We start from the raw sequence: 71,597 nt of genomic DNA, 5'->3' as shown, positions 1-71,597 counted from the left end.
TCCAGGAACTGACTGTCCATTTTGTTGACATTCCCTGGGTGGTCCTGCCCTGTTGGCAGGTGTTGTGACAAGGAGGCTTGGGTAAATAGTGGGGGCGGGATTACGGTAGTTTAAGGAGGGTGGGGGAGGGGGGGAGGATGAACCAGAGGGTTCAGGTGAGACTGGAGGGTGGGGTGAGCATAATGGCGGTGCTAGAGTTTAGCTTAAGGTTGGGAAAAGTGGGGAGAAACAGGAGGGGAAGTTGAAGAAGAATGGATTAAGTCAGGGGTTGGCAAACTATGGCCTGAATCTGGCCAGCCATGTTTTGTTGTTTTAAAAAAAGTGTTTTTTTTTATTGAGATGAAACTCAGGTAACGTAAAATTAACCATATCAAAGTGTGCAATCTCATGGCAGTCAATGTACTTGCATTGTTGTGCAGCCATCACCACTATCCATTTCCAAACTTTTTCATCCTCCCAAACTGAAACCCTGCCCCCAGTAAAGACTAACTCGCCGTTCTCCCCTCCCCCAGCCCCTGGCAATCACTATTCCTCTCTCTGTCTCTATGAATGTGATGGCTCTAGGGACCTCATATAAGTGGAATCATACAGTAATTGTCATTTTGTATGTGGCTCCTTTCACTCAGCATAAAGCCCTCCAGGTTCAGCCATGTTGTAGCAGGAGCCAGAGTCTCCTTCCTTTTTAAGGCTGAATAATATTCTGCTCTTGGGTGGCCTCGGCCGGCAGTGGCTTGAAGCAGGATCTCAGTTCCCCGACGAGAGACTGAAGCCAGGCCACAGCAGTGAGAGCCCTGAATCCTAGCTACCAGGTTACGAGGGCCAGTGGCTAGTGACAAGGCCCTGGTTTGTCTGCTTTGTAGAAATGAATTTCAATAATGGGATGGAAAGTAGTGAGAAAAGTGAAGTGTTTACTAGCAGGAAAAAAAGAGTACACGTGAATAGACACGCATGGGTGGGCTCAGAGAGAGAGTTGAGCCTTCGTGGTAGTTCAAATCGTTTATACAGGGCATTTCTTCTGGGTTTCCTCTGGTCAATCATCTCGCTTTGCCTGGCTCTGAGTCCGTATTTGGTATAACTCAGGGTCCTCCCCTGTGTGCACGCGCATCTCTTATCCAAGATGGATTCCAGCATAGAGGCCTGTGGGAAGGTTGACACCATCTAATATGGGGTGGCACCCCCCTCTCCTTTTTTGGCCCCCCGAGGAGACTTTCTGCACATGTGTAGTCGGGAAGTTCTCCCTGACATCAAGAATGAGAAATATGTGGTCTCTTTATCTTTTATCCAGTCAGGACTCAGCTCCTCTCTCCCCCTGCCATTATCTTTATCTTAGAGTATCTGTCCACAGGGGACAGACTTCAGCTGCTCAGCCTGGGGCCCATCTATCTCCTGCCTCAATTCCACTGCATGTAAGTATAGATCACATTTTGTTTATCCATTCATCTGCCAGTGGACACTTGGATGGCTTCCACCTTTTGGCTATTCTGAATAAAGCTGCTATGGACGTAGGTGTACAAGTATCTGTTCCATATTTGCTTTCAGTTCTTTTGGGTATACACCCAGAAATGTATTGTTGGAGCATATGGTAATTCTATGTTTAATTTTCTGAGGAACTCTCATCCAGTGTTCCATAGCTGCTACACGTCTTTTTAAAAATATATATTTATTTATTAGTGTTTATTTTGGTGAAATTCACATAATATCAAATTAACCAATTAAAGTGTACAATTCAGTGACATTTAATACATTCACAAAATTATGCAACCATCATCTCTGTCTAGTTCTGGGCTATTTTCAGCACCCCAGTGGAAACCCTGTACCCATTAGCTGTCACTCCCCAGTTCCCCCTCCCTGCAGCTTCTGGCAATCTGCTTTCTGTCTCCTCCTCTGAACATTTCATATGAATGGAATCATATGCGGTCTTTTGTGTCTGCTTTCTTTCACTCATCATGATTTTGAGGTTCATCCACATTATAGCATGCATCAGTGTTTCGTTCCTTTTTTAAAGCCAAATAATATTCCACTATATGGAATGCATTTTGTTCATCCACTCATCTGTTGATGGACATTTGGGTTGTTTCCAACCCCTGGCTATTGTGAACAGTGCTGCCTTGAACATGTGTGGACAAGGATTTGTTTGACTATAGCTGCTTGTTTTTCCAGGTAAAATTTTTTGGGCACTGAGCCCCGCCATTCATTTATATGTGGCTGCTTTCATGCTACAGCAGCAGAGTTGAAGAGTGGTGTCAGAAACTGTATGGCCTAAGATGTTTACTATTTGGCTCTTTACAGAAAAAGTTTGTTGACTCCTGGTTGGATGAGTTTGGGAGCTGGGTCAGCTGGCAGAAACTTCTAGGTTTTTTTTTAATCAATATTTTTTTATTGAGATATAGTTGATTTATAATATGTTAATTTCTTCTGTACAGCAAAGTGATTCAGTTATACATATATATACATTCTTTTTAGAATTCTTTTCCATTGTGGTTTATCATAAGATATTGAATATAGTTCTCTGTGCTATACAGTAGGACCATGTAGAAACTTCTACTTTTGCCCCAAGAAACATTCTTTTCTCCTATAGAACTATAACTTTGGTTGGGAAAATGGCTGCTCAGAGCAAAGAGTACATTTCCCAGCATCCTTTGCAACTAGGCACACGCAGTAATGAGGTTCTGGTCTGACGACCCCTAGTGGAAGTGATGGTCACAGCCTCTCAGTCTTACCTAAAGGGCCAAGATTTGCCCCACTCAGACCCTTCCCTTTTACCACCAGCTGGAGCAGCCATCTTGGACCCTGAGGTGGAAGAAGCAAGATGGAAAGATGGTCCCATATGGCCACGTCAGCCCTGGTAATACAATTTCACTGTGGCTCTCATTTTCAATCTCTGATTACCAGGAGTGTCTTTCCATATTTTTATCAGCCATCAAGTTTTCCATTCAGGAAATGCCTATTCATGCTTTAGCCCATTTTTCTATAGGATGTGATCTGCCCCTTGTTGATTCAGAGTTCTTTACAGATACTATTCTTTTCTTGGTCACGTGTGTTGCAAATATCTTCTCCCAGTATTTGCCTTGTCGTTTCACTCTCTTCACAGTGTCTTTCAATGAACTGAAATTCTTCATTTTAATGGTGTTGAGTTGATCATCTTTTCCTGTATTTCCCTTTTATGCTTTTTGTGTCTTGATTAAATTTTTTTCCTTGTGTCAAGGTCATGAAGCTGTTCTCTTACACTGACTTCTAAAATCTGTATCATTTTGCTTTTCACATTTAGATCTTTAATATGCCAAGAGTTGGGTTTTGTGTATAGTTTCATGTTGGGTAGGCCAGGATCCTCAAATGCTTTACTTTTATTTTTTGACACAGAAACCCCATTTCTTTCTTTCTTTCTTTTTTTTTTTTTTAATGAAAATCATCAGTGGAGGCCTTGTAAACCTGTAGCAGGATTATCCTTCCAATTTATTTCTGATGGGGGGTTGTGCTCTATTGTCATTCAATTCCAATGCATGTGTTCCAGCAGAAAAAGCAGGCCAAAATGCCGCAGGCTCAGAAACCAAACTCCTGTAAGCTTCAGGGTTAGGGCAGGAATTTGAAATCAAGGGAATGTGGCCATAATTAGGAAACCCCCAAGATGGCCCCCAATCATCTCTGCCTGGTTTTCAAGCCCTTGTGTAATCTTCTCCCCTTGACGTGGGCTGGACTTTGTGATTCCCTTCTAACCAATAGATTATGACAAAAGTAATGGGATGTCACTTCCAGGATTAGGTTACAAAGGACTGGGATTTCTCTCTCTCTCTCTCTCCAATGAAGCCAGCTGCCATGTTGTGAGCTATCCTGTGCAGAGGCCCACATGGCATCGTGTACTAAGCACCAGATCTTCATCAATAGCATCACACACACTTCCCTGCTCCCTGTTCCCACCTCCCTGCCTCCCCCACTCCCCGAGGCAATCACTGCCCTTGGTTTTGTGTTTCTTTTTTTTCAATCCTTCATTTAAAAAAATTGTGTTAAAATACACATAACCTAAAATTTACCATCTTAACCTTTTTTCTTTCTTTTCTTTTTTTTTTCCTTTTTTGCGGTACGCGGGCCTCTCACTGCCGTGGCCTCTCCCGTTGCGGAGCACAGGCTCCGGAGGTGCAGGCTCAGCGGCCATGGCTCACGGGCCCTGCCGCTCCGCGGCATGTGGGATCCTCCCAGACCAGGGCACGAACCCGTGTCCCCTGCATCGGCAGGCGGACCCTCAACCACTGCACCACCAGGGAAGACCTATCTTAACCATTTTTAAGTGTACAGTTCAGTGGTCTTAAATACATTCACAGTGTTGTGCCACCATCACCACCATCATCTCCATAACTCTTTTCACTTGTAAAACCGAAATTCTGTACTTGTTAAACACTATCTCCCCATTCTCCCCTTCCCCCAACTCCTGGAAACCACCATTATACTTTCTGTCTCTATGATTTTGATTACTCTTGAGTACCTCGTATGAGTGGAATCATATAGTATTTGTCTTTTTGTGTCTGGCTTATTTCACTCAGCATAATGTCCTCAAGGTTCATCCAGCTGTAGCATATTGCAGACTTTCTTTCCTTTTTAAGGTTGAATAATATTCCATTGACCACATTTTGCTTATCCATTCTTCTGATGATGGACACTTGGGTTTCTTCCATGTTTTAGCTATTGTGAATAACACTGCTATGAACATGGGTGTACAAATATCTTTTTGAGACCCTGCTTTCTATTCTTTTGGGCATATACCCAGAAGTGGAATTGCTGGATCATTCGGTAATTCTATTTTTAATTTTTTTAATTGAAGTATAGTTGATTTACAATGTTTCAGGTGTACAGAAAAGTGATTCTGTTATATATATATATGTATTCTTAGATATATATTCTTTTTCAAATTCTTTTCAGTTATAGTTTATTACAAGATATTGAATATAGTTCCCTGTGTTATACAGTAGGTCCTTGTTGTTTATCTATTTTATATATAGTAGTGTGTATTTCTTAATTCCAAATTCCCAGTTTATCCCCCCCCCCTTTCCCCTTTGGTAACTGTACGTTTGTCTTCTATGTCTGTGAGTCTATTTCTGTTTTGTAAATAAGTTCATTTGTGTCATATTATAGATTCCACATATAAGTGATATCATATGGTATTTGTCTTTCTACTTCTGACTTACTTCACTTAGTATGATAATCTCTAGGTCCATACATGTTGCTGCAAATGACATTATTTCATTCTTTTTATGGCTGAGTAATAGTCCATTGTATATATGTACCGCATCTTCTTTATCCATTCATCTGTCGATGGACATTTAAGTTGCCTCCATGTCTTAGCTATTGTAAATAATGCTGCTATGAACATTGGGGTGCATTTATCTTTTTGAATTAGGGTTTTTGTCTTTTCCAGATATATGCCCAGAAGTGGGATTGCAGGATCATATGGTAACTATATTTTTAGTTTTTAAAGGAACCTCCATACTCTTCTCCATAGTGGTTGCACCAATTTACATTCCATATTTTTAATCTTTTGAGGAACCACCATACTGTTTTCCACAGCAGCTATATCCTTTTACATTCCCACCTACAGTGCACAGAGGTTCCAATTTCACCACATCTTTGCTAATGCTTGTTTTCTCTTTTATTTTGTTTTTTGATAGTAGCCTGATGTGTATGAGGTAGAATCCTCAATTTTTTAACCGTTAGTTTTATGCTTATTATTTTTTATTAACCACACAATTATCCTTAAACAAAATCTCTGTGGATGTATCTTGTATGTCTTTTGAGCTTTATAAACGTAGTGTAATGCTCTTTGAAGCCTTCTGGGACTTTTTTTCACTCAACATCACACTTCATTCATGTCATCTGTCAGAATGAAGAAGCTCACTTCCTAGAGCAGTAAGCCTGTCCCTCGTCCATAGGTGTGGAGTCAACTGTGGGACTCAGTGCCTCAGAGCAAGATGGTTTATTCCTCACAGGGCAGCAAGCAGCATGAGCCTCAGTCCCCAAGCCCCATGGGTGACACGATGGACCCCATATGCTGAGGGATACAGGGTCAAGGGATGAGCACCTTTTGTAGAAAGCAGCAAACAAGCCAGCTTCCCTCCATCAGGGATCAAACAGTTACTCAGAAGTTATGCTGTCGGGGGACTTCCCTGGCAGTCCAGTGGTTAAGACTCCACGCTTCCACTTCAGGGGGCATGGGTTCAATCCCTGGTCAGGGAACTAAAATCCCGTATGCTGCACAGCACACAAAAAAAGAAAGTCATGCTGAGTAGCCTATGTGCTTAGCTACAGAAACTGCTTAGTCTTGGGAGAAGTACAGGTCTGCAGTCTGGCACAGTCAGTAAGAATGTGCAGGGATGCTCAGAACCTGCAGGCTGCCTCTTCTGACATCATGCAGACACCTGTGGCTTATCCATTTCACACCTGTATCATATTCTCCCTTTGTGAAGATACCACGACGTTGAGGCTGCTTCCAATCTTACCCCTGTGCAAGGGTCTCTTGAGGGCAGAGTTGCTGAGCTATGGGTTATCCCTGTGTTTGCTGTAGTTTTTTTTTTTTTGGACGCACCGCGTGGCACGTGGGATCTTAGTTCCCCAACCAGGGATCGAATCCGTGCACCCTGAAGTGGAAGCGTGGAGTCTTAACCACTGGACCGCCAGGAAAGTCCCTTTCTTTTAGTCCTTGTGTCTCTTACTTGCAGCCAAACGCACTCATCAAATTCACTCCCAGTGATGGATCCCATGGCCCCTTCCCTGGCCACTCAAATGTGGAAACAACTCCAGATCTTAGGAGGAAACCTAAGGTAGAAACCTTAGGAGGAAACTCCTGACTTTACCGAGGAAACCCTGTGCTGAATAAGATTCTGTTTCTGCTTCCTGGTGGAGCAGAAATTCAAATTCAAATTCAGGTGTAGAAAAGTGAAGCTTCATTCTTTGCACATCCAAGTTTATGAAATGAGATTCTCACCTGCTACAGCAAAAAACAAAACAAAAAACCTCCAAACATGGGGGTGTGGGTGGAATTTGAGTGTGTCCCTGGCATTTGTGTCCTAACTTGCTTGAGCTAAGAGCAACAGCTGCCCAGTATCCTGGGTTCAGATCCTGGCTCTGACCCTGGGGCCTGTTTTCTTTCTCTGTAAAATGGGACCATGGTAGTTGTAATGAGTTGCGTTCATGGGCAGGAAGTGTATTCAGCAGTGGCTGCTCACAGTAGATGCTACGTGATTTTTTTTGCCAACAGGGGAGGGAAGGAGGCCACCATACATCTGAGGCTGTGTGCTTTTTTTTTTTTAATGTCTGCTGTTAATAAAATATTTTTACAGAGACCAAAAATTCAGAATAGTGCAAAACATCTCAACACCATGCATTCATGACCACTTCTCGTTGATTTTAAACATTTGTTCCAAGTCACATATTTACAGAGAAATGGGGGCATCTGTGCAGATGCCAGATCAACGGGATGGAATTAAAACAGACAAACAGCATCTTGAATTCACATTTGCAATCACATGCTAAGAGAAGTTGTGTGGAGGAAGAACCTCCCTGGACTGCGTGGCCGGGTTGGGGGGGTGGTCTTAGGGGGCCGGGGCCAGGGTTGGGGTCTCAATCCCCCTGGCTGTGTGGCTGGGAATGCATAGGGACCCTCTGCCTGGGACCTGTGCCTGGAGAGAGCCACTGTGGCTGGGCGGGGGGCAGGGGGAAGATGGAGGGGGTCTTACCTAACACCATCAACTTGATTTGTCTCTTTAAAAAAAATAAAAGGCAAAGAGAAGAGCAACACGTGTCAGTGAAAACGACTTTGGTCCTTGACAATTCTTAGGAAAGGATGTTCAGGGGACAGCAGGGGTCATGATGTGGACCAGCCCCCCAGTGACCTCCCCCATTCTCTGCCTGCGCAGCAGAGTTGGGGCAACTCCAGGCTGTCTCCGCTCTGCCTCGTGCCTCAGTGTTCCCACCTGTAAGATGGACAGCGCTGGGGGGGACAGAAAGGTCTCTGAGGTCCCAGCTGAGAGAGGTCCCAAGGATTTCTAGTTGGCTAATTTTTTTTTTTTTTTTTCCATCTGTGATGGAGGCACGGTGAGGTTTCAGGCTGTGGTGCCTGAGAATCAGGACTGAGGGATGCGGCTGGGTGCCTCCTCATTTAGGTAAATCCTTCGAGGACAGACTGGTGAGAGCGAGAGAGCAGGGGGCCCTCTTCCTCTAGAAACCTGTTTTTGCTTTTTCTCCCTCCTCTGTCTCTGCATCTCCCCATCTCTGAATCTCTCTCTCTCCATTTCAAAGTTCTGGCTGTCCCTATCCGGCGTGATCTTGCCCTCTTGATTTTTTCCCTTGTCTGTCTGTCCGTCTCCCCTTCTCTCCTTCCCTCCCTGCTCTTCTTTGTGTCCTTACTCTGTCTCTGTCCCTTCTGAGGGGGGATTGGCTCTGTCCAAGATGTCCCTCAATGTTACATACCCCCAATCCCAATACAAGCCTACTTTATTATTTCCCTGATCTATGGAAATCTGGGGCGAGCTCCTGGCATGGAGCGAGGTCCAAATGCAACCCCAAGACCCCACCTGGGCCCAGAACACCAGGAACCTCAGGTGAAGTGGTGAAAGCCCAAAGGTATCATCTAATGCTGAGTGGCCTTGGGGAAAGCCCTCTTCCTTTTTCCAATACAGGAACATCCTGATTTCAAGCACTTCCAGTCCCCTCTTGTTGTCTGTTCACCCTGTGCCCTGTGGCTCAGCCAGTCTGACTGGAGGATCTCCTGAGTGCCCAGATCTGTGTGGGAGGGGGAGGCTGGTATGGACAGCATACATGTGGATGCATGGGCACACACAGAACCCCTGCCCGAGACATAATTCAACTAGGCATCCCCTCCCTGCCATCCCCCTGTGCCCAGAGAGCCTTTCACAGACACCCCTAGCCCCACGGCATCAGAGACAGAGGCTGGGGAAGGGACAGACAGAGGAGGAAGGAAAGAGGCTGGGGAAGTCCTGAGGGGGATGAGAGGGTTTTCTACAGAAGGGAAAATTTGTGATGAGTTTTGAGGAATGAGTAGGAGTTCTCTGGGAGAAAGAAGAGGGAGGAAATTTCCAAAACAGTTCTAGCCTGGGAGTCAGAAAGTGTCATTCGACAAATACTCCCTGAGGCTTCCTCCACGTGCCTGGGCCAGTGCTGGGGAATCCTACACACACACACACACACACACACACACACACACACATACACACACACACGTGTGCGCGCACGCTTTGACCAGAGAGCCTCCTGATGAATCTTTTGGGAAATACCTTGGCTCTCTCCGGCAGCTCAGCTCCCCCTTTTCCTGCCAGTCATCCAAAAAGTCTCAGAACCCACCCCAGATCACAGATTACCTCCCCTTTGGGTGTTGCTGGTGTTTTCAACTCCAAGTGAACCGCCCAGCCCACCTCCACCTCTTGGATGGTCTGAAGTTCAAATCTGCCTCTCAGTCCTTGTGATGGAGACTCCACGTTTCTCCCCAAGCCACCTCTCAGCCTGTCCCTTGCCCCTGGCTGGGGTCCACCTCCCCCACCATCCTGAATGAGAACTTTCATCCTAATCTCTGGTTCTGAACCTTCAGTCACTTCAACCTGCCTGAATTTAGAAGAATACACAAATACTTCCGGGTAAATGAGAAAACAGTGTCGCTTCTTCCAGACTCTTGTTCACGGGTAGGGAAACCATTATCATAAACAAACAACACTCAATTTGCACACGGCCTCCTTAGAGATGCTCAACCCCTCGGCAGTGCACAACTGGGACATCTGTACCCAGGGACCCTGGGGCTCATCTAAGGCAGAGTTTTAAATATATACTCCAATGTCTTTCCAAGAATTAAGTTCAGTGTCCTGAAAGCATTTTGTCCTCTCTCCCCCACCATCAGTCCATTCTTCATGACGTAGACAGAGGGAGATTTCAAAACCTGAAATCAGACCCTCCTCAGCTTTAAAATCTCCTGGGGCCTCCCAAGCCTCTGAGGGTAAAATCAAAACTCCCCAGGGCATCGTACAAGACCTGGTTTGATACCTCTGCAGGTATCCCCAACCTCATCACCATCCCCCAGTACCCCACTCGCTGGCTCAGCTCTAGCCACGCCGACCCGGCTATGCTCCAAGTCAGCCTACCTCCTAGCCTTTGCACCTGCTGTTCCTGCTGCCTGGAGCTCTTTACTCTCCAATGGGTGGTTCCTTCCCACTTTTCACCTGCAGAGAAAGCCCTCCCTCACCTTCCCCATCTGATGTAGCCTCCACCACTCTGAGAGCCCAGCTAATCCTCATCTCATCCCTCTGTTTTAATTTCTCCCTAGCACAGCACAATCCTGTATTTCTCAATCTGGCAGAAAAAAATCCCATGGCATACACACGCTGGTCCAATGTGGAAAAGCAGATTCTGGGCAAAGACAAGCCGTGCCAACCTTTCCCAAAGTGTTTCCCAAAATGCCTGCATGCGCTAAAATGGGGAAATTTGACTCTGGCCAAACTGCCCCAACATCCGTGCAGGAGGAAGAGTTTCAGGCAGCTAGAGGCCCCCCACCCTGGGGTATCCTGTGACCTGTGTGTTTGAATGAATGAATGGGATTATGGGGAGGAAGCTCCCAACACACACACACACACACACACACACACACACACACACTCCCTAGAGTTTCTGGTCTCTTTCTGTTCTTTCCTGACTGGAGCATTCTGGGGGAGGAAGAAGGAGTTGGGTTAGGGGACTGGGTCCAGGGAATCCCAAATCTTCACTCTTTTTTGGCGGGAGGTCAAGAGTTCTCAGGGTATCTCCCCCTGGGGTCCCAATGGAAAGGGCTGAGGGCAGGGGTTTTGCTTGGCAACCAGAGGTGGGAGGGGGCACTGGGGGTCTTGGCCCAGGACCCCCATCCCTTTAAGGGTTGGGGGAGGTCCCCTAAGGGGGGTTAGCAGCAATGGGGAGCTGTATCGGGTCATCCGATCTCAGCCCACCCTTCAATGGGGCACACAGGCCAAAGGGAATGGGGAGAGGGTGTGGCACTAGGACCCTCGGCGTTGTCTCAGGCAGCTCTCCGGGCTTCAGTTTCGTCGTCAAATGGGTGGGTTGAACTCTACAATATGAGGATTGGGTATGTGGGGGAAAAAAGGGAGGCAAACCCTCATAGGGAAGTGGGGACGGCGTGGGAGAGCCAAAGCCGACCCCTTGGTCCCCAGGGTTTGGGCGCCCAAGGGCGCATGTGCTTTTGAAATTCCATCCTCCCCCCTTCCCTGTTTATTTTTTGCACAAACACCAAAAGGGACTCTGGTACACCCGGCGGCCCTTCAACCACCACCCTAGTCCCTCCAGGCCCCAGACCACCCTAGGGGGCGCTCCAAGAAGCCCTGCCCCTTGCCCAGAGCCCGCCCCTCGAAGGAGCAGAGAGTTCCATACTTGGCAAATTGATCTTGGGCCCCAGGGGGTGGGGACCCATCTTTTGGCTTCGCCAGGGGGCAGGAGACAGAGCCTCCCGGTACCACAGCCCTGGGACCTGGCCTCCTTACTAGGGGATGGGTTTTCCTCCCATTCCAGCTCGAAAGTCCCCCTAGACGCTGGGGAAGCGGCCTCAATTAGGGGGATGTGGCTTCTTCCTTCCTCGCGCTCCACTGCGTGGCCTCCTGAGGGGGCGGGGCGTTGCCATTCACCTTTCCCCAGAGGGGGAACTAAATACAGGCCGCAGGTGCAGCCCAACCTCAGCATAGAGCGCGGAGGCTCACTCTCTGGGAGGTCCCAGCGCGCGGGCACCGCCCCGCCCCGCGCGCTCTGCGCAGGCGCAGTGGTGCCCGCCTGCGTGCCCCGCGCTACGGAGCAGGCGCGGCCCCGCCCTCCTCGGCGGAGCGCGTGTCCGACTTCAGCTTGACGAACTCCTTGGCCACCTCATCGTTGCTACGTTGCGACAGGATGCGCAGCACCGTGAGGCCCGTGTCGTCCATGTGGATGCGGCGGCCAAGCGGCAGCCAGCAGGCGGCGCTCCCGCGCTGGACCAGCTCGCGCAGCTGCAGCACGGCCAGCCCCACTGTGCGGTCCTCGCGCGCGAAGCAGTAGTCCTTGACGCACACCTGCAGCTCATAGCACTCCGGGCCCGCTTCGGCGCTCAGGGTGCTGCGAGAAGGCTAGGCGTGAGGACACGTCCCGCCCACTGACCAGCCACGCCCCTACCGGTGACCCCCGCTTCTCCCCACCCCCGTCACGCCCACACCCGCACATTCTGAGCTGGGCCACTCCCACACTGAATGGCCTCCTATTTTCATAACCTTCCACTTAGGCCGGGCCCTACCCCTGACCCAGATGTCCGGCCCCATAGCCCCGCGCTGGGACACGCCCACATCAGCTGACAACGTCCATCCCCAGCATTGTCCCTGCCAAGTCTCTCCTTCCCTTCTTCCTTTTCCTCACCCAAGGACGCCCCCATCAAACTACTCCCAGCCCCCAGCCAAGCCACATCCCCACCCCCAAGAGACCCTTCTCCCAGAGTCCTCTGGCTAGGCCATGCTCCCACCCCGTGATACCAGCACCCACTCTCAGCCAGCTGAGCTGCTGCCTCCACCACCCTACCCCAGATACGACACCAAGAAGCCCCTTTACCAGGCTCCCATCTGAACCCAAGTTCTCCCCTTGACGGGGCCCCTCCCCCCTGCTGCCTAGCCTACTCTTCTTACGCCCAAGATGCCTCTCCATGTAACCCTGCCAAGATGTCTCACCATGAGAGATTACCCACTCCAGCACTCCTCCCCCTCCCCCAGGCTACGAAAGGTTACGAAGTCCCCAGTGCTGCTGGGTCCTGACCTGATGCTGGCTAGTCAAGAACTCATTTCTTTCAGGCTACATGCACGCCGATCCCTTGCATCTCCTTCCCAGGCTACATTCCTAGCCCTCAACTAGTTTGGGCCACCCCAGGAGACATCTGCCCCCTCCTAGGCGGTGCTCTTGCTCCCAGGTATTACTTCAGGTGACCTACCTCTCCAAAGTCCTCTGACCAAGAGCTCTCCCCTCACAGGACTGGCCAGGCTCCTGTCCCTCAGGGGCCCCCACTTCCCCCCAGCTCTGATGTCCCCTCACCCCACTGTACTCTGTCCCCCAAGAACAACCCCCAATGTTACCCTGCCCCAGTGAGGTTCACACCTGATCCAAAGATCCGCCGATCCTCACCCCCACCCCAGATAACCCCTCTGTACACCTTGATCAGACCTGTTTATGTTCCTCATAAATCATCTGCTCCTCTAGACACTGATGCCCCTGACCTAGGAAGCCCCACCTAGATGTGACCACAGTCCTACCCATATGACACATATCCCCATGACCTGGACCAAGCCACACTCCACTCTTGTCCCCCAGAGCAGACTCCTCCAGATGACCTGCCCCAATAGCCCTGACAAAGTTCATTGCTGACTCGAGGAGCTCCATGCCTATGCCCCTCAGCCCCTCACCCACAAGCCTCTTGCCCCATCATGACCAACCACGCCTCTTAAACAGACCAGAATCTCCAGCCCTGGAAATGCCCCTGCCCAACATGCTCCTTCTGGCCAGACTCCTCCCCTTCATGAGCCCTCATCATGCGGTTATATCACACTCACTGTCCTCTGGGACCTGTCTGCCCCCCAAGGTGGTCACCTCCATCCTGGTGTCCCCTCACTGATGTCACTCCTGCACTAAGGTGCCTCCCTTCCCAGCATACCCACCTAGAATGTGATCCCTCCTGTTTCTGTCCCTAGGTACCACTGGCCCACCAGACATCCCTCCTGCCTAGTGGGCCCTGAGGTTCATATAGCAGATGTCCCCTTGCCATTCTCCCCTAAGCATCCCAGACTTACAACTGGAAGCTCTCATTGTACTTTGGGGCCCAGCTGTTGTTCTTGGATTTGGTTGCAAACTTGCGTTTCTTGTCACTGAGCTGGGGCCCGATGATGTTGACCTCGATGAATGGCCGGAAAATGCCAGAAGTCTGCCACTTGAGGTCATTGGCAGCCACCACTGTTGGGGGAATTAGAAGGTAAGATTGATTAGGGTCCCCCAGTACACAGTTGTGGTTTTCAAAGCCTGTCTGAAAGACTACATTTCCCAGAATGCTTCTGGGGGCCAAGTGTGGCCCTATGACTAACTTCCAGCCAATGAGATGTAAGAGGAAGTGATGTGTACAGCTTTCAGGTTGTGGCTTAAGAAGCAGGGAGAATGCCCTGAACTTTCTCCTTCTCCTAGCTGCAAGGTGGGATGCTGATGGGGGCTGAGTTCTTTGGGACCCTACAGAAGAAGAAAGCATATTAGGGATAAAAGTACAACAAAAATGTCAGGGGCCTGGATCCCCAACACTGTGAAGCCTCTATATCAATTCTGGGCTGACTGTCCTTGGAGTTACCTCAGAGAAAGCTTTATTCCATCTATCTTGTTTAAGCCACTGTTATTTTAGGCCTTGGCTAAGACAGCCCAATCTGTGCTCTAATTAGAAAATAAAAGCCAACAAAAGGAAAGCAGAGCTGAGAGATAAAGTGGAATGAGTTCTGTAACACTCTTTGTACCTCTTCATCCAGCTATGCCTGAAGGTGGTGACTTCTGGAATTTTCAGTTTTATAAAAAGATTTTTTTTAACGAAAAAAGTTTCTTCCTTACGCCAGTTTGAGTTTGGTTTTCTGTCTTAGAACCTAGTGCATCCTGGCTGAGGCACTCTCCCTCCCACCTCAGGTTACTCACCTTTCACTGTGACCTTGTGTTCCCCAGTTCCTGGATGAGTGAAGAGCTCTACATGGACGGAGACTTCACCCACAGGGTCTTCCACACCCGAGCCTGGGCGGGGCAGGGGAGGATGCTTGGCATAAGCTTCATTCTTACCCACCCACCAGAAAAGACCTGGACTGCCTCCCACCCACCATGTGCTGGCGGTACCAGGTCATCAGCCGTGACAGGTTGGCACTGAGGGTGGGCTGGGAAGATGGGTGTTCTTAGGGAGGCCAAGAATCTTGGGTTCTAGCCTTTTACTGCCTCACTGTGTGATCTCAGGCAGATCTCTTAACTTCTCTGAGCCTAATGTCCTTTTTCTCATTCCCTGTCATTAAACTCAGCCTTCATCTTTCACACCATCTTGGCAGCATCTGATACCCTGGCTTTCTGTGCCTCAGTTTCCCCTCTTGGCTGTAACAAGGCCACACTATCCAGGTTCTCATCCTACAGATTAGTCACTCCTTCTCACCCTCTTTTGCCATTTCCTTCTCCTCTGTTGATCTTCAAGCTGTTGGGGCACCCGGTGCCTTAGTCCTCAACCCCTTTTTTGTTTTCATTTCCTCCCTAAGTACTGGTACAGTGGAAAATCATGTCAGCTCTACCTTCAAAATACATCCAGAATTTGGCCCACCTCCTTGGCCTCCATCCTGGTCCAGCCCCCATCAACCTTCTGGCTCCATCTCACACTTCAGGTATGGCTAAATGAACCATGGCTGCCCAGTCAGAGCATTCCCTGGCCATGGCTGCAGTGACTGGCTCAGGAATGGTCATGTGACCCAAGATAGGCCAATAGGAGTTGTCCCTGGGCCAACTAGGCCAACCTGGAATATTGCAGTGGCCTCCTCCCTGTCTCCCTGCACCCTCCTCTCAGCTTCTTCAATACACCAGCCAGAGAAATCCTAACTCAGATCATCTCCCTTCTCTGCTCAAAATCCTCCCATGGCTCCCATCTCACTCTGAAATAATCAAAGTCTTTTTGTGCCTGCAGTGTCACCCCTGATATGTGTCACTATTACCTCTCCTGCCTCACCTCCCTCCACTCTTACCCTTGCCACGTTGGCTCCAGCCTCACAGGCTTCCTCACTACTCCTCAAACACACTGTGATAACATGACCCAGAATCCTCAGCTCTCCTGAAGTGACAGCTTGTAGAGAAATCTTTCATTTTCCCTGCCATTCCTTTTCCAATAGACCATCTCAAGTTTCCATTGAGAAATGTCCCTACCTCACCTCAGACCTTGTGGCTCCATCTCACACTTCAGGTAAGGCTAAACGAACCACGGCTGCCCAATCAGAGCATTCTCCAGCCATGCTGCAGTGATTGGCTCAGGGATGGTCATGTGACCCAAGCTGGGCCAATAGAAATTGGCCCTGAGACTTTTGCTGTAACTCTTAGGAAAGAGTCTCTCTCTGGTTAGGCTGGCAAGGCTGACTCTACCCAATGAGGGGAGAGTCCACCTCACAAAGGTCTCAACAGAGACCAATGACCAATGGCATTGTTGGAGACACTAGATCCAGCTATTACTGATGCCAAATCAATTCCTAATCTTTCAGTTACAGGCTCACAAATTCTCTAGTCTTCCTGAGTCAGGGTAAGGTACGCTTCAGTTTCTGGCCACCACAAGCATCCTGATTGATTCGTTCTGATAGGGATCATTGAAGGAGCAGTTTAAAAGCTTCTGTCCCCATTCCTCCCTCTGTGACTCTTGGGAAGGGCATCCTGTGGGGCCTGGGAACCTGTGACCGTCAGCACCCCCACCAGTCCCCTCCCCTGCCCCTCAGGAAGCTCCCCACACCTGGAGCACCCCATGCATGGGGGGAGGAACAGGGGGAAAGGCAGGGGTGGGTGTGGGGAAGGAGAACGGGTCAGTCCAAGGTTGACCGGGTTACCTGTCTCTGGGCGGAAAGTGACCAAGGCTCAGGGGGCAGAGGGGCCTGAAGACCCTGCACCCCCTCATCTTCGCTGCCCACCCCAGGCTGCCTTCCTTGTCATCTCAGGCTCCCGCCCCCCTTCCCCCAACCAATCACATGCTCAGCCTCACCCGCCACCCCCAGGCTGATGCTTCACAGCAAGCTCAATCCGGGCCAGACTGAGGGGTGCCAGGGGAGAGTCGGACAGTGGTGGGTGGGGTGAGGGGTCAGATCATGGCCAAAGCTAGTAAGAAGGGGGAGGGGGGCAGTGCTGGGCACCCCCATCCCGTGGTTTGCTGGCTCCAAGGGGAAGGGCCTTTCGCGGGCTTCTCTGTGCTTTCCCCAACCCCATCCCCACTCCCCAAGTCCCAGACACCCCCTACAGGGGAAGGTTCCTTGGGCAAAGGGCTTAATCTCCTCTGAGAGTCAGCTTCCTCATCTATGGAATGATGGACGCCCTGTGGAGCGACCAGGAGGAATGTTTTTGTGAATCCCTGAGAAATGCTTGGCACAAGGGCTGACCCAGAGTTAGAGCCTAAAAAATGTTGGTTTTCTATGATCGGAAAAGTGACATCAATAATAATAATAATCATTATCATAATAATCATATAAACAACAATAATAAAACAACTAACAATTGTTGCCAGCTAGTACACGTCAGGAACTTTCCTGTCAGGAAAGTCTCAGGGCTAAATTTAATTCATCTAATCCTAAAAATAATCCTATGATTTAGGGTCCTTGACTGCTCCCATTTTACAGATGAGAAACCTGAGGCTCAGGGAGGCAGCCTGTTGCCAGAGGCGCCCAGCCACGGAGTGGCAGAGCTGTAATCTGAGCCCGCTCTTAACCGGGCAGGCGCCTGTCTGGGGGGACCCGGGATCTGGTTTAAGAGAAGCACTTAGGGAGAAACTAATTGCGACTCGAATCGCTTCTCCTTCCCCATGTGGAACCAGCAAGCCGTCCTTCCCCCTTGTCCGCCTCGGCCCCCTCGCAGCCAGTCGGGCCTGGGCGGGGCCCCGCAGGCCTGGGAGACGGAAGGACGGGCCTTTTACTAGCCGGGCCGGGAGGGGCGCAGGCACCGGGCACCGGGCGCGGGTGGGCGGCGGAAGCACGTACCCTTCTCAGGATAAATGTCTTCACTAAGGGTAAACCTAGTCCCTTTTCCACCATGGACTAATCACGGTGGGGAGGTGGAGAAAGGAGGGAAGGGAGGAGTGGGGCGGGGAGAGACGAGCGAGCGAGAGGCGAGGATGGAGGGCGAGTGTGCGTGACGGGGATCAGGGTAGGCGCGGAGAGGGGGCGGCGAGTGAGAGGGAGGAGAAACAAGAGAGAGAGAAACGTCAGCTGCAGACGGACAGACAGACAGCCTCCTGCTCCGGGGGCACACCAGGGACACTAAAAGCAGCAGCGTGGGCTGGGCACGAAGCCGAGGGCCCTAGGCCCTGGGCTGACTCGGGGGGAAGGGGGCCGCTTGTGGCCACGGGGTTTAGCTCCCCTCACCCCGGCCTCCTCTTCCACTGCCGGAACTAAACCTGGGTCAGCGGCCAAACTTCTCTCCCTTGTCTGCACTCTTAGGGCCAATTTTGAAAAGGGTGGTCCCCAGGGAGGGGAACTAGGACCCTGGAGTTCTGTCCCCCAGCCCCAGCTGCTGTGTGCGAACTCAGAGAGGGACAGGAGACAGAGGCAAGAGAAGAGAGAGAGAAAGAGAGAATTTGAGAAATGAGAACTCCCTCTCCGTCCGCCCCCTGCAGGTCGGGGTCCCTCCCATCTCTGGGGCTGTCATTCCTTAGCCCCTGACAGTACAGAGGTCCCTCCCTGGGGTACTTTCAACCATTCCCCCAGAGGTCCCTCCCCGGGAGCTGCCAATCATTCCTTGGCCGCATGACGTCAGAGGCCCCGCCCCTGCCAGAGCTGTCAATCACTCCTTAGTCAACACCGTCACAGGTCCCTCCCCCAGAGATGTCAACCACTCCCTGGAACCAGGGCGTCGAGGTCCCGCCCCTAAGAGCTGTCAATCACTCCCTTTCTGGCCGTCAGAGATCCCGCCCCACAACTTTCAATCACATCCTGACCCCATGACGTCATGGATTGTCCCAGGAGAGGGCATCCCCTCCTGGCCCAATGACGTCATAGGTTCCGCCCCTAGTAGCTGTAGATCGCTTATTGGCCTGGTGACACCATGGAGCTCAGGTGCGCCCCGGAGCTGTTAATTCGGCCCGGACCCATGACATCACAGAGGAGGTGAGTCGAAGGGGCTCGGCTGCCCCTGCGGGCGGGGATTGTCATCGCGTTAACCAGTGGCTTCTTACCCTGGGCCGACTGCGTCTGCACGAATGTCTTGATGAGCAGGTCGGTGGCCTGCGTGTAGAGGGACAGGGCATAGCGCAGGGACTGCAGGTCTGGACTCTTCTCCAGGAAGGTTTTCTTGAGGCCCACGCCACCCGCATGGAAGTATTGCTGTGGGGAACAGGGTGGAGAGAGGTAAGGCTGGCGGGACCCCATACCCGCGCATCGGGCTGGGCAGCCCCAACTCCCCCTCCCCCACTCCGCTGCCCTCTGCTGTGATACGCCATGACAGGGCAGATCTTCAGAACACCCAGGTCCTGCTATTCCCTCACCTCCACCCCTGCCCCAAACACGCCTGTGGGCTCCCAGCACCCTCAGAATAACACCCATGCCCTGCACCCCTCCCAGCCTTCTTTCCAAAAGTCTTCCCTAGAACATACCTGCCTCAGGGCCTTTTCACTTACTATGCTCACTGGCAGGAAGGCCCTCCGAGCCCCACCCCGACTCCCTATTTTGCCATGGCTGGCTCCCTATCTTTCTTTGATTAAGGTTTCAAGGAGTTTTCCTTAACCACCCCAACTTAATGTGTTGCCAACCCTGTTGTGCTGTAATTCTCCATTTCAACAAAACATTTCCTTCAGAGTAGTTTTCACGCTTTTTATTTCATGGAGACCACGGCCCCTTTCATGTCTCCATGTTCTTGCATGGACTGGTTCCCTGCCTAGAATGCTGTTGCTTTGCCTTGTGAATGTCTATGCATTCCTCAAACCCCACCACCTCCCACATGCCTTCTAATCCAGAAAGTCCTTACTGCCCCCTCCCTGGGCTCTCCCATCTTTTCTTCTACCCTGTCCTTACCCCACAGGGCTGGGGATGTCTACATCCAGCTGACATCCAGCCTGGGGCTCCTCAAGTCCCTGCCATCAGCCAGCCTGGAGCTGACATAGAAGGGTCATCAGGAAGTGTTTATAAATGGAATGAATTAAGGTGGGTTTGAGCCTAGGTCCATGTCCACACCAGCCACACCCTCTGCCTGTCCCATCTGGGATGGGCAGGGGTGTGGCCTCTCACCTTGATAGTGTCCAGGGCCAGCTCAACAACTGCACACTGCTTCGGGGTCAAGCTCTTGGCTTCTTCTCGTACCATGTGGTCCTGGATGGATGGAGAGAGTGTCCAGGTGGGCAGAGCAAATTCTGCCTTGGGGATCTGCCTATGGGTCTCATTCTTGCTAAACTCTGAAGAGTTGGACAGTGGGTCTGTCTTTTCATCATTGTGTTCCCAGTGCCTAGCATGTGGCTGGCACACAGCAGGTGCTCAATAAATATTTGTCAAATAAATTGTTTGTATTCTTGATCAAGCTGTATCTGAAGCTGAACCTTGTACCTCTTTTCAATACACTGAGCAAATACATTGTGATTAAGCCAGTCTGAGTAGGGTCTCTGTCCTTTGAGCCTGCAAAGCATGGCACTATTGTGGGACCTCTTCACTAAGAAGCCTCCCACCCCAATCTCCTGCCCCCACCCCTGGCCTCACCTTGAGTTTAGATAGCTGACCCAGCTCCTTGGCTGCATTGAAGATCATCTGGGTTCCCTGTAGGTAATAAAAGACATAACCCGGGTGAGGGTGGGGGGGTCCTTCTGCCCAGTGTCCAAGCCGCCACTGACACCCCAGCCCTGGATGCCATCTTGGTTCTTGTCCAAAGGCTCTGGGCAGGGCAATGGTTGTGTCCTGGGGACAGAGGTCTGGAGCCCCCCAGGAAGGGCTGAGAAGGAGATGGTGACCTTGTCTCCAGAAATCTCAGTCCCGTGGGGTGCTACCCATCCTGCCATCTCCACCATGACCCCAGGTTTGTGGGACAGAGAAGAAAACAGAGAGCAGGCTGTGATGGTGTTTGCAGGTATGGGTGGGGCTTGCCAGCCCCAAGTCATGGAGCCTTGAGAAAACTATGGGATGGGCTCTGTGTAGTGAAAACCACCCACCATGGGCCCATTCCCTCTGTAGAAGAATTTCCCCAGTAATCTGGGGGGCCTGTTAATCTGACCTTTTAAAGAAGAAACCTCCCCCTTAACACACACCTCAGTACCCCGCCCCCACTCCTCCCCAAAACAGACATCAGCAATATGACATCCTGGTTATGGCTCCGATGAACCGGGTGGGCATGGGTTCAAATCCCAGCTCTGCTATGTGGCCCTGGGCAAGTCATTTAACCTCTCTGACCCCCAGTTTTCCCATCTTGATGGGGGAAATCATATTCCAGCTTAGCTGGGACTAATCGTGTCTTTGTTCAGTGTTCACAGTTGTTATCACTTGGTTTCAAGGTCACAGGCAGTGTTAGGGGAGATGGGGTCATGGCCTGGAAGCTACATGTCCTGCCTCCTCCATCACTATGTTGGGTGACCTGAGGCATGTCCTTGGCCCTTTCTGAGCCTCAGTTTCCTCCCCTGGCTAATAGGGGCACCTACACTAGCTTAGGGGATAACAGCTGTGGGGGGAGCTGAGTATCAGTGAAGTTATGAGTCCTGAATTACTGGGTCCTGGGGTGGTCTGGGGGTCCTAGGCAGGGCTAGACAGGCAGGAGGGCCATTTACAGCTGGGATGTTTGGAATCACGTTGATGCTTTTCCAAGCTGGCCAGTGGGATCTGGTCACCCTGCCACTACCGGTATTATTATTAGCATCCTGGCTGTCTCTACTCTTCTTATTCCTTGTCTGTGATTCCCCAAGGCTGTCACAGGCACAGTTACTCGGAAGCCCAGCCTGGACCTTGCTTTCCCCTGCAGCACCCTCCTCCCCACCTGCCACCCTCCCCGCACCACCCCTCACGAGCAAGCCAGACAGACAAAGGAAGAAGAGACCAACAGACAGGGTCACAGTACACCCCCAGATGGCACGGATCACAGAGGTGGAAGAAGGTACGGGGTGGGGTGGTGGGTAGGTAGGGGTTGGGGTGGGAGCCAGACAGACAGGGAGAGGCTGGTCTTACATCTGAGTGGCTTGGCAATTTCACCCTGCCCTGTGGAGAGAATCAGGCGAAGGTCAGAGTTCGGGTGGCTGCTGAGAGGATACACAGTGGGACTTCCCTGCCCCCTCAAAGCACAGCCCACGAGCTCCCTCCCAGGTTCTGGGTCTAATGCTGGACCCCCTCCCCAGCTAGGCACCTTCCCTTGTCCTCTGGTGGGGACCTGGGGCCAGACTCTGGACTGTCAGGAGGCTAGAATCAGCCCATCACCTGGGGACAGGTGTCCAATCCCACAGTCAGCCTGCCCCAAGATGGGGTGCCTCGGGGAGGGGAAAGAAGAGAAGGCTCAGAGTCTCTCCTCCCCCAACTGCCAAGACCTTACCCCAGCAGGCCTGACTCTAAAAGAAGCGTACTAACAGGTATCACCAGTTCACTCAACACACAGACACACACCCAGGCACATCCATGGGTGTGCAGAAAGTTTATGCACACACAAACCCCCAGATCAACATACGAAGACACACACGTGCAGAATTCACAAGCTAAAATACACACGTGTACTACTAAACACTTGCACGCATGTGCACAATTACACACATAAACCCACGCACTCTCCACCCCCCCAGGGATGTATATACATGTATATGGTGCCTGACATATTGCATGTGTTCCCCAAAGGGCTGGATGAGTGAGTTGGGAAGCCCTACAACCCATGTTAATGAAGTGGAGACCCCACTTGTGTGCACACAGGCATGATAGCTCCTGTATGACTGCACAGCAAGGGCAACTGTTCACATGTTGCCACGGCTCCTATCTCCTTGTAACAAACACCCATTAGAATAAACAAAACAAAACATGTCTCAGTCCAGGGCAGTTGTCCAGTGTCTGGGCCCTTCTTGAAGCCACAGAATTTCAGCTGAGCCCAGGCCTGGGATAAGCCCTTTGGGTATTGTCGTGAGAGGGCAGGAACTGTTTGCGCACAAACACGCACACACACTCTAAGCCATGTCCCTGGGGAATCACTTTGTCTCTGACTTCTGGTTTTTCGTTAGGACACCGTCCTCCTACCCATGACCCCCAGCTCGCCTTTCTGCCCATGCAAATGGACGCACACATACACACACACACCCAGACACCAGAGCTTGGGACCTCAGTGCAGACGAGGCCCTCATTACCTTTTCTAATCCCTTGCCATGTTTTCTCAAGAGGTTGCCCTGCAGAGACAATGTCACAAGGTGATCAACCTAGCAAGCTATGTGGGATGGGAATCCAGAGTGATAACACATACTCATGGGGACAGGAAGTAAAGGGCATCTGCACTGCACAGAGGGCTGGTAACAGGGTTGCCAGGGGGATTGTGTGTGTGCCTTAATGACTGACTCTTAAAAAGGGCAAGAGAGTCAGAGAGACAGGAAAGAGAAAGAGCCAGAGAGAGAGAAGTTGCTGCCAAAATAAAATCCATTTACATTTACTGTATATATGAGGCTCTTGGTTCTTGAGTCAACAGGAAAGCAAATAGGCTCTATATTCAGACAGACCTGAATTTGAATCTTGACTCTGGCATATATTTACTATGTGGCTTTGAGCAAGTGACTGTCTGAGCCTCAGCTTTCCTCATCCGTAAAATGGGAATAATAACATCCATCTCACAAAGGGTTGCCATGAAGGTGAGCTGAAACAACAGCTATGAGGTCTGGAATACAGAAAATCCTCAATAAATGTGAATTCCCTTAGCTCTCTACCCACAAATGCATCGTCTGTAGTTGGGTACGCTGCCACCACGTAGTTACAGCCAAAGACCCTCACTGCAGCCACAAGAAGTGAGATGAGCACTAGCAAACTTTTGACAAGGTGAAATCTTGTAACAGCCTTGTCTTGCCTACAAAAGAGGACTCTAAAGTGGTTTTAACTGATCTCTGCCCTCCTATGTGTCTACATACTACCACCACCACCAATAATATTAGCTCTAATTTAGTGAGCATTGCCTCAGTCTGTCACTGAGTTGAGCACTTTAATGCATCATCCTATTTGGTTCTCACAACAACACTCAGAGAGCTGCTACAATTAACCTCTTTTTCCAGACAAGGAAATGGAGGTTGGGAGGTGAAGTGACTTCCCAAGGTCACAGAGAGAATGGCTGGGCTGAGATTTGATGCCAAGTCTGCCTGACACCAAGGAGTCACAACATCATCCCCCACCTGGGTGCCTGGGTGTGTGTCTGGGATTCTTGTGTGTTAGTATGTGTGGTGGAAGTGAGGTGAGCAGGGTTGGTGGTGGGGTCTGCACTGATCAGCTATACAGACCGGGGTGGTGAGGACCTGTATTTTGGGTGGCTACTAACAGTTCAGAGCTGAAAAGAGAGGTCAGAGGAGCTCCATTGACTTTGAACTTCCTTCTAGCTTCGGGGACCCAGATATCCTGGTGGTGTCTGAGCATGGGAGTAAGGGCGAATTCTAACTAAAAGATGTGGGCAGATGTGAAGGTGCTGGGCCCAGGTTTTGGGAGGCGGGATGCCCCTCCTTCGTACTTATAATTGGGGGTGGGCGTGGCCTCCCTCCCTCCAGGCCCTGCCCCTCCCCATGCCCCGCCCCAGACAGACACAGGCACATCTAGGCGGGAGGTGGGACAGTGGATGGGGGGCCAGTGGGTGAGGAGGGGGCGCTGGGTGGGGGGGTGCAGCCACGCGGTGGGCCGAGTCCAGACACAGAGCGGATGGACAGACAGACGGACAGAGGGGCCTCTACTTACGATCATCTGTCAGCCGTGATGGGGGCAGGGCGGTGGGGGAGGGGGGAATAAGTCACCATGAGTCTCCAGGGAGGCCAGGGAAGGGGCGGAGAAGGAGGGACGGGCCCCGGATCCCGTGCCCCAGCCCAGCCCAGCAGCCCGGAGGAGACGGGCAGGCAGCGGGATGTCCGGAGCCTCCCCCACCATCATTGCCTCTAGGCGGCGCCCCCCCCCCCGCCCTCCCTCCCCCCACCCACCCGCCAACCCTGCAGATCACCATCTCTGGGCTGTTCCCAGAAGAGTCCCAGAGGCACGGTCTTGGTCTCTGGATGACCACTGACCTCTGCTTGACCTCTACGAACTTGGGTGCTCTCCATAACCTCTGGTTGACCTCCTGGAGCTCTCTGTTCTATTGGTCTCTGATCTTTGAAATCTGGGTATCTCCTCTCCTTGTCTCTTGATTGACCTCCAAAGGCCCCTGATGAACCCACTGGCCCCTAATGAACCCACTGGCCCCTATAACCTCTGTAACCCACGGATGGCCTTGATCCCCAAGCTGACCTCTCTGTTTTCTGGGTGATCTCTGACCTTTGAATAATCTCGTGACCCACATGTGACCCCTATGTTCCCTAGACATCTCTTTACTTGACCTTTAAGTGACCCCTGAATGACCTCTTTGATGACTTTTGACCCATGCGTGACCTCTCTGATTTTTGAATGGCCCCACTGACCTCCGGTGGCTTCTATACCCTCAGATGGCCCTTGTGCCTGGATGACCTCTAAGCCCCCAATGTGTTTGATGCCAAGCTCTCTAGGCTCCCAAAGAGGAGGAAGCCCAGGTGTCCCCTCTGGCCCCCTGTGGGCCTCACCGTCTGGTCAGTGAGGGGTGGCAGGACGATGGTCTTCTCCATGGTGTTCATGACCAGCTTCCATAACTCCTTCAGCACCCGCTTCAGCACCGTCTTCTCACAGATTTTGGCAAAGAGAGTCAGGCTGGGGGCAAGGGACAGGCCTGAGAGAGTGCCCAGATGGACCTAACCTGAGCAGCCCCTTCCCCTCAATACATGGGCAAGGTGGGAAGGCATTCCATGGACACGCAAGAGGGCACAGAGCCTGTACAGGGACCCCTGGGGGGTCTGATGGGGCTATGATGCATGACGCATGGGGAGAAGAGTGAAAGGTGGTTGGACAGGTGAGCAGGGGCTAGACTTGGAAGGGGCCTCAAAGTCTAGGAGGAAGGCCTGGGCCTTAGCATGAGGGCAGTGGGGAGAGTGTTTAAGAGAGAAGAGACACAGTCAGACTTTCCTGTTTGAAAGAACATAGTGGGGGATGATCTGGAATAGGAAGGTTGGAGACCAGGGACTATGAGGGGGCTGAGGCCATGCTCAGAAGAGAGAGGAAGGGAATGAGAGGGAAAACAACAAAGAGTTCATGATTGACGGTATGGGATTGAGAGAGGGCAATCCACCATGATCCTTCCAACAAGTGACCCACCCATCCACCAAACCATCCTTACGGTAACCTTCTTTAATTCTTCCTCCATCACTTTTCCCTACCTTCCTTCTTTCCTTTCTTCCGTCCTCCCACCCATCCTCCAAACAGTTATTCATCCATCCAAATATTTACCCAACTCTCCATCCATCCATTCATCTATCCAACCATCCTTTTACCCATATACCCTCCATCTAGGTTTCTAAGCATTTATCTTTTAATCTACACATCCATCTGCCCACCCATCCCTCATGTCATTTACCATCCATTCATCCATACAAATACTTACCCACTAACCCTTCCAATCATTAACCCACCCATTTTTCCATCCCTTCATGCCTCCACTCACCCACCCATCCAAACCATTCAACCATCACCCAGCAAACATGCCCTGAGTGTTCTTTCCAGGCCAGCCCCCAGGTTTCTGAGGCCCGACCCCGGAGCCCTCCCTGGTGGACTCAGTCCACCTAGCCTGGCTCACTTGCTGTCCAGCAGGTCCATGATGGGTTGCAGTACATTGTCGGCATCCTGGGCCACACTGCTGCAGGCACTGGCTGGCACATTGCCTGTGCCTTTCACCTGGCTAAGGATGTCACCCATCTGCTTGACACAATCTTCAATGTGTGGCTGGAAGCTGGGAACACAGAGAGGAGGAGCTCAGATCAGACTCTCCTGGCCTCTGGAAGAAAGGAAGGATGAGGCTGATCTGTGGACCTTTTATCACCAGCATCAGGGAGCCATGGCATATAACAGCCAGGGTGGGATTTAATAGCAGAAATGGACATCAGACTAAGATATTTATCTGTGTTGTTTATTTCATCACACAGTCCTACTCAGGTACTATTGTTATCATCATCTCCACTTTACAGATGGGTAAACTAAGATTCAGAGAGGTTAAGCAACACACCCAAGGCCACACAGCTAGTAAGCAGTGAAGCCTGCATTGAACTCAACTTCATCTAACTCCTAGCCTGAGATCTTCGCCACTACATCTGCTGAGTCTCCAGATGCCGCAGGCTCAGCGGTCTGAGAGCTGTCCCCTCCCTTCTGCTCCCAGCCCTGGAGATGCCCCCACCTGTTAGCAAACACCCGGCTAAGCTCATCCAAGACGTTGTTGAGTTTCACCTGTAGCTCCTTCAAGATGTCACTGGCCTCAGCATCCAGCTGAGGAGGGAGAAGGGACATCAGGTCAGGTTTATAGGGCATCCACATGGATGGGGCATTTTCCCATCCGACCCAGGGAAAGGGATCCAATCCAGGGAAAGGGATACCAAGGGGCTGGAGAGGAAACTGAGGCCCAGACAGTTAAGCCGCTTGTTTGGGTTTGATGGAGTAGCTGAAGTGGAATTCATCAGGTACAGGCTCTGGGGCCTGCAGGGACACAGGGATGATGATGACCCCACAGGGTCCCTGCCTCACCTCCTTTCCTCCCATGGCTTCGAACATCTTCTCTAGCTGAACTCGCAGCTGCTGAGTGTTGTTCATGAGGATGCAGGGCTAGGGATGGGGACAGAACAGGGAGTCAGTGCTCAGGACCTCTCCCCAGAGCCTCCCCTCCCCCACACTGCCAGGGACCTCAGATGGTTACAGGGTCTGGGTCTGGAGGAAGCTGGGGTCCCATAGGGTCATCTGAGAATGGAAGTCAGCATTTGGGATCAGATTTCTGGGAGTGTTGGGGGTGTGTGTCTCTGGGGACCAACAGGGGGAAGGAGGACTCCCCCGGGGTGGGCTAAACCTGGTGGGTCCAGGAGAGGGGCTGGACCTCTGGGAGTAGCAGGAAGGGGAGTTCTTGTCACATACCAGTATTCTTCTACATGGGCTCAAGACTTTGTAAGCTCAAAATTTTGAGCTTACACCCCGAAGCATACACCCTGAAGGCTTCATTCACAACAACCAGACAATGACATGAAGGCACATCCCCTCACCTCCAGATACCCCCAGACTCACATAGTCTGACACAAAGACACACACAGTTGGACACACATGCAGACACAGGTATCAGGGCCCAGGGAAGGATGGACCTTTGGGGGTATGGAATGGGGTTAGGGGGAAACAGGACAGGGATCCCCGCAGGTCACCACTTTCTCCTTCTCCTTGGAGCAGTAGGAGGCGAAGTCCTTGGAGATGATGTCCGCATACTGGAGGAGCACATTACTGATGGTCTGGTGGGGACAGAGAGGGTGGGTCAGACAAGGGGCTGGGCTTGGATGGGCCCATCAAGAGCCACTAGTGAGATCAGGGATGAACCCCAACTCCTACTAGCACCTAAGATGGACCACTGGGCTGGGTGAATTCTCCACCCAGGATGACCATCATGGCCAAAGGGAGACACCACCAGATGAAGATGATTATTTTACATAGACCCAGCTCTTTTTTAAGCTGGGCTCAAGAGCAACCAACAATCACATTAACCCAGCCCCAAATACAAGCATAACTCAGTCCCAAATGGAATCCCAATTCCTATCTGCGATCCTCAACTTCACCCCAGGTTAAAGTCAACCCACCTGAACCTCAACCCCAGACCAATGGTTCCAACCTTCAAACTCGCCCCAACACCCACCCACATTCTCCATAAATCCTAACATTCACTCCAACCTCAATGCCCAATTGAATCTCAGTCCTAATAGTAACCCTAAAACTAACCCCAACCTCAACCCCATCTCTAAGCCTGACCCCAGCTCCAAATTCAACTCCAGCTTTAACCACAACCCTGACCTCAATCCCAACCTCAAACTCAACCTCAGCCTAAACCCTGATTCCCAACTTCAACTCCAGTCCCAATGATATTACCAGCCCTATCCTCAACCCAAACCTCAACCTCCAATCCCAACCTCAAACTTCACCCACAATTCCAATCACTATGGCATGACCAACTCCAACACTGACCTCAACCCCTACCTTAATACCAGTGATAGCACCCACCCCAACCTTGACCTCAGTCCCAACCTCAATATCAATCCTGACTCTGACCTCAATCCTAACCTCAACTCCAACCCCAACTTTGACCCTGTTCCATCCCCCACCTGGACCCCATCCACACTCCCGAACCTTGGCAAAGCGTCTCATGTAGTGCCCCACGATCTGGGGGTCAGGACACTCAAGTTTCTTGATGATCTCAAAGCTCTGATTGAGCTGGGAGAAGACATCCACCACGGAGCAAGAGAACAGGGCATGCTCTGAAGTCTGTTGGAACTGCATTGGGAAGGAGGGCAGGAGGGAGGAGAGAGGTCAGAGCCAGGCAGTTCCCAGAGCCCAACCCTCTTGCTCTCCACAGAGAGAGTCAGAATGCCCTGGGATGATAATGAGATGGACAGTGTGCAAGGCGAACTTAGAGCCAAGACTTAGAGGTGTACACAGCGGGGAGGGGTCGGGCTTGATAAACCATCATTCATTTGTTGGATGAACAAAAGACCGTCAACACTGTGAACAAGACAAACATGGCTGGCACCTTTCAGAGACTGGCCTCATCCGAAGGGCATTTTTTGCCCCCAAATTGGATCCCAATGGACCCCAGAAGTAGTGAGGCCACTGTGAGCAGACTGGGACCTTGGTGGTGGATCAGCCTTCTTACCCCGTCCTTCTTGTCTCGCTCCAGGGCTCCATGCAAGAAATCCCGGGACACTTCCTCATTCTCGTCCAGCCACTGGATGACAAAGGGCTCAAACCACCTGGAATGGAGAGACGGGATGGGGCCCTGCCGTCTCTTGTCCCCCTAACCCTCTGCTCAAACTCACGCTATGGCCTGGGTGGCCACTCCCCAGCTCCCCTCCTGCATGAGGCCTTGGCTGCTTCATCCTTGAAATGAAGGATGTGACTATTGTCAGAGCAAGGCCCAGACATGTGGAAATCCTGGTTGATAAACTGCCCCTGGGCAAGTGGGTTTATTCTCTGAAATCCTGATACAGCACACAGTAGGTCCTTGGTAAATGGTGACCATCATCCCATTCTCCAACAAAGCCCGAGAGTCAGACATCCTGAGTTCGAATCCTGGCTCCATCACTAATTAGACCTCACCTTGGGCAAATCCTTCAGCATTTTATCCTCTATTTCCTGATCCACAAAGTGGGAATGACAACACTCCCATCTCGTAGAATTGGTGAAAGGATTAAATGAGAAAAGACAAGTGGGACTGCTCAGCACGGTTCCTGATACTTGTGACCATTAATTGTCCATAGTCCAATGACTGAGAACGGAGAGCACTGGGTCTGTACCCCACCTGTGCCCCTGATGCCCAGGGAACTCTGAGGAGGTCAACCTTCCCACCCTGGACCTCAGTCTAGCTGTCAGCGCTACAGTTCTGGCTTGGGTTCAGGGCACAGGACTTACGCAGGATACTCAGGCACTCGGTCCTTAAAAGCAGGAAGCTCTGTCACATACTCATTGTAGAGCCATTTGACCTTGAAGTGGAGGTTCATGTAATCAGCACTCTTGCATAGGCGATGCTTATCGTGCTCTGGTGGGGGAAGCAAGGGGGCAGCTTAGCCGGGAGGGTCTGCCACTCTCTGTATTGGTAGTGCCCACTCTGGCCATCACTGATGTCTGACCTCAGGTATGAGGGTCCAGGGCACTCACAGCCTTAGAGGGGACACTGAGGCACAGCTACCTGCTGTAGCCAGGCTGGGAGATACAGGGGTGGGAGGACTCACCCTCCATTGCATACTTCATATCCTGGGCAAACAGATTCCACATCACTTCAGCGCTGATTTTACCCACGTTCAATTCCTGGGGAAACCTGGTGAAGGCCATGAAAGTGAATGCTTGGAAGACAGAAGCCAGGTGGCATGGGATGCTTTGGCCTTCCCAGCCCCAGAGGGTAGTGTGGGACAGGCAAGGGATCTGGATTCAAGTTCATTCATAGCTACTGACTTGCTGAGTGACTCTGCACTGGGGCCCTGCTTCTCTCTGAGCCTCCACCTACCCATCCCTCCATTCACTCATTAACCCATTCATCCATCTATCTACCTATCCATTCACCCACCCATCTGTCTATTCACCCATCTGTCCATCTCTCCATCCATCCTTGCATTCATTCCTTTATCCACCCACCCCTCCTTCCACTGATCTATACATCCATCCACTTATTAATCCATCCATCCATTCATCCATCTGTCCATCCATCCAGCTATTCATCCACCTGTCCATCCATCCATCCATCCATCTATTCATCCATCCATCTCCATTCATCTGTCCATCCATCCATTCATCCATCCATCATTTGGTCCATCCATCCAAAATCCCTCATCTTAACTCAATATCTAAGTAACCAAGAGATGCTGGCACCCCAGAGACAGGAGCCTTTCTAGCGCTCACCTCAGGGAGCAGTAAAACACAATAGCTCATTCAGCTAACACAGGCGAAAATTCTACAAACATGTAAAGCCACAAACCAAAAGTGTGCACACATTCACACAATTACACAATACACAACATTGCACATTAAAGTACATTCCACAATTGTACACAAATAACAATTAAATCCATAAACCACAACTATACACAAAAGTATATACACACATGTAAGAGATAGTGTGATGTACATGCAAAATATTTTCTAGAGTATCTAACATAGTAAATACTTGAACAACACGATCTATTGTTATTTATGAACCTACAGACACATATAAAATTACATACATATGTGCACAGTTACACAAATCAACACATACAAAATACATGTCTGATTAGACCAGTGATTGTGTACATGCACACAATTTTGTTTGTTTGCAAATTATGCCATATTTCATCCATACACAACCACATCCACAACTGCCCCCACATATACAACATTTCATATGTAATTAGATACGATTGCCTTTACACACAAGGCACAAAACTGTGACACACATTCATGACGACCTCCAGATAATTAACTGCACAGACACAGAACTCACTGGTTGAGGCAGGGAGTGTAGGAATTCTTGTCTTCCTCAATGATGGACACTATGAGAGTGATCAGCTTGGACCAGAAGTCGAGGTTCTTGATGCTGGGGCCCTGTTCCTCTGGGGGAACTTCCCCCTTCTTGGCCTGGAAAGAACAGTAGGGATGTTGGCCACAAAGGATCCAGGGGTGGGGAGCTCAGACATTTCATTATTGAGGGCCAGGAAGTTAGTGAGGAAGGGCCCCATTAACATATGTAAGTTTCGGGTGTGAGGTCTGCATGAAAAGGAACTAAACTCACATACACTGGCCCCAACAGAGCTCATGTCCACACAGCTCAACGAAGCTTAATTAGGCTCAACTCATAAAACTGAATGGAACTGAATTTAGTTGAACAAACTCAAGCCCGCTAAACCAAACAGAACTGAAATGAATGCAAATCAGGACCACTTAGCTTAACAGATGGCAGTTTTCAGAGTTAATTCAGTGGAACTGGAACAATTACACTGAATTAGTGGAATTAAACTTAACTGGATTGAATTAAACTCAAATGAACCCAATTGGATTGAACCTAATCAACTTGTTCAAGATCAAGATCAATCTAAATCAAAATAATGGAAATAAATCACCTTGAACTCAACCCAACCCAACGTAATCTAATTCAACTCAACCCAAGTCAACCCAATCCAACTCCACCTACTTATCTCAACCTAACATACTCAGGCCACCTCAATCCAGCTTTAGTTATTAATCAATGGAAATGAAAGTAGTTAAACTCAACTGAAATAAGTCCAACTCAACCAAACTCAGTTGAACTCAACGGTACCTAATCCAACAACCTAGCTCATCCTAACTCAAGCCAACTCAACCCAGTCAAGAACAATTTCAATTCAAGTAAACTGAATGGAGATGAATACATTTTTATTCAGTTAAAGTCAACTCAGTCCAACTCAGTGATGCTCACAAATTAGCCTAGAGCAATTTTTTTTTTTTTGGAACGTGTACCTTTTTTTTTTCATTTATTTTTTTAAAGGAATTTTGCTTTTTTTAAAAAAATTATTTATTTATTTATTTATGGCTGTGTTGGCTCTTCGTTTCTGTGCGAGGGCTTTCTCTAGTTGCGGCAAGTGGGGGCCACTCCTCATCGCGGTGCGCAGGCCTCGCGGTGCGCAGGCCTCTCACTGCCGCGGCCTCTCCTGTTGCGGCCTCTCCTGTTGCGGAGCACAGGCTCCAGACGCACAGGCTCAGTATTTGTGGCTCGCGGGGCTTAGTTGCTCCGCGGCATGTGGGATCCTCCCAGACCAGGGCTTGAACCCCTGTCCCCTGCATTGGCAGGCAGATTCTCAACCACTGCGCCACCAGGGAAGCCCCAGCCTAGAGCAATTTTAACTGAAGTCAAGCAAACAGAAATAAATAGATCTAAACTGATCATAGTTGAACTAAACCCAGCCCAGTTTAATCTACTTCATCTCAACCCAGTTCAGTTAAGAGTAATTTGATTTCAACTCAACTGAATATAAATGAACAGAATGAAATAAAATTGAACTGAGTTCAGCTTATGTGTTATCCCCTATCTGAAGCCCAAGCTGAGGAAGGGGCTCAGCTCCCACAGCCTCTTGCAATTCCTCCATCCCAGTGCTAATCACCCCGGGTTGTAAATTCCCAATTTATACATTTTTCCCTCCTAATAGAGTATAAGCTCCTGGAAACCTTACTGACAATCCTGGGACATTATATATGTAAACGACGTGTTGAAAGATCTCAAATAAATTGAGTTCAAGACTGAACTGAAGAAATTCAATTCAACTCAATATTTATTGAACTGGGACTCTATTCTAGGCACATTGTATTATGCCGGACTCAACTAAGTTTAACTAAAACCAAATTTATTGAGCTCCTACTGTGTACCAGGTGCTAAGCACTTAACTATGTTTCATCTGAAGCTTGTATCTCATTGAATCTCCTCCTTAATCCTGAGATGTGGGTTTATGATCCCATTTTACAGAGGGAGATACTGAGGCCCAGAATGGTTAAATCACTTGGGAAGGGGCAGATGTGGGACTTGGACTAGGGTCTGGTTGGAGTTCCCTAGTCCCCTCTGCCTCATCTGGGGTCCTCACCGGGTCAGTCTGGTACTCTCGACTGTAGAGTTCATGACAATTGTTGAAGATGTATTCATAAGTGGAGTTGAGGCAGGCCTTCACACAGTCCTTCACCACCTGGCTGGCTCGGGGTGGGCTCTGCAGTTCTTGCACCTGGCAGGAGGAAGTGAGATATGCATGGGTGTACACAGTTGGGACAGGAGGTACCCAGGAAGTGGCTACAAGTGGAGCTGGTTTTAAGGAAATGTTGTAGCAATGTGAAAGCAGAGGGTCACTGAGAAAGGGCACTGCTTTCCAGAAGAAATGTTACTCATTTAGGAGCTAACAGACCCGGAGTATACTCCTTGGAGAGCTAATGGAACTGGGTCCCCTTACCAACCTTCATCCGAAAGAAGGTGATGCTGGTGAGAAGATCCACCGTGGATTTGAGGTCCTGGAGTCTCTCTGGGCTGCTGGCTGGGAAGTTATTCTATGGAAGGGAGAAGAGAGGTGGGGTTATGGAAGAAGGCCGGGGGATGATGGGAGACAGCATTTTAGGGGAGACACAAGAGCCTCCAACTTTCAGGAGGTGTGTTAGGGGTCATTGAGAACACCTTGAAGTAACTGGGGTTGTCTGCTTGGATACACCAAACTTTTTGGGCAGGTGCTGCCCACATACGTGTACATGTGTCAGAGGAACACATTCTACGTGTTAAGATGGGTCCTCCCATGTGCATGCCTGCTGGCAGGTGTCCCCTCCAGGCACACACATGCATGGGGTGAGCAAACCATCATGCATGCTCTTCTCACCCGATACATGGAGAGGTCAATCCGCAAGGAGTTATGCAGCTGGTCCAGGAGCTTCACAAAGCGTTCTTTCTGAGGAGGCAGAGGAGGAGGAGAAGGCTGGATGAAAGCAGGGACTTGGGGATCAAGTGTAGCAACTAAAGGTGGCTGCCACATTGGCTAAGTGGTTGCTATACGTTAAGTGTACCCCATACGTTGTTGAACTGACCCCTCATAACATCCATTCAACAGAGGGGTAAAATGAGGCTCAGAGAGGGGAAGTGACTAGTGCAGTGTCACATAGCAAGTCAGGTCCAGATTGGGGATCTGGAAATCACACGAGGTGTGAACAGCACAGAGTCAAGCTCTCCCTCATCTCCAGGCCCCTGCCCCTGGGACTGACCCCAAAGTTGGAGGCTGCGAAGCGGTCAGAGGCAGACACGTTGGTGGAGGCGGTGGTGTGCGCGTAATAGGCGTTGATGTTGGCAAGCAGGGTGCTCATGACGGCAGGGACCCCAGGACACATGTACTTGGAGGAGAGGCAGGCAAAGTGGCTGGTAGGAGGGAATGGGAAGCACTGGGTCTGGTGTCCAGCTCCCAGAATGCCTCTAAGACAGCCCTCACAAGCCCCCAAACTGTCTCCTTTTCCTCTGCTTGATTCTGTCCTCTGAGTTTGTCTCCTCTCTGAATTGCCCTATCTCTGCCTCTTATCTCCAGCTCTCATCCTTGTCACTCTAGCCCCCAGCAATGGCACTTGTCTAACCTCCAGGGAAATTACATAACCCCCACCACACTCACTTCCTCTCTGGCTCCTCCTCCCAAGAATCCCTTCCACCCCAGATTTGCCAGTGTCCACTTGGTAACCACCCCTCCCCCCAGTTTCCTGCACCTCATCCTCATGTCCACCACAGCCTGCAGCCTTACGTCATGGCTTGGTAGATGGACTCGACGCCATAGCGCATGGCAAACTCATCCACAATCTCCTGGGCTGTCTCATCATAGTAAACTTTCCAGGCGTCGTCACCCTTGGCATCTGGGATCTTCACGACCCCGTTGTTCTGCACGTCTGTCACGAAGTGGAACAGGTTCTGCCACCACAAGGGAGAAGGTGTCATAGAGAGTGCAAGGGGACACCGGGGGTCAGAGATCCCAAGTATAGGGCAGTTTACATCATCCATCTATCTATTTATTCATTAATTCATTCATCTACCCTTTCAGCTATCCACCACCCATCCATCCATCCAAGTACCTCAAATTTCAGCTACCCCTCATCCATCCTCCAATAGTTCAACTACACACCCATCCATCCGTCCATCTGTCCATCCACCCATCTACCCACCCATTCCTGTAACCATCTACTCCCTTACCCATCAATCCAACTACCAAAAATCCACCTGTTCACTTTATCCGTTCTTTCAGTAACTCAACCACACATCCATCCATCCCATATATTTACCCGCAACTTCACCTGTCCATCCAATAATTCATCCTTCTATCCAATCAACCATCAATCCACCCATCCATCATCCATCTGTCCATGCATCTACTCATCCATCCACCTATCCTACTACTCCAAAATTCTCCCATCCATACATCTGTGGATGGTTCAACTATACATCCATCCACCCACCCTTTCTTCCATCCATCCATCTATCCACCAACCTACTTACCCACCATACCAACTACCCCCAAATTCACCTATCCACTCATCCTTCTGTCTAGTAATTCAACCACATGCCCATCTATCCCATCTACTACCCACAGCTTAATCTGTCCATCTAACTTATCAACCCATTCAACCATCCATCCATCACCTATCTATCCACCCATCAATTTATCCATCCATCCTTCCATCCTTCATCTATCTGTCCATCCATTTATTCACCCATCCATCTATCCAACTATCCCCAATTCATGCATCCAACTCATCTATACTTCCAATAGATCAAGCACACATCCATCCATCCATCCTTTCATCTTTCCACCCATTCTTTATTTGCTCAATACTCATTCATCCAATCATTTATTCATTCAGCATACTGAGTTCTCTCCAGGAACCCCTAGGTAGCTGGAAGAGACAAACCCAGGCACACAAAAACCTAACCCCGAGTGTTCAGGACTGGGACAGTTGGAAGACCTGGATCTCTGTAGTGAGAGTCTGCCTGGAGGTCACGGAGGGCTTCTAGAGGAGGGGGCCCTGAAGCTGGACACTGATTGATGGAGAGGAGTTTTCTGAGCACAGAGAATGGCATAGGGGACAGTCTCAGAGGCCCAGGGGAATGCGAATGGTGTGGTCAGAAAGAGGAAGGAGGAGGTAGGCAGGCAGGAATGGTGAGTGGAGGTAACGTGGGAGACAAAGGTGAACTTCAAATGCAGGGTGGAGCAGTGGGCCTCACCTCGTGCAAACAGGTATACTGGACGTGGTAGGGGGCCACCTTCTCCTCGCCTTTGATCTCCACACTGATGTGTAGCCGGATGGCACCCGACACAGCAGATTTGTCAGTCCGCTTGTCTGCAGGGCGGAAAGGGATGGCAGTGTCAGAACTTCCCAATATAGCCCTGGACTATTTTAACATATGCGTAACTGCAGCCCTGTCAGACTCCCTGAATTAAGGCCTAGGTGTTTCTCCTCAGATTGGCTTCCTAGACTTGTGTCTCCCCCATTAGACTAGAATTCTTAGGCCCTGTCTCTCCCATCTCACTAGGATCCCAGATCTTGCTTCCTCACTCAGGTTAATTTCCTTGGTCTGCATCTCCCTTTTTAGACTAGGAGCCTCGCTTCTTCCCCAGGCTGTGCTCCCAGACTCTGCCACCCCCATCAAATCAAGGTCCCCGGAGTCTACCCATCTTCTTAGACAGGATTCCTGGGTCTGTGCCTCTTTCCTCAGACTAGGATCCCCAGGTCTTGCTTCCTGCTTCCCTCATCAGAATAGGATATCTAGATTTCCTCTAACCAAACTAAGAAGTTTCTAGACTCTGCTCACCCCTCTCAGACTGGGCTCTTCCTTTGCCCTCAGACTGGGCTCACAGATTCTACTCATCATTCTTAGACAGGGCTCTTGGGTCTGTAGCTCCCCTCTCAGATTAGGAATCCCAAACTCTACCTCTTCCCTTAGACTGGATTCTCAAAGTTCAATCTCCTTTCTTAGGTTAGATTCCTGGGTCTGTGTCTCTCTCCTTACACTAGGATCCTCAGGTCTTGCTTCCTGCCTTCCCCATCAGAATGAGATATGGAGAGTCTGTCCCTCCCTCACTCTCCCACACCGAAATAAGAGAGTCCTGGGTTCTGCTCACCGTCTCAGCCTGGTGCTTCCTGGCCCCATCAGACTGGGCTCACAGACTCTGCCTCCTCTGTTAGACTGAGCTTCTAGATTAACTCCTGCTGACACTGTCTCTCCCCTCCAGCTGGGCTCCCCACTTTGGTTGGCTCCCCTGGACCCCCTCCCCTCTCCCCTGCAGAACCCCACCCTTGCTCACCCAGGTTGTACCACACGTCCATCTCGCCACTGAGTGTCCGCACCTCGATGATCGTCTGCCCCAGGAAGTCATCGGATTCCCTCTTGAACCGCTGCTTCACGCGAGATTTGATGTCATCGTCCTCATCCCAGACACGCACCTTGATTCGGTCCGAGGAGTTGTGACATTCACTGCAGGGGGGAAGAAGAGGTTGGGGCAGGGGGCTTTTTTTTTTTGGTCTGTGCCGGGCTGCGGCATGCAGGATCTTCTTTGCTGTGTGCGGGACCTTTAGGTGTCACATGCGGGATCTAGTTCCCTGACCAGGGATGGAACCCAGGCCCCCTGCATTGGGAGCATGGAGTCTTAACCACTGGACCACCAGGGAAGTCCCAGGGCAGGTGTTTGAAGGCCACCCTTCAGCTGCTCCAACAGGGAGCTCCATATAGGGGGCTGGGGGCCCAGCCAGACACTTACAAGTGGAAGTTCTCCTCCCACACGGGGTTCAGGTTTCCATAGATGGTTTTTGTCCGTTTCTTGGTCTTCCCGACCTGGACGGTGACATAGGGGTCACTGGATCCTGTCTTGTCCTTTGCCTGCAAGCCCTGGGCACAGACCACTGGAAGACACACAAAACAAATATAAATGTGGGCTCAAGGAGCAAGGCATGCCAAGAACAGACACTGTCACAGGCTCCACAGGGAATGCCTGTGACAAGGACTGAGGGCTTTGTTCTGGCCACAGGAGCCCATGGACACACCCACTGGGCATGCTCGGCTTGCTAGAGTTAACATCCAGGGAACCCTCACCCAATGAAGAATATGAAGGTGCCCCAGGGTCACCCCTGGGGTGGTGCTCTACAATGTCCCCCTAAGGTCCCCAGCAGGATTGAGCCCCCAGTTGCCCACTGTATGACCTACTCATTGGCATCCTCCGCAGGGCTCTTTACCTCCCGGCTCTCAAACTCATGTCTCCACCTCCCAATGGCACTCCCTGGGACCACTTCCTGGATACCCATCTGCCCTGAAATCCTCATCTTGGAGTCTGTTTTCAGGGAAATCCCAATGATGATGAGGAATGGATAAACACCACAAGGCCCCCACCCCTGGGAAGGACCTCTCAGCCCTGGGAGGTCAATAACGTCCCCCAGTGGTCCTAGGTGTCCACTGCTTCGCCTGCTCGGCGGCACCCTGGGTAGGGCTTATTCCCTCCTGGTCTCACTTCCCAATACCCCTGGTGGCTTCCTGGGTTCACTTCCCAGATAAACTGTGTGCCCTCAACTCCTCTCCTTGAGGTCAGGTTCTGGAGGCTACCGAGCGAGATGCACCCAGTTTCATGCAAACACGTTTGGAGGCATATATGCCCAGGCTGTGGGCACAAACGCATATACACCGACGTGAGAAAGTCACGGGGACGCTCAGATACGTGCAGCAAAGGGAAGGAAGGGGCGTGGGAGGGAGCACAGGGGGCCGAGAAGAAGGGACCCCCGTGGCCGTCCCTCCCCCTCCCCCCCGCGGCCTCACCAGTGATGCTGATCTTGGCCGACCACTTGGACGTTCCATCCAGCACGCTCTGCTTGACGGCCTTCATCTGCTGCGTGTGCGCGGTCTTGGTCACCGCGAAGATCTCCTGGATGAGCTCGAAGATCTCGGGCTTGTTGCGCTCCCGGATCTTCATGCGGTCCTTGAGCACCATGATGATGTTCTGCGTCCGGTCCTCCGCCCCGTGCTTGGAGCTCTTCTCCGCCGCCCCTGCGCACAGAGACAGCCGTCACTGTACAAAGAGCACTCCGTCCCAGGAGCGAGAACCCTGATCCCCACTCCAGGGCTTCCTCATCTGCTGTCACGGACACGGGGTTCAGGTGAATCATCCCCCCAAAGCTAGAGCTGCCAGAGCTCCTACCTGCTCTCTGAATCCTCCCCCAACCAGGCCTTTCCCCCTAAAGTTCCCACCCCCGTCTTAGCCCCTCCAGTCCGCGTGAGTCCCCTTCCCCTCCGACACCCTGCCCTCTCCAAGCCCCTCCCCTCCTCGGACTCCTCTCCCCAACTTGAGCCCCCTCCCACCTCTGAACTAACCCTAACCCTAACCCTATTTTTCTCCGTGGAAACCGCTGCCTCCCATTAAGCCCGTCCCTTGAACAGTTTAGCTCCTCCCTGAGTCCCGTCCCACCCCTCTAGGACCCCTCTCACTTCTCCTTTCCCCTCCTGTCGCTCCCATCCCGTCCCACGGCCCCGCCCGTGTCCCGCCCCCTCCTCCTCGTCAGAGCCCCGCCCCCTAACCATTAACTGTCCTGCCCCTCCGTCTCCGCTCCAGCGGGAGCACGACACTCACGCTGCAGACAGTCTGCGTTGAGCAGGTCCTGGCACTTCTCGTGGCACTTGACACCGCACTCGGTACAGCGCATACCCTGCCGCGCGATGCCCCACAATAGCCCCTCACACTCGTAGCAATAGGTGGGTGTGGTGGCCGTCCACACCTCGAAGTTGTGCGGCGTCGTGCACGAGATGGGGTAGATTAAGGCTTGCAAGGTCTTCTTGTAAACGTGGTTTTTCTGCGGGGAGGGAGGGCATGCGACATGGGCGTAGAGCCTTAACCTGGGGGCACTGGCTTGCCCCGCCCTCATCCCTCCCCCGCCCCGTTCTGAGTATGGTAAAGTCCCGGTCCGTCCCCCGCCCCACACTGTCGGAATCCACGGGTTCCTGTGCACAGACTGTGCTCGCTGACGGCTGCGTTGTCGGAATTCTGGAAAGCGAGGAGTGCCTGTCTCTGCCCCATCCACTTCCTTTCCTCCAGGAGCCCCCCCAGCCCCGCCCTCCAAGCTGGGGAAGGGGAGGTGCCCCACGCACCAGCTCTTCGTTGTTCAAAGTGCTGGATGCCAAGGCCGAGGTGATGCCTGCTTTTCTGGACTGCACCAGAGACTGGAATAGGGAAGTCACCAAGGGAGTCAGAGGGATCGATTGGCACCCGGGAGGTTGTCACCGCGAGCAGAATCCCCAGCCATGGTTTGGGGCCGCCAGCCACGGATTCAAGCCACAGCCACAAATAAGAAACAGGTCACAGCAGCGGGAGCAGAACCAGAAAAGAATTGGGAGGTGACAGAAGCTCCAGGTTAGAAGAGGCCCTGGAAAGGGAGCAGCCCCACACCTCTGACTCACCCATTCCCCACCACCATGGACCAGACTGGGGAACTGCACTTGGCCATGGTCAACAGCCACAGAGCAAAACCACCAGCCAGGCCATGAAACAAGGTGGGGAGTCACCTGCTGTCTTCCCGACCCATGAACTGTTGGACATGGCAAGGTCCCCTCCCCAGAACCCATGGGATGGGGACCACTTGGAAGATCCCAGTCGGGGGCAGGGGTCTTGGGAGGAGATTCAAGGGCCTGGGCTCCCATCACTCACCATGGCCTGAAGTGTCCACGCAGTGTCCACGTAGCACGCAGGGTAGAAATTAGATCACATTAGTCCCAGAGAATACCTTGCCAGTCCCCAGCCCCAGTTCTGCCACGGGCAGTTGTACAGGTTGTACACTGCTCGTAGCAGGGCTGCTCTGCTTGGGCAGGGGAGGGCACAGGCGCTCACCAGGTCGCTCACGAGTGGGATAGGCTTCCTCTTGCGGATGTCTGGCATGCTGTCAATGATGATGAGACCACCGCCAGGGCTGCAAGACACACCCAGGGACGTCAAGGGCCCAGGGAAGTTCCCCTTCCTCCAGCAGACATCTCCTGAGGCCTGGGCAGGACACCTGATCTCCCCAGGTATTAAGAGTTGAATTGTGTCCCCCGAAAAGATACATTGAAGTCCTAACCCCCAGTACCTCAGAATGTGACCTTATTTGGAAATAGAGTCATTGCAGATGTAATTAGTTAAGACAAGCTCATACTAGAGTAGGATGGGATCCTAATCCAATATGAGTGGTGTCTTTATGAGAAGAGAGACACAGGGAGAAGGCAGTGGTGTGATAGTAGAAGCAGAGATTGGAGTGACTCGTTTACAATCCAAGGAATACCAAGGATTGCCAACAACTACCAGAAGCTAGAAAGACAAGGAAGGATTCTCTCCTACAGAAGTCAGAGGGAGTGTGGCCCTGCCAACACCTTGGTTTTGGAATTCTGGCCTCCAAGAACTGCAAGAAGATACATTTTTGTTGTTTTAAGCCCTCCATTTGTGGTAGTTTGTTATGGCAGCCCTAAGAAATGAAGACACTGGGCCTCAACTTCCTCATCTGAGAAATGGGGAGATGATACAGTTGCCCACGTTTAATGAAAATTTGAATTAAGGCAAATCTAAATAATATGATAAAATATCAACGAAATCTTTCTTTATGCTCAAAATTGGAAATATTTGTGTATATTTAAAGTCTATCCTGGAAGAAGTGATTTCAAAGCCCATGAGAAAGAGGGAACTGGAAATTGTATTTGTTGCCTCTTGGCAGCTTTGCTGTAGCTGGCTAATCAGAATGAGGGCTGTGGCAGATGCTGCGGTGGTCTGTCCAAATCTACTTTACTGAGAGGTGCAGGTGTTCCCAGAGAGGGTTCAGGTGTGGCTCCTCTCCAGAAAGTTCTCATAGGCCAATGAGAGTGATGCCTGGCAGTCAGTGACTCTGGACAAGCCCTGGGGTGTTAGTCATGCTCCAGCGCTCCCTGCAGGATCAGGCAGAGGCTTGGTGACTCCTGAACTACCTCTCTGCTTGGCGACTCCTGAACTACCTCTCTGCTTGGCTGTTTCTCCTACCTGGTCCCGCCTGCCTCACAGGCTTTTCTTTTCTTTTTTATAAGTTTATTTATTTATTTATTTTTGATGTTGGGGGTAGGAGTTTATTAATTTATTTATTCATTTTTGCTGTGTTGGGTCTTCGTTTCTGTGCGAGGGCTTTCTCTAGTTGTGGCAAGCGGGGGCCACTCTTCATCGCGGTGTGCGGGCCTCTCACTATCATGGCCTCTCTTGTTGCGGAGCACAGGCTCCAGACGTGCAGACTCAGTAGTTGTGGCTCACGGGCCTAGTTGCTCCACGGCATGTGGGATCCTCCCAGACCAGGGCTCGAACCCGTGTCCCCTTCATCAGCAGGCAGATTCTCAACCACTGCACCACCAGGGAAGCCCTATATGTTTATTTATTTATTTTTGGCTGCGTTGGGTCTTCGTTACTGTGCGTGGGCTTTCTCTAGTTGCGGGAAACGGGGGCTACTCTTTGTAGCGGTGCGCGGGCTTCTCATTGTGGTGGCTTCTCTTGTTGCGGAGCACGGGCTCTAGGCACATGGGTTTCAGTAGCTGTGGCGCACGGGCTTAGTTGCTCCGCAGCCTGTGAGATCTTCCGGGACCAGGGCTTGAACCCGTGTCCCCTGCATTGGCAGGCGGATTCTTAACCACTGCGCTACCAAGGAAGCCCTCACAGGCTTTTCTTGAGAGTGCTTCCTGTATAAATCATGCACACAGGAGCCCCCATCTCAGACCCCACTTCCAGGGCTCCCCACACGGGACACTTGCCCATCTGGGAGTCACAGCTCCTGTGTCCCTGCCTCTGTTTGAAAAGGATGTACAAGGGAAGGCAGTCACTCTCCAGCTGTTATTTAAAACATTAGTGTAATTTACAAATATCTTTTGCATCCTCTAACCTCACCACACAAGTGCTGAAAAAACACCCTGGAAAAGCAATAACTTAAGAAATTAGATATGACAAATGCTCCATGTAAGACCAACAACTATCGTTATGAAACAGCCAGCAACTGTAGCAATAATCTGAGAAATGTAAAAGCAGAATCAAAGCAAAAAATTCACTCCAGGGTTGCAGATGTATTGTGCAGGAAATGGGTTTCTTCTTTACCTTACATTTATCTCTAGGGGGAAATGTTCTTGAATTATATGAGTGGCTTGAGCAAGGCCTCTCTGGACTGTTTCTCCATCTGTAAAATAGGGGTAGTGGGCCCCCCATGGGGTTGTTGTGAGGATTCAATGTGTTACTATCTTTGGCTCCTTCTTGTCATGAGTGCCTTATTACAGTGGCTACATTATTTCACTCATGTGCAATCTGTTCCCTGTCTAAATGGAATCTCTCCCTGCCCTGGCTGGGCTGAGGTTATGGTGCAAACCAGTCTCAGGCTCTGGGTTCAAAACTTCCTCTCCCTCACCCCCAAGATCTGATACTCACCCGCCTTTGAACCACAGGGATTTGGACATCTCTCCTTCTCCCCGGGCCTGCAGGACAGAAGACGGATATGGTCAGTGTGGCTGCCCCTTCCCAGGGCAGCACATGTACCACACCCACAGCTGTCTCCCCTTTGGGAGTCAGGAGGCCTGGGTCCTAGTCCTCACTGTGTGTCCTTAGGGAGCCCACTGGCTTTTTCTGGGCCTCAGTTTGTCCATCTGTAAAATGAGAAGAAAGGAGATACTCTCTGACACCAACCTCAGTGAACTTTAGTCTCCTTGTCTGCCAAAATTGGGGATTTGTTAGCATCATCTCGAACAAGAGCTCGTGCTCTATAGTCCTGCGATTCTTAGGGGCTGGCTCAATACTCATAAGATCCTATCACTCACTAAACTCCCCCTGCCTCACCTGATTATCTGATCTCATGCCCCAGGACCTTTGCCTGAGCGGTGCCACCTGTATATATGCTCTCCCACCTTCTGCACCCGAACAGCCTCCATCTATCATTCAGGTCTCAGTGTGGACCCAGAGTCAACACCCCCTACCATGCAACTAAAGGGTGGCATGGTGGTGGGGGGGACAGGGAGATGGGTCTGACACCGTCTTCTGAAATATTGTTTAAGTATTTTGGGTATCACTTCACTTTAAGTGTCACCTCCTCCAGTGAGTCTTCCTGATTGCCTTGGATTAGTTTTATGCCCCCTCTATGAAACCCAGAGGTCCTGCTCAGGTTTATTTTTCTTGTTATATCGCTAGTTCCATTACAAGGGTAGTTGCTGTCTTTTTCATTTAATTTGTTGACTTAGTGAAAGTTATTCAACAGACTTTCACAGTATATTTTCTTCTACTGTTTGAATCTAGAACCATGAGACTGTATAGTAAAAGAAAATTCTACTGTACAACTGATAAGAAATTTGATTTGAAACTTTTGTGGCTCTGATAATTGAAGGTCTAAGACTTTGGGAGTCTGTTTAGGATCTCCTCCTGCCAGCCTCACCCCAGTTTGGAGGGTTACCCTGGATAATAACACTGCTTGGTGTCCAGCCCAGAGCAGGTTGAGTGAATGAACGGCCTCATTCCTGCTGCCCATCTGAACAGTCATCCTGACCCAGATGTTAATTCTATTTTTCACCTAATTTCTTCTGCAATACTGCCCAGATCTCAGACCTTTCCCAAACCCCAACTCTGACACCCATTGTGAACCCAAGCACTGACTTCTTCCCCTATCACCAAGTCTAACCCTGAACTCTGATCTTTGACTGCTGCCCTAACCCTGACCTATAACCCTATCACTAACCTCTATCCCTATCCACGAACCTGGCCGCTGAACTTGGCCATAGCCATGACCTCAGCTTAATTTCAGCTCTAGGTTCCAGTTCGCCTCTCCTTCTTCCCCACTTAGAAATCCCAGGCTGCCCTGGGGGAGGCTGGACTAGACCTTGGCGGGGCCAGCTGGTTGCAGGGGAGAGTAGGCAAGCATGGGTAGGGCCAGGGAGGAGTCAGATTGGGCAGGGGTTGGGCCAGGAATGGTGGGGCTGGGGCCAGGGCAGGAGTGGGTGGGGCTAAGGGAGGGCCAGGCAGGGATGGGAACAGGTTGGGGTGGGCGGAGCCATAGAAGAACCAGGATGTGTGGAGGCATGGTGGTGGGTGGGGTGGCAAGTGGGCGTGGCCAGGTGGCTCATGAGTGGCATGGGCTAGTGTGGGCAGGGTCAGGGAAAAGACCAGAGTGGGTTGGGGCGTGGAAGGAATGGGGAAATGAGGGTAGGTGGGGCACTGGGCACGGCCAGGCTGGGGGTGAGCCCACTGCTGCTTTCACTCACCTCCTGCAGCTGCAGCCGCACTTTGTTGAAGGCTCGCAGCCAGTTGGCCTTGGCTCTAGACATGGAGTCCTGACCCTGCTGGCCTTCCTCATCTTCTCGTGGCCTGAAACTGAGGCAAGGGGTTTTATGAGGCTCTGAGGCCGGCACTCCCTCCACCCTCCACCCTCCGAGTGATGCTGGGCCCTCCATGGCCTCCCTGGCACTTCGGAGACACAATGACCCACCTGTGACCCTCTGACCAGCCTCAGTGATCCTCCCCCACCTTCCCACATGCCCATCACCTCTCTGACACCTTCAGGTCTCCTGGGTCCCTTTGCCACCTTCCTGGCCCCTCTGCAACTCTTCTGATGTTTTTGTGACCTCTCCAACCCTGGCAAACCCTCCAGCCCCTCACAACCTCTAAGACTCTTTCATGACCCTGCTTGACCCCCTCTGACCCCACTGAGCCACTTCTGACCTCCTAGACGCATCCCGATCCCTTCAATAAACTCAGGACCCTGTGACAACCTCTGCCCCCATTCCCCAGGTCTACACTGACCCCATCATGGCACCACTGACCCTGTGACCTTGTGACAGGCCCTCAACCCCTTCCTGTTACCTCTCCTCAGCCTTGAGGGGCTCAGGCTGAGGCTCCTGCTCAGCTGCAGGTGCCTCCTCAGGGGCGGCTAGCTCAGGGGCCACCTTGGCTATGTCAGGGACCTCGGTGGGCATGGCTGGGGCCTTGTCCTCCTTCTTGGGGGTGGCGGGTGGAAGACTGACACGCTTGAAGTCCTTGGGCTCAGCCACGGCCACCTCCTCGCGCTCAGTGTAGCCTCGGATGTCATCCGGCACCTCCTCCTCGTCCTCTAGCTCTTCCTCGTCCTCAGGCAGCTCCTCCTCCTCCTCCAAGAAGTCCTCCAGGTCCTCATCCAGCTCTTCGTCCAGCTCCTCATCCAGCTCATCCTCATCCTGGTCCCAGCGTGGCGAATCCTTGTGGTAGCTGACCGAGCTGTGGCAGGAGTGGTAGGAGTCCCGGTCCCGCTCGTCTTCCAGCTCAGAGCCCTGTAGGCTCTGTTCATCCGGGTCGAAGTCCTCACTCAGCTGCGAACTGCCCTGACTCAGCTCCCCTGAGGAGGCGTAACGGCTGCTGCCTGTGGGGCTACAGGAACGGGCCAAGGGCTCAGGGGCTGGGGCACAGACCCACTGCCCATCCCAGCCCAGGTCATATAGGTTCCATCACCCAGTCATTCCCTGGATTGGTCATTCCCTGGATTCCCAGCATTGGTGGAGCTCCTCTGGTTGCCAGGGAAACACAGCCGTGAACAAGACAAAAACACCTGTTCTTGGGGCATTTACCATCTTGGGGGGCAGGCAATAAAACCAGATCAGTGACATTAGTGATCATCGGTGACCTACTGTGCACCACTCCTATCCATGCACTATGGAGGCTGCAAAGCCTTCACCCACATGTTTGGGACCCCGAATCAGTGTCCCTGCCACAGCCCCCTTGGAGACCTAGCGCTCCTGAAACAAACATAGTAGCCCCTGTCTCTTGATGTACCCCCTACCCTCTGCCTCAACCTGGTCCTCCCACTGCCAAGCCCCCTCCGTTCATCAGGGACTTGGGCCTCCCTGCCTCCACTCCTTCCCCAACCTCCACTCACAGCTGATCCTGCGGCAGGTCCCTTCAGTTCCACCTTGTAAACATACGTGCAGTGCATCCACTTCCTTGCACCCTGGGCCCCACCCTAGCCCAGGCTCCGCCATCTCCACTCGATGCTGCCCTACCCAACATCCACTTCTCTCCTGAACAGTACGTTTTTCCATAGAAGCCTCAAAGGGGCTTATTGGAATCATAAACCCAAACACGGACTGCCCCTGTTCCAAACCCTACCACGCCTCCCTTGAAATAAAATTCTGTGCCGTGCTCTGCACCCGCGTGTGGTCCAAATCCTCCAACGTCTCCATCCCCATCTCCTTCCATCCTCCCTTCCCTCCCCCTGCTCCAACTACATCACCATCCATCCTCGCTGTCCCTCCAGCACCCTAAATTGTGCCCACCTCTGGACATTTGTACTTGCTGTGCTCTCTGCCAGGAACATCCTTTCTTGCCTGCTTTATCTGGAAAGATGCTTTGGTGCCCACTGAAATAGCACTTCTTTTTTTTTTTTTTTTAATAGCACTTCTTTGAGTGAGTCTCCCCCACCCTCCAGCCAGGTCAAGCCCACGCCCACCCATATTATATGCTCCTTATATGCACCCTGGATCACACTCGACATGACCAGGAAGAAATATCTGTCTCTGCATGAGGGCAGACAGCATGACACAGGGGCCACCTCTCATCCCCCTTCTAACCACTCATTCAGTCATTCAATAAACAGCATTCCTTGTCTTAAACACTTTCTCCATTCTCAGTGACTAGGACCCTCTTCCCTGGCCAGGCCCTGGGATGCTGTAGGAATCAAACAGGGTTTTTTTTTGTTTTTTTTTTTTTTTTTTGCGGTACGCGGGCCTCTCACTGTTGTGGCCTCTCCCATTGCGGAGCACAGGCTCCGGACGCACAGGCTCAGCGGCCATGGCTCACGGGCCCAGCCGCTCCACGGCATGTGGGATCTTCCCGGACCGGGGCACGAACCCATGTCCCCTGCATCGGCAGGTGGACTCTCAACCACTGTGCCACCAGGGAAGCCCTCAAACAGGGGTTTGATTCCTACAGTCCTTTAGTCCTTGTTTGCTAAGTTATGTATATGGTTGATTGCTTTTTAGTGCCTGTCCTTGTAGACAGCTGGGATGGGGGATCAGCAGGTATTATTTGCCTGGAAAGGACTCCAAACTCCCTCTGCTGGTGAATACCCCAGAAGTCCACCCCAGCACATTCTGGGGTCCCAAGTGAGGGGGGCAGCCTAGGACTGGGATCTCCACACAGGCCTGGATGTGTCCATCTGTGACCCTGGGCGCCACGTAAACTGCCCCAGTGGTCAGGCATGGGACCCAGTGGTCCCCGAGACTCTCCTCCCACCCCAGCTCTGACACTGGGGTCCAACACAGCTCTGACCCCAGATGCCTCCCCTGGATGCTATGTCCTCGAGTTAGCCACCAAGGGCCTCCCTGCATGATCTGGCCCCGTTCACCTCTCCAGCCTTTAGCTGAGCTGTCTTCTCTGCCTGGAATTCCTCTCCTAAGACTCTTCATTTATCCTCCAAATGTTGGCTCCCAGGCACATTTCTCCAGGAAACCCTCCCTGCCCTTCCCCTCTGCCAGTGTGTCCAGTTGTGTCCCTTCCTCCAGTCAAATCCTGACCTGTGGGATGGAATGCCTGTCCCTCTGGGGGCCTAGCATCAACCAGCACTGGGCAGCAAGGCCAGGGTGGCCTGGGATGGTGGCTTGAGTCACTCTCAGGGGAACTCTGCCTCTGCATCCCCTCCCCACCGTATGACTTGCTCATGGTGAGAGTGGAGAGTTCTCCCCCTTTTCCACTCCCCCATTCCATCCCAGGAATGTTTACAATAAATAGACTCCCCCCAGGACAGACAGACACACCCAAGGCCAGAGAAGGACAAGACACGGCCAGGCACACAGGATGGGAGCCAATCTGGGACCAGCTCTGTGCACATCCTGCTCTGAGACTCAAGCAACTCGCTCCCACTTTTTAAGCCTCAATTTCCCTATCTGTAAGATGGGCACTCTTCTGCTTTTCTTCTCCGAGAGAGACTTTTCCATCTACTAAAAGAGTTAATATTTTCTTAATATTTGATGTCTTACTCTCCTTTCAACTGTTTCCAGTGCATTGAAACTTTGTTCCAATAATTGCTTAAGTCTGAGCCACCTTGAATGTGCAAATGAATGATGCTTTACAAATTGTAGCAGTCGCAAAAATGGTCGGAGAAACTGTTAGGGAGACAGGAGTGCTTCTGAAGATAGTTTGAATAAGGAAGTCATGAATACAAATGGAAAGGTATCTAGTTCTTTGCTTTCAGGATAGCACAAGCACAAAGGAGTTGAATGAAGAATGCTAGAATAAATCCAGGGTAAGACTAATTCTACTCCCCCCTATGCCACTAAATGTTTTACCTTGAGTATGGCATTTCATTTCCTTGGACCTAAAAAATAAAGAGGTTAGACTAAATGCTCAATCTTTTTTTTTTTTTTTGACGTATAGTTGATTTACAATGTTGTGTTCATTTCCGCTGTACAGCAAAGTGATTCAGTTATACTGTATACATATTCTTCTTTTTTTTTTTTTTTTTTTTTGCGGTATGCGGGCCTCTCACTGCTGTGGCGTCTCCCGTTGCGGAGCACAGGCTCCGGACACGCAGGCTCAGCGGCCATGGCTCACGGGCCCAGCCGCTCCGCGGCATGTGGGATCTTCCCGGACCAGAGCACGAACCCGTGTCCCCTGCATCGGCAGGCGGACTCTCAACCACTGCCCCACCAGGGAAGCCCCATATTCTTCTTTTTTATTGATTTATTTTTTCACCACACTGTGCAGCATGAGAGGCCTTAGTTCCCCGACCAGGGATCAAACCCATGCCCCGCCCTGCATTGGAAGCGTGGAGTCTTAACCACTCACTGGACCACTAGGAAAGCCCCTATATCTTCTTTTTAAAAATATTCTTTTCCATTACGGTTTATCATAAGATATTGAATATAGTTTTCTATGCTATAGGGTAGGACCTTGTTGTTTATCCATTCTATACATAATAGTTTACATCTGCTAATCGAACCTCCCACTCCATCCCTCCCCCTCCCCCTTGGCAACAAGTCTGTTTTCTATGTCCGCGAGTCTGTTTCTGTTTCATAGATAAGTTCATTTGTGTCATATTTTAGATTCCACATATAAGTGATATCATATGATATGTCTTTCTCTTTCTGACTTATTTCACTTAGTATGATAATCTCTAGTTGCATCCAAAATGCTCAGTCTTTTTAAAAAGTTCCTTCTAAAACATCCCATATATAAACTATCCAAACTTTCTATGGTATATACAAAACATAGGAAAATTCAAAATAAAAGTTGTTCAAATACCTGCAAAAAATATTATATTGGATGATGGTAAAGACTGAGTAGGGAGCTTATGAAGGTTTTCTTCAAATTATGTTTTACCCAAACTCTCCACAGCAAATGGAAATGTTTTCTGTCCTCATCATCTAACCTAGTAGCCACCAGCCACATGTGCATGACTCTTGAGCACTTGAAAAGTGTCCAGTAAGATGGAGGGACTGAAATTTTATTTTATTTATTTTAATTATTTTAGATTTAACTTTAAAATGCCACATGGGGCTACCATGTTGGGCAGCACAGATCTGAAAGCTTATTTACCTTGATGGCACAAAGATAAACCATTTAAAATTTATTTTCTTACTGCACTAGAAATAAAGTGATTCTGAGGGCTTCTCCAAATCTCAACCAGATGCAAACACTTGTTTGCGTAATTAACCTCTTCGTCAAGAGTTGGAGAAGGCCTGCAATTTGGGAGCCTGGATAGCTATGTTTAATAGTGAGTTTGCCCCTGAATTTTTGAATGTGGGGTAACACGGGGGTGATTCTGAGATGCTGCTGGTAACACAGAGGATGGACAATCTCCTTGGTTGAAGTCCTTGCTGATGATATAGAGGGAACATCACTTTTGTCCAGCTGTAGGACCTTGGGAGGCTAACTTTTCAGGTTCCCAGGTGCCTTTTTTAGGGCTGAGAGGCAGTGTGGCATTGTGGCTGTGGACTCAGAAGCCTGCTTGACAAGGTTTAAATTTTGGCTCAGCCACTTACTAGCTGTGTGACCTTAGGAAAGTAACTTAATCTCTCTGCCTCATTTTCCTTATCTACAAAGCCATGGGGAGATGAAGAGGTAAATTCTCACCTCATAAGATTGGTGTAAAGAATAAGCATATTATTTGGGACTCATTAGAATACATAGCACATAGTAAGTGCTCAATTAACCATCATTATTTTTCTTGCTTATAGGCTAGATATAGCAGGACCAGGATCAGAATGAGGTAGGTGAGGCTGAGTCTGCAAGTGCAGAGTCAGATCATGTTTTAACTTAAATTTGTATATTTTGCTAGTCATGGATTTTTAGAAATTTCATTGAAGTATAACTTACATACAAGAAAATCTACTCGTACAAAGGAACATTTTGGTGATATTTTTTTCATGGATGTTTTTGGCATCCATTTTGATTTTTTAAAATATTGCATTAATATATTATTTATATTGAGTACTGAGTTTCTTGGCACCCTCTTAAGTTTTGTACTTGAGGCAACTTCAAGCATACCACACTCACCCCAGCCTAGTCCTGGACCTAAGTTATAGGGTTAACCTCCAACTCTGATATATCAAGGTCTCACACAAATAGGAGGCCCTGATGTATGTGTGAACTGAGCCTAATATCTTAAAGAGATTTGGGGGGTCATATTAATCGAAGTATAGGTTCAACATCAAGGGGGTTAAGAGCACTAAAAATTTTCATCCTGCTCATCCTTTAATGGAGGAAATGTATTCTTTGGGGAGCAAACATTTTGCAAGAAGACCCATGACCAAAAATCCACTAGGTGGAGCTTCGCTGGTGGCACAGTGGTTAAGAATCTGCCTGCCAGGGCCTCCCTGGTGGCGCAGTGGTTGAGAGTCCGCCTGCCGATGCAGGGGATACGGGTTCGTGCCCCGGTCTGGGAGGATCCCATATGCCGCGGAGCGGCTGGGCCCGTGAGCCATGGCCGCTGGGCCTGCGCGTCCGGAGCCTGTGCTCCGCAACGGGAGAGGCCACAACAGTGAGAGGCCCGCATACCGCAAAAAAAAAAAATAAAAAAAAAAAAAAAAAAAAAGAATCTGCCTGCCAATGCAGAGGACACGAGTTCGATCCCTGGTCGGGGAAGATCCCACATGCCATGGAGCAACTAAGCCCGTGTGCCACAACTACTGAGTCTGCGCTCTAGAGCCCATGAGCCACAATTACTGAAGCCCGCGCGCCTACAGCCTGTGCTCTGCAACAAGAGAAGCCACCGCAATGAGAAGCCCGGGCACCACCACGAAGAGTAGCCCCCGTACCTACTCGCTGCAACTAGAGAAAGCCCACGCGCAGCAACGAAGACCCAGCGCAGCCAAAAATCAAAACAATCAAAAAAAAAAATTCACAAGGCCACTGCTTTCCACCCAGTGGGTTCACCTTAAACACTAGTCCTTATGATGATTTACCAGGTATGAGACTCAGACAAGTGACTTAACTGCTCTGTGCCTTGATTCCCCATCTGTCAAATGGAACCAATGATACTCCCAACCAGAGAATGAAATGAGATGATGAAGGGAAGACGCTGGACCACAGCTGGGCACATAGTTAGCTCCAAATACTATTATTTGCGCTGTTTACCTAACAGTCACTACGTAGCACTTTCAGGCACCATCCTAAGTGCTTTACAAATATCCAACCTGTTTAATATCATGTTTGCTATTGTTCTGTTAAGAAACCAGGACTGGGGCGATCAGGTCAGCGAGGGGGGTTGGGCAGCAGCAGGCACAAGTTTCAGTTTCACAGGCTCAAGGGCCAACACACTGCACCCTTGCAAGCCAGGGGACCCACCTATGGGGTAGGTCTAGGGACAGCCTACTTTGAAAAGAGTAGTGATGGTGGCTGGACTGAGCAGGGGCAGCTCCCAAGTCACTGTGCCCATGCCTGCTGGTCAGGAACACAGAGTCAGGGGTCACCAGGAGGGCTAGGTAGAACCACTCCAGGACCACGAGTCAGCTGCTTACTGGGAGTCTTTCCAACATCACTGTGCCTCACCTCCCACCCCTATTAATGCTCATCTCTTCCTCCTTTCACCTCCTACCCTGAACAGTTAGAGAGTACAAAGGGACCAGGGGCTTTTAAGCGGAGTGCCAAAGAGCCCGCCTATTTCAGGGGAACCTCTCAGGGGCTTCCTGACTTCCATCTCTTTCTTCCGCCAAAGCAGACCCCCTTTAACCAAGCTTGGGGAGTTTTCTTGCAAGATTTTGGGTAAAGAAAAGGTTTTACTGCCTATAAGAAAGTATGGATGCTGCTTTCCTAGAACCCACTTACCTCCACCCCCAGCTCCCTCCAACCCCCTATTCCTCTCTCCCCCTCCAGGAGATAAGAGGTGGACACACACACACACACACACACACACACACACACACACACGAATCCTTCACTCCACTGTGACTACCTGAGGGCCCGCGGCTCAGAGAACTCCTCATAACTGTGCATGGAGTCACTGTAGGATTCCCGGGAACCCAGGGGTGGTGGTCGGACAGAATATTGGTGGACCGAGGCATTGGGCTGGGACGTAGTGTAATAGGGTGGCGGGATGCTGTTGCTTGTCTCGCTGCGGTAGTCACTGTCACGATCATCCACTGCACTGTCAGGGTCATCATCTGGAAGAGAGGGGAGGGGAGGGGGAGAGAGAGAGCACGCAATGGAGGCCAACACAGTCTCTCAGATTTAGGGCGTCTTCACTGATTGCTCACCCAAGAAGAGGAATCTACCAGAATGAATGAAGGCTCTTGGGTCATTTTAATAGAGATATAGGCTTTAGAATAAGGGAAGTGACTACTGGGCATATACCCTGAGAAAACCATAATTCAAAAAGAGTCATGTACCACAGTCTTCATTGCAGCTCTATTTACAATAGCCAGGACATGGAAGCAACCTAAGTGTCCACTGACAGATGAATGGAGAAAGAAGATGTGGCACATATATACAATGGAATATCACTCAGCCATCAAAAGAAACGAAATTATATGTAGTGAGGTGGATGGACCTAGAGTCTGTCATACAGAGTGAAGTAAGTCAGAAAGAGAAAAAAAATTCCATATGCTAACGCATATATATGGAATCTTAAAAAAAAAAAAAAAGGTACTGATGAACCTAGTGACAGGGCAGGAATAAAGACGTAGACATAGAGAATGGACTTGAGGACATGGGGTGGGAGGAGGAAGCTGGGGTGAAGTGAGAATAGCATCAACATATATACACTACCAAATATAAAAGTTAGCTAGTGGGAAGCAGCCACGTAGCACAGGGAGATCAGCTCGGTGCTTTTTGATGACCTAGAGGGGTGGGATAGGGAGGGTGGGAGGGAGGCTCAAGAGGGAGGGGATATGGGGATATATGTATGCATATGGCTGATTCAGTTTGTTGTACAACAGAAACTAACACAGTATTGTGAAGCAATTATACTCCAATAAAAATCTATTAAAAAAAAGAAGAAGAAGGGAAGTGAAAACCCTGCTTTGCTGTATGTGGGTCAAACTGGACCTAGAACCTGGGGTCCACGGTAGGTCCTACAATATGAGGAGGACAGGGACAAATTGGAAGGTGTCTTTTGGCTCAAATGTGAAAATGGACTTTTACTAAAGTCCAGGGTCTCTGAAAACAATATTCGTTTTTCCATCAGGCTTCCCATAACAGGAGTCACACAGATACTCACGGGGAAGTTGGAGAATCAAGAGGACAAGGTAGAATGTAAATGCCCTTTAACCCTCAGAGATTCCTTAATATCCGAGGATGGGGACCCCAGCCCTGAACTCACATACGCAGGAACAAAGAAGGGGCTCTACCAAGGTGCTGTCTTCCTCAAAAAGATCAGATTCTTAGGTTGGCAAGACTACCACATGCCCAGAATCTATCACTCTAATGGAACAGGGAGGGGTTGCCAAACTCCAAGTGTTTAATAAGAATTAAAGGATGTTTCAGTTCGGTTTGCTCTCCTTAGTAAATGGAAAACAGATTTTCTTTCTTAGTAAAAAGAAAAGTCTCAAAGGATGTTGGATTGTGGTGGGAACAGGAAAGACTGAATTTATTTAGAAAACAACAGTTGAGCTGAAAAGTGAGCACCTCCAAAATTAACCAGCCGATTGGGAAGCCCACAGTATGCTCGGCCATGGTATCAATTTACTGGCGATTTTAAACACCAAGGAGGTGGCTTGTACTCTTTATGCCTTTAAGTATTTTTGCTCTTTTCCCAATTTTTTTTTGCTTTATTTTAACTTTCTAATTCTTTTCCCATTAATAGACTATTTCTATATATTAAAAAAATAGGTCAAAAAATTTTAATGTGGTAAACTGTTAAAAAATTAATTTCATACTTCACGTAGAGCTAGCTATTTGATTCATTCCCTATTTTGCCTTCAGAAAAACCTTAAATTCATTTTTAGCCAGCAAAGCCGGCCTTACCGAAGTACCTCTGGTTTCCTGGTTTCTCATTTGACTTGAGCCATTGTGACCTGCAAGCTTTTTATCCTGTCCCTGCCACATGGCCACCTTCCGACGCGCTGCGCGCTGACAGTGCTGGCATCAAGGGCAGAAGCAGTTGTGAATTTCCGCAACTTAGATTTGTGGGCGTCAGGGTGGAACTGTGAAGCCATAAAGGGCCTAAAGTGGGGGATCTGAAACTGGGGACAATTTGTCAATATCACCAAATTGCCCCTCTGACCAAGTTATTTTCTACCCAATTATTGGGGTTTATAGCCTACCATATTGCCCTTGACCGGACTGAGATGTTTCCAACCAAATCACATGAGGCTCTGTGCATGTTCACCAAATTAATTTTCTCTCACAAATTATCTGTTTTTGAGGGGCAGATTGCTTTCTCTTGGATTCTTTCTGCTTTTACCAGGACTCTTTTTACCAAATAGTTTTTGACCAAATTGCCTGCTTCTGGATAAGGCATTTTCAGCCACTTTTGTTTTGACAAAATGGCCTGCTTTTGGCCTAATTGTCTTTGCTCTTCTTGACCCAATTATCAGCTTTTGCTAAACTGGTTTTAATCCAAAATGTCTTTTTTTTTTTTACAGTATTGTTTGTGTGTGGCAAACTGGTTTTGATCAAGCCTAGCTGTCTGCTAAATGCTTATTTTGGCTAACTTTGCTTCTGATTGACTTGTTTCTGACAAATACTTTTGGATCAAAATACAGTTGACCCTTGAACAATGTAAGGGTTAGGGACGCCAACCCTCCGTGCAGTCGAAAATCCATATGTGATTTTATAATTGGCCCTCCATATCCACAATTCTGCATCCATGGATTCAACCAACCAGGGATTGTGTAGTCCTGTAGTAGTATTTATTGAAAAAATCCACATATAAGTGGACCTGCACAGTTCAAACCCATGTTGTTCAAGGGTCAACTGTATTTGTAAACAGTTTTCCTGCTCCTGGAGGGAGGGTGGGGTGCAACTTGTCCATCAGGATATGGGGGTGGGGTGGGAGGGCCCCCAGTTGATGGAGTAGAGATTAGGAGGTAGATTCACGCTTAGACTAGAGGACCGGATTTCTCTGAAAAGGTCATGGGGAAAAGAGAGCTATTCCTTAAGGAGAAAAATGGTCATCCAATTTTGGGGGAGGTAGCTTGTCTCTTTTCCCCAGGGGCAAATTGGAGGAAGATGTGTGTGTGTGTGTGTGTGTGTGTGTGTGTGTGTGTGTTGGGCGGGCTTTGGGAGCTGAGGTCTCCAGAGTGAGATCTGTCTGGGGGTCTCTGCCCAGCTGCTCTGTCTGAGACCCTCTTCCCTCCCTGCCCACCAGCCTCTGAGTGACATCGGGGCTGGAGGAGGGCTCCAGGTAGAGGAGGAAGATGGGGAGACAAAAAGGAAGGAATCACAGGAGAGGAGATGAGGTTATACATGGGGGAGCAAGCGGGTGGGGGGCCCACAGTGCCCAGCTGGAGACAGGCAGGTTTCCTGTCTATATGCCCACTCCTCCCAGCTGAATCCTCCCACCCAGAGTCGTGTTACCCACTCCCCACCAGACAGAGCAGGACCCTCCAACAGATGTTAGTGATCAGGGGGCAGGAGGGCACAAGAGGGGTCTTGCCAGTCCTCTGGCCCCAATGTGCCAGCCACAGGCTCCCCATTTCCCTGAGCAATGGGACGGGGGCCTCAGGGTCGCCGAGGTGCCCACCTCCCCATGGCCTCCCAGAACATCAAGCTGAGTACTTACTCTGCTGTTCACCCCAGCCAAAATAATTCCAGTTGCCTACAAAGAGAAGGGGCAGAGATAATAAAAGGGAGAAGGCAGAGGGGGAGGCATGGGGAGGGGGGCTCCCCCATCCTCCCCATCTCCTTCTCCCAGCCCAGGACCCCATCCCCTTCTGCCCTGTGTATCTTCCCCGAGTATCACTTTAACCACTGACTATTGTTATACCTTCACTCACCACCCTGGGAGGAAGGCAGGATACCCCCATTTTTTGACAAGACCACAGGCTCAGCCAGGAAGTAATAAAGAAGGCATTTGGACCCAGGGTTTTCCAACTCTGAAGTTTGGGGTCAGCACTCCTCATTCCTTCCCTTCCCACCCCCCAGATAATGAATGAAACACTGGACTGGAAATCCTCAACTTTGAAACACCCCTGTTGGGCGGGTTTTTATTTTTAATCATTCTTATCCTTTTATAGGTGAAGAGGGCTCAGAAAGGTAGAGTGAAAAGCCTAAAGTCACACAGCCTGAGCATCAGGACCAGGGAGAGAACTACATTTTCATCGCCTCATCCCCAGCATCTGGCATCTCAGAAAAACCACTTGGACCAGAATCTGACTCCTCTGACACTTGGCCGCCTCCTTCGTGAAATGGGGGTGGTAAGACAGTCCCAAGAGAACTCGGAGGTAAACGCTGGGTGGTAGGTCTCCATTCTCAAATTGAACCCACCTCTGGCTTCAGGTCACCTGCCCAGGTGCTGTTTGTCCTCTGCTCCTGCCCCCACCGTGCCTGTCTCTGCCCCCATCACAATCCTTCAGTGACCCCATTCACCAGAGAGGGGGTTTGTAATTTCTTCAGGGCAGTGATGACCCCTCCCCAGGCAGGGAAGATAAGGGACTCTCTCCATATCACACCCCAAGTTAGGAATGAGGTCTCCCAACTGCAGTCCCCCAGCCCCTCCCTTCACCAGGCTCCATCATCACATATCCTGGGCATATGGGGGTGGGGGGAGGTGGACGACGGATACAGGGGAGACTGTGAGAGGGGAGGAAAGGAGGATGCGGAAGCAGATGGAAAAGGAGAAAGAGGTTGAAGTGTGGGGTAGGGACCAAGTGTCATGGGTGGGGGTTTTGTCCTCTGAGACTATATGATTTTCACTTCCTCCTCACTTCAGAGGACTTGGAGGGCACTTTTAGGAGAAAGTCATCTAGACCCGTGGAGACCTGGTCTGGGGGCATCTGAGTGTCCACAGGAGGATAGACACTCTTGAAAATTTCTGCCTTGATGGAGGGACAATATACAGAGAAACATGGCGATCATCATCATAATTAATAGACGTAGCACACTGGAAAGAGAAGCAAACTTGTCGCCCCTCCGACCTGGGTTCAAACCCTGGCTCTGCCTCCTGCCAGGTGTGTGACCTTGGCAAGTCACTTCTCCCCTTGGGCCTCAGTTTCTTTATCTAAATAAATGGGCGCCTATTATACATGTGTTGGCAGGATTGTCTGTCTGCACCATCTGAGTGTGGGCTGCTTGGGGTCTGTGTTGGCCTCATGGAAGTTTGATGAATGAGTTATAAGTCCTCATCCAGGATCTAATGAATGGAATTGAAGAGTCTGCAAAGTGTTTTTCAAGCCTCCAGATGTTCTGGGTCCTTCCAAAAACCATCAGAATGCAGGGGCTGGCAGGTGCCCCTGTTTCAAAGAGAGGGGCTCTAAGGATCAGAGAGGGATCGGGACATGCCTGTGGCCACACAGTAAGGCAGGACTCAAACCCAAGTCCCAGATCCCTTTTTCTTTCCACTACACTGTGAGGGGATACTGTGTGCTCTTAGGACTCATATCTCTGGAGATGAGTGACCCACTCATTACACAGGACAGTCATGGGGTAGAGGAGGGATGAGGGCTTCAGTTGAAGCCCAGGAAGGAATTGAGAAGTACTTACAACACTGGTTGCTGGGGACAGGAAGAGGCTTGTCTTGTTCATCCTGGAATGAATACTGAGGGGGAGGGAAGGAGAGAGGGTGTGTCTCAGGGGGGTGCCAGAAGCCAGGGGATCAAGATGGTCCTCTGTTCTGTTCTATCCTGACTTCCCCCGCCTCCTAAATCCTCTCCCTCTGGAGGAGAAGTATACAGATGTCCACAGAGAAAGAAAGAGGGAGAGAGAGACACAAACAGAGACCATGAGAAACAGATATAGAAAAAAGAAAAAGAGACACAGATGAGGGAAAGAAACAGAGGAAAGAGAGAGAAAACACTGACACAGGGAGTTGAAGAAAGGTGATGAGAACTCAGGTTGGACAAAAATTGCTAACATGTGAGTGTGGCCCCTTTGCCCTCCACCTCCCACTAAAGGGTGTTCTAGCCTTGCCTGCTATTTCTTCCCTGCCCTCACCTTCTGAAGATTGTCTTCTGGGCCACATTGGGTCTTTGAACTGTGAAAATATAGAGTGTAGAAGAAGGGGGATGGCATGGAAGAACAGAGGTACAGAAGCTAGGGCTGGGAGTGGGGGAGGAGAACTTTTAAGAAAGCCTGAAAGTGTGACTCAAGGAGTTGAGGGGTGAGGGGCAGAAAGGGCGTGTAAGAACTGTTACAGGGCCTCTATATCTCCTTGATGGTATTTGGTAAATACACAATTTGACTCGATTGAAATTGTCATGTCATTGGTGGACCGTATGTTCCTTGATGCCATCGTTGGTTTGAGACTGGACCACATGGGTCACTGATTTAGTCAGGTTACAAAGAGTTAGAGACACAGACACAGGGAAAGACAAGTGGAAAGAGAAACAGAGACAGAGAGTGGAGGACAGGGGGAGACACAGAGAGAGAGGGGGAGAGAGAGAGAGAGAGGAAGAAAAGAGCCCCCATGCCAACGCTCACCTCATCCTGGTCCCGCATGGCATTCAGCTGCTCCAGCTTCTTGGCCCAGTAGCGTGCCTCCTCCTCAGGGATGTCTGGAAGCAGAGACCTGGCCATGAGCCTGGAAGCCCCTCCCTGCCCCTCAGCCTCCAGCCAGTGCATCCTGCAGGCCTATGGGGCTGGTCTCCAGTGGGTGGGGGAGAGGAAAGGAGGACAGGGTGGCACCCCTGACAACCACCCCTCCACCACACATCCAGAACTGCCTTGGGAATGAGTGGCGGATGAGAGAGGAGCTGCATCCTAGCATTACCAGGATGGGGACATCATGGGTTCTTGGAAGGATGATGTGGGAGAACTGAGCTGCTTCCAGGAAAGGTAAAGAGGCCTCTCTGTGTCTCTGCCTTTGTTGATCTCTACATGTCTCTCTCTCTCTCTCCGTTTCTCTGTCTCTGTCTTTCTGCCTTTGTCTGTCTCTTCTCCATATCCAGCTCACCTCTTCAGCTTAAGACCTCACCAAGGACCAGCTAAGACAGTTCAGACCTGAGCCCCACTGGTGGCCTGCAGGAGCTGGAGTGTAAAGAGGCCTCTCTGTGTCTCTGCCTTTGTTGATCTCTACATGTCTCTCTCTCCATTTCTCTGTCTCTGTCTTCCTGCCTTTGTCTCTTCTCCATATCCAGCTCACTTCTGCAGCTTAAGACCTCACCAAGGACCAGCTAAGACAGCTCAGACCTGAGCCCCATAGGTTGAAAAGCACTTGCAGCCCACTGGTGGCCTGCAGGAGCTGGAGTGTACTCTGCGTGCGGCAGGCGTACATCTCTGCTGACTTGCTGTAGCCCAGGAGACTCTCCTCTTGGGAGGGGGAACCTCATCCTCAGAATACAGTGTTGTCTGGACCCACCTAGACCTGACCATTCTCCTGGGGCTGGGTGAGGGTCCCACCCTACCCAACCCCCCGCCACACTCACCTAAGGGCAGTTCAAAGCGGGTGTCAAGGAGGATGCGGTGGAAGGTGGGGTCCTTAGTGCCGCAGATCTCACTGTCCGCCATGATGACCTGAGAGTCCAGGGTCAGCCACTCTCCGGGGCCCTCCTGGGGTGTGGGTGGGGTACCAGGGGTTAGGGTTCCGAGTGAGGTGTGGTGGGTAACATATCTGCTGCACACCGACCAACAGGCTCCCTATTCTCAAATGAAATGTCTCCCTCACCCCATCTTACCCTTACTCCAAGAGCAAGGGCCATGTCCCCACTTTAGATGAGGAAACCAAGACTCAGAGAAGGAAGGTCTCAATCCAGAGCAACATGGTGGGTCAGGGGACCCAGATGCAAGGACCCAGAGAGAGAGACCTGTAGGGTCAGGTAGGGGCGGTCCCGGCCTTGCACAGCACTCCTCATCCCTAATGAGGGGTTATGGGGCCCCGACTGCAGATAAAAGACCTGGTCCTCCCACCATTCAGGGAGGATACCCCTGAGTGAATGAACCAGTCCCCCTTGGTTCAGGGAAATGAGCCCTTGAGCAGGTGGGGTCCACTCTGAACCTCAGTTTCTTCATCTCTGAAATGAGAATGATGCTCTGCAGAATCTTCCTTCTGCAGCCCCAGGGAAAGGCTGGCAGTGATGGGGAAGTAGTCCAGGGTCCCTTGCATAGGTCATAGTTGTCCCAGGTGACTAGGCCTTCCTCACACCTGGAGGGTCACTGAGGAAACTTTGGGTCACCTACAACCCTTCCTTTCGGGCTCGCCTGGACTATTGCACCTCTTTCCTCCATCTCCATTTATTCATTAAAAAATAAACCCTACCTGGTGCCTGCTCTAAGCTTGGTCCACATTGAGCAATGCCTGAGAAGCCCACAGTCACAGGAGATAGAGCCTGACACAGACACCCGCAACACCATGAAGTCAGGGCCAGGATAGAAGGAGGGAGGGGAGGTGAGGAATCCAGGCAGAAATTAGGGAGGGCTTCCTGGAGGAGAGGGCATGGGAGCTGGGCTTAAGGGTGATGGAAAGGAGGACACTTGAAACCCAGGGAACAGCATATGTGAAAGTTCAGAAGCTATCCCTGGGGACTGTGAGGAGTGTAGGTTGAAGTGTGGGGGAAATAAGGCTGGCAAAGTGGGTTGGTGCCGTCTGGAAGGCCTCCCAAGGGTGATGGGCAGGGAGGGCAGGATTGGATCTTAGGTGCCAAGTGGAGAGGGTGAAATTTAAGGCCTGGAGGTTAGAGAGGAGGCCAAGGTTATTTTCTTTGGGACTGGCGTAAACTCCCTGATGCCCATCTAGGCACAAAGTGCTAGTTGCTTGCAATATCCCTTCTCCTTTCTTCCATAGGGATGCATTTCTAGCTGGGCCCAGGGCTATGCAGCCTAAGACTACATATTCTAGACTCCCTTGCAGGTAGGTGGTGCCACATGACAGTTCTGGCCAATGACAGCCAGCTTCCAGTTTGGGCCCTTAATTAGGAGTGCAAACCCCTTCCCTTGCTACCTTTCCCTCCCCTGACTGGAATGCAGATGTAACGGTAATCCTTGAGCAGCTATCTTGGGCCATGAGGTGGAAGCCACATGAGGAGAAAGGCAGAGCAACAAGATGAAAGGAGTTTAAACCCTGGTGACTGGAGCTGCCACTGCAGCCCTGGATGTCTACATGAACATTGTCAGGGGATGCAGATAGATGTCCATCTTGTTTAGACCATTGGCCTCTGGGCCCCTCCCAAGCACTCCTATCCAACCCTCATCCCACCACTCACTTCATTGGACTGGCGGATGGTCCGCAGAGGGATCCACACAGTGCCCACCATCGTGTCCCAGATGAGACCCTTGTTCCATACCTCCACCGTCAGCCCCAAATCCAGGCGGTTAATTTCGCTGTGGAGAGAGGTAATGAAGTCTCAGAAAAGTCAGTTCACTCGCCTTTGGACACATGACCAACTAGAATTCAAACCCAGGCCTGGGTGAGTCCGAGTCAGGAAGGTAACACAGAAGTTCTTACTCTACAGAGGAGAAACTGAGGCCAAAGGACTAAGTTACATGCTCAGGGTATCACAGCAGAACCAGGATTCCAAGCTGAGAAAGAAGGAATGGGGACAGGTGTCACATGTCTCCCGTAGCCCCAAATCACCTGGCCCTTCCTCTAGCCCTCAGACCCTGAGAATGCTGGTTAAGTGAGGAAGAGGCTCAAATGCCCTCCATGGCTCCCTATTACCCCAAGATAAGGGCATCTGTGGTGCCTCCATCCTTCCCAGTGTCATCTCTATCCAATCATATGAGGACACCCTTGAGCATATGAATGATTACACCTCTAAGCACTTTCCCTGCAGGCCCCATTCTGGAAATATGCAGATTTGGTAGTAAACCTTGGTGAATGTCCAATTCACTGAACCTACCAATTTACCAAAGATTTATCTTAAGGAATGTTCTCCTTGAATATACCTGTTGACCATGACCTGGTCATTCAGTAACTGGCTTTAGGGGGATTGGGGACCACTCTGTCCTGCCCCCTTCACATTTTCCTAGAATTGTAGAGCCAGTTCCTTTCTTCTTTTCCCTTTCTTCTTTCCTCTGCTCCAGAATCCCAACTCTGGATTCCCTCATGGCTTCCACTAGTGACAGTCCCCAGCCAGGCTCTGCTCAGGGGTTGAGGGCTGCCTGGGTCCAAATCCCAGCTCTGCCAGGTACAGGCTGCATGTCACTGAGCAGGTGGCTTTGCCCCTCTGGTCCTCTGTTTCCTCATCTGTAAAATGAGGATTATGTTAGCACCCTCCCTCCCAGGGTTATAAGCAAAATTGATTTAATCAAAGCCTTAGAAGAAGGCATGGCACATTTTGGCCATCAACAGAGTAGGTGGGATGTAATAGGAGGCCCCAAGGAGCTCCAGGTTGAGGGGAGGGTCCAGGTCATGAATTCATTCAGTTATTAGACAAATATTTATCGAGCACCTATTGTGTGCCAGGCTCTGTGCTTGGCATGGAGATCACAGTGGGAACAGAGACCAATAGTGCCTTACCCACGTGGAGCTCATAGTCCAGGGGAAGGGGCCAGAAAGGTGTCCAAAAATCACACAAATGAATAGAATAACAATTGGTGGCAGGGCCTGAAATTACTGTTCAATTGCAGCTTGAGGGTGGTGGTCAGGGAAGACTTCCCTGAGGAGGTGACACAGCTGAGACCCAAAGGACGGAAGGAGTCAGCTGGGATGGGGAGGGAGGGGGAAAGAAGAACAAGAGCAAAGGTCCTGGAGCAGGAACAAGCTGGACATGTTGGAGGAATGGTGCAGAGGTGGGTGTATCTGGGCAGGTGAGGCAGGAGAGATGAAGCAAGATACTGGTGTGAGGTCACAGGGGCCGGGCCTTGGGGGGCTGCAGGGACAAATATGGGTTTTGCTCTTAGGTTGATGAGCCACAAGCGTCAGGCAAGTTTGGAGAGTGACCGGATGTGATTTGCAATTTTAAAAATATCCCCCTTGCTGCCTAGAGGAGAACAGATTGCAGGAGGTGGATGGCAGCAGGAGGCCAGGGTGGAGGCTGGCGGGCAGAGGGGACTTGGCTGGTGGCCTCGGAGATAAAGGGAAGCGATTGGATTCGGGAAGTGCTTTGGAGGCAAAGCTGATGGCTGGACACAGGGCTGAAAGAAGAGCGTAGGGAGTCCCAGACGACACCCGGGTATCCGGTTGTGCCCTGCAGAACCAGCAAAGTGCCCGGCTGTGCCAAGGGGTGTGGCCATTCAGGTCCAGTCGCTGCAGACTCACAACATGAAATCCTGCTCCCAGCTGGGCTGGCTGCCCCGTACGGCAATGGTCGTGCTCTTGACATTCTGCACCTTCAGGGTCACATAGGTGTTGAATTTCTCTGTGGCAGTGAGAGCGGAGGTCAGTGCAAGGGCTCAGGGACTCCCCCATGCCACTTCCCAAGCTCTCGATAACACCCCTATGATCCCTCAGGGGCTGTGCGTTCTTGGGCCCACTCCAGGTCCAACACCCTGAGGTGCTTCTGTGCCTCCACTCCCAGGCCAGCCCCCAGAGCCCCACCCCCAGCCCCTCAGAGCACTAGGGAGGGGCCTTGGTGCAGGGAGATGTGGAATTTGGGGACACCTAATCCTGATGCTTAGAAATGACTATGTCCAATATCCTTGGACATAGGAAACATCCTTTGCCTCTCGGAACTTCATTTTTCTCAGCTGCAGCCTAATCTAAGCGTCCCCACCCTATCTCTTAGGATTCTGGGAAGCACCATTGGCTCAGGGTGAGCCCCACTCCCAGTGGAGTCTTCAGGGGATGGCTGGGAAGACTGCTGGGACCCTAGAGCAAGTCTGACACTCTCTGTGATGCTCAGCAGACATAGAGCCCAAGTTCCCCGTCACTGGCTCAGACGCCCTCTCCCGTCTCTCCAAGAGGTGGACAGACAGACAGACAACACAGGAGAGGACAGGAATAGAGGCCACTTACCTTGGGCACCATCAAACTTGGCTTTTTTGACTGCGGAGAGAGACAGAGAGAGGGAAGGGAGATGGGCAGAGAGTTGGGGAGGAGAGAAAGAGACACAGAGAGACACATGAAAATAGAGACATAATGAGAGAGGAGAGAGATACAGAAAGAAAGAGACAGAGAGAAGAGAGGCAAAAAATAGAGAGCAAAAGAGGCCAATAAAGAGACCGAACAGATTTAAAAAACAAAACAACACAAAACAACAACAAAAAAAAACAAGATAAAGACAGAGGCAAAATCAGAGACAGAGGCAAAGACAATGAGAGGAAGAGAAATAGGGAGAGGAGGGAGGCAGGGATGAGAGGGAGAGAGAGAGAAGCCATCAGACAGATGAGCACAGGCCGACCTGGAGTGGAAGGAAGTTTGGACCTTGGGAGCAGTCCATGTCCCACCCTCCTCCCCATCAAACTCCCCTAGAGCTCCCTCCCTCCAGTTGTGACTTCACCAAAATTGAACAAGATTCAAAAGAAGGAGCTGGGCAGGTGGCAAGAGAGGCTTCTTACAGGAAGTCCTCCAGGATTGCTTCAGAAGGAGGAGGGGAGTTGGGGAGGAGGAGGTAAGGGAGAAAGGAGAAAACAATCTCCAATGATTCCCATCCCCCTGTTAGACCAGTGAGACTTCTCCACGAATTGTCCAGCTCAGCCTGTCCTCCTGAATGCTTCCAGGGTTTAGAGTCTCATATTCAAAGGGGACTGGGCGAGGTGGGAAAAAACAACCCAGAGAGCTGACTCCATAGTGCACATAGAGATATCCCAGTCCTGGCCAGTAGGTTGTTAGAGCTTGTCCAGCCCAACTTACCCGTGAAAGGTGCAACTCAAATATACCTCAGGGTTCCACGTGGTCCAGTCTCTTCATATTTCACATAACCCCACAACCCCAAGTGATTCAAAGCAATTCCACTCTTTACTAGATCTTCTCACAGGACATTAAAGTTTCACTTTCATTACCTCTCAAACTCTGCATCTGCCCCCAATACATTTCTCTACCATTACTCTCTACTCCCACCTGAAACCTGCTCCCAAACTGAGACCTCTCGATTTCTATATTTCTTCTCCCTTTAACATTTTCAAATGAATATTTTTGTTTGAGTAGGCAATACACCCACATTTTACAAAATCCAGAGCCACTGAAAGATCATACAATGAAAATAAGGCTTTTTCTACTCCAGCTCTCATTCTCCCTCCTGGATGCAATCAACAGTACCAATTCCTTGTGGTACTAGAGATGCATAAGCAATCATGTGCACATGTGCATTACTTTATTTCCTACAGAAATGGTAGCATTCTACACCCTCTGCAGAACCTTTCTTTTTCTCAGTATGTCTTAAAGAGGGTATGCAAGTAAGTTGAAGGATAAATTCCTAGAATCAGAATTGCGTTTCTATTCTTTCTTCTTTTTTTTGAGAGTCAAGTTCAGCCTTTTTCTGGGCAGGTGCCACAGCCTCCTATCTGGGATCCAGCCTCCCATATGGGGTTCATTTCTCTGTCCTCATCACTTGAATTTCTTCCTCAAAAAAGCACCTGAATGGAGCCAGTGAAGAGAGAATTCTCATCAAGGGTGGGGGAAGTAGAGTGGCTCTAAACACTTGTCAGTAAATACTATTTGTTCCTGTTGCAGACAGACTGTGGGGAGGATGAGGTTGGGGGTGGGGATTGATGCCCAGAAGCACTGAGTGAGCTCCCCAGAGTTGCAGAGCAGAAGAGGGAATGAGTGCCTTCCTATGCCAACACCACCACCACCCCAAGACCCAGATTTTAAATGCAAATGGGTTGGGCATTATGCCCGCCATACCTGGGTTTGGGTTTGGGAGGTAGAACACAGATAGAGCCCTTGACTGGTCATCGGGAAAGGTGAGCCCTTGTTCAGCATGGAGTCAGGTGGAGCTGGGTTCAGATTATGGTGCTGTGTGACCCTGGGCAAGTGAACTCCCCTCTCTGGGCTTCCATCTCTGTCTCTCTCTCTTTCTCTTTCCCCCATATGCAAAATCAGTCATCGAATCTTGTCTTCCCCACCTTCCCACTCAAGGCACATGACTGCACATGCAAAAGTCCCTCTCTTGCGGGAGAGGGTCCCTACCCCTGTCCCACATGCCCCCTCTCATAGCCTCAGCCCCACCCAGACCACAGAGAGCTCAGCCACCCAGCCCGTCATCTCTGGGATTGCGTGAGGCTCAGGGGCACTTAGGACGTTGTCCAGCAGTAGCTCCAGGCCTTCCTCCTGGGGGACCTCCAGCTTGCAAACCTGATGACTCTGTGAAGGAGGAGGAGGGTGCAGGGGAAGGGCGGGGAGGGAGAATGATGGGAGAGACACGGAGGCTCAGAAAGGCACATACATAGAGGGACCAACATGAGGAGAGAAAGGAAAAGGAGGGAGGGGAAGTGAGGGGAGATGAGACATGATAGTCAGAGACACAGAGAGACACACAGATTTTCACTAGGGAGGGCAGGCAGGGAAGATGCTGCAGAGAGGAGAGGCAGGATTGGGAGAGAAAAGCTGGCGGTGGGAACCAGAGAGGAGGTAGGTGCCAGGCCCTGGGAGATCTGAAGGACTCACGGGGGTATGACCGAATCTGGGCCCCACTCTGCACCTCCCTCTCTGTGTCCCTTTTTTACAGACCAGGGGCAGAGCTCAGAGGGGAAGCCAGTTGTCCAAGGTCTGTCGTCCATCCTCTCCTCTAGGGAGGAGGTCTCTCCCTGTCTCCTTCCTTCCGATGCTGGTTCTCTCCACCCGTCATCCCCTTGTCACGTCTTTCTGTCTCTCTTCTTCCCTTCCTCCCTCTGCCTCTGTCTTTCTTGTTCCCAGTCCCTTATCTCTCCCCCTTTCCTCCTCCCTAAGTCTCTCTGGGCCAGAGGGTAATGGGCTCAGTTGGGGTCCACAAGCCGTGGGAGATTGCCGGAGAGCTCTAGCTCTAAGAGTGAGCCCCCGGGCCCCTTCAGAGAGTTCAGGGTGAGGACATCAATATATGCTCATCACTGGGGACTCAGAGGGGGGAGGGGCAGACTCAGGGTGGGAGACGGGGCTCAGAGAAGAATGGGGAGTCAGAGTAGGAAGCTCATGGCGGGGAATAGGGTTGCGATAAGGAGGAGGGGGGTAGGGGACTAAGGGAAGGGGGCTCGGAGAGCTTGGAGGAGGCTCATGACGGGGGAGGGGACTCAGGAAGGGTGGGTGGCCTCAGGGAAGGGCCTCAGGGGATAAGAGGGCTTGGAGGGGGCTTCCCTGGTGGCGCAGTGGTTGAGAGTCCGCCTGCCGATGCAGGGGACACGGGTTCGTGCCCCGGTCCGGGAAGATCCCAAATGCCGCGGAGCGGCTGGGCCCGTGAGCCATGGCCGCTGAGCCTGCACGTCCGGAGCCTGTGCTCCGCAACGGCAGAGGCCACAACAGTGAGAGGCCCGCGTACCGCAAAAAAAAAAAAAAAAGGGCTTGGAGGTAGGGGCTCGGGTGGGGGTGCGGATGGGGCTCAGAGAAAGAGCCGAGTCTCTCTCTGCCTCTCTCTTCCCCGTCAGCGAGAGGAACCCGAGTCATTGTCGCCTTCACCACCGTCATCGTCATCACATCTCCGCTCCGCTGCCTTGCCCCTGCCCGCTGCCTTCCTCTTGCCTGCGGTATCGGGGTCACCAGGGCGGAAGCGCCGCCCCTCCTTCACGAGCTCCTGGTCACAAGCACGAAGCTATTTATAACGTGGGCGAGGAGGGCGTGAGCAACGCGACCGCGGGGAGTGCTGAGTGGGGGAGGTGCCCACTGACGGGCGGGCAGGAGATACCGCGTCACGCCAGGTCCGCAGACTGCGCGGCCTCCCCGGTCCCCGCCCACCTCCCCGCCCCCATCTGCGCTGACTGATTAATGTGGACGCACAGGCAGCTGTGGCCCAGGGCAAAATCGGTGGAAGTGAGAGCAGGGGCTCATTGGCGCTGCCAGGCTCTGGGCTTCAGTTTCTGCATCTGGGAAAGGGGGCAAGGCAAGCCTAGTTGGTCTCACTTTCTTCTCCCCTTCCTCCCTCTTCCTCCCTCTCCCCTTTCTTCTTCATTATTATTAGCATCAGCATTATTATACTGTTATTACTACTATTATTAGCATTACCATTACTAGTATCATTACTATTTTTATTATTTGGTTGAGTTCAAAGTGTGCTCCTGGCCTGGACGACCCTAGATTCTAATTGAGGTAGACTCCAGTCCTTGGGACATCTGGTCCATAACCTGCCAGTCCTGGGAGTGGGAGTGGGGGAATAGAGAACTCCAGCCACCAGGGGAAGCGGCTGAAAGCCCACCCACAGGACATGCGTATCAGGTGTCAGAAGACACTACAAGTGGTGGAAGGAAAGCATAGAGAATTCAGAAATAGATTTTAGGATGTTTGGTATTTAGTATGTGATGTCGATAGCAGACAAGGGCTTTGGGATAAGGACATTGGTCTCTCTGGCTTTGCATCTGGGAGGGAATAAATGAGGACTCTCATCCTCCATGGACAGAAATAAGCCAGAGCCAGACTGAAGACTTAGATGTAAAAAAAACACACCAAGAAACTTGACAGATATTCTGTCTGTGTTGTTTACCAGGTACCACTTAGAACTAGGCCTGGCATATAGTAGGTGCCCATTAAATAATGTTCACTGAAGGAATGACGTCATTGCCTCCTCCAGCAGCCCTACGCGAAGACCTGAAGACCTGGTCCCCCGGCGCGGGCGCTGTCCACTGTGCTGAACTCAGTGTCTCCTCCCTGAACTGTCCACGGTGCTGAACTTTTCATCCCTGCCCACGTACCTCCAAAGAGTTGGCACCTCTTTTGCGCCCTATGTATTACTGAGCCCTCCTCAGGCCTGAGAACGCAGTGAGCTCTCGGGAAATGTCCTACACTCGAGGACCACTTTCCAGAAAGCTTTTAGTCCCCATTAATAAAAACACCATCACAGATTTTTCCTGTCTTTGGCTCACACTTATTGACCATTTCCACAAGCCAGGCATCATGCCAAGTTCTCTGCGTGCCTCATATGACTGGAGAGTTCCAGAAAACCTAGGCAGTGGGCACTATTAGTGTGCCCATTTTACAGATGGACACACTGAGGAATGAAGAAGATATGGGACTTTCCCAGAAGTGCTGGATTTAGGGATTCAA

The 71,597-nt window shown here is 50.9% G+C and overlaps 1 protein-coding gene across 1 annotated transcript; it reads right to left on the bottom strand.

Annotated features, from left to right (window-relative positions):
• Window positions 1-11,813: 11,813 nt before the first annotated feature.
• On the bottom strand, window positions 11,814-70,028 carry UNC13A (unc-13 homolog A; the record flags this gene model as incomplete). Its single annotated transcript, XM_082623247.1, has 43 exons — window positions 11,814-12,114; window positions 13,824-13,983; window positions 14,698-14,790; window positions 18,944-19,091; window positions 19,992-20,072; window positions 20,454-20,510; window positions 21,903-21,932; window positions 23,054-23,092; window positions 25,475-25,598; window positions 26,578-26,730; window positions 27,172-27,260; window positions 27,516-27,593; window positions 28,175-28,258; window positions 29,145-29,288; window positions 29,668-29,764; window positions 30,423-30,549; window positions 30,743-30,828; window positions 31,987-32,120; window positions 34,094-34,228; window positions 34,455-34,544; window positions 34,865-34,933; window positions 35,244-35,394; window positions 35,765-35,928; window positions 37,237-37,352; window positions 38,318-38,487; window positions 38,771-38,912; window positions 39,817-40,044; window positions 40,625-40,844; window positions 41,140-41,211; window positions 41,876-41,954; window positions 44,441-44,487; window positions 46,258-46,366; window positions 46,856-47,395; window positions 54,414-54,621; window positions 58,182-58,217; window positions 60,101-60,155; window positions 61,037-61,110; window positions 61,981-62,104; window positions 63,754-63,871; window positions 65,751-65,850; window positions 66,447-66,476; window positions 68,666-68,735; window positions 70,014-70,028. The coding sequence occupies 43 exons, from the start codon at window positions 70,026-70,028 to the stop codon at window positions 11,814-11,816; spliced, it is 5,187 nt and encodes a 1,728-aa protein (XP_082479373.1).
• Window positions 70,029-71,597: the final 1,569 nt, after the last annotated feature.

This window comes from Mesoplodon mirus (genome assembly GCF_964341445.2).
Source record: "Mesoplodon mirus genome assembly, chromosome: 5".
In the NCBI taxonomy this organism is placed as follows: domain Eukaryota; kingdom Metazoa; phylum Chordata; class Mammalia; order Artiodactyla; family Ziphiidae; genus Mesoplodon; species Mesoplodon mirus.
This window is presented reverse-complemented; position numbering and strand designations above follow the sequence as displayed.